Source organism: Dendropsophus ebraccatus, chromosome 5 (assembly GCF_027789765.1).
Source record: "Dendropsophus ebraccatus isolate aDenEbr1 chromosome 5, aDenEbr1.pat, whole genome shotgun sequence".
Classification (NCBI taxonomy): domain Eukaryota; kingdom Metazoa; phylum Chordata; class Amphibia; order Anura; family Hylidae; genus Dendropsophus; species Dendropsophus ebraccatus.
This window is the reverse complement of record NC_091458.1, coordinates 12,403,718-12,464,665: the sequence shown is the minus strand read 5'-3', so window position 1 is coordinate 12,464,665 and position 60,948 is coordinate 12,403,718. Positions and strand designations below refer to the sequence as shown.

The 60,948-nt window shown below is 44.4% G+C and overlaps 3 protein-coding genes and 1 pseudogene across 3 annotated transcripts; 3 read left to right on the top strand and 1 right to left on the bottom strand.

The window, feature by feature from the left end:
• The first annotated feature begins 8,920 nt into the window (after positions 1 to 8,920).
• On the top strand, positions 8,921 to 9,928 carry LOC138794092 (olfactory receptor 4B13-like). Its single transcript, XM_069972856.1, has one exon. It carries the CDS (start codon positions 8,930 to 8,932, stop codon positions 9,926 to 9,928), a length of 999 nt encoding a protein of 332 aa, XP_069828957.1. The 5' UTR covers positions 8,921 to 8,929.
• An 18,673-nt stretch (positions 9,929 to 28,601) lies between these two features.
• On the top strand, positions 28,602 to 29,603 carry LOC138794091 (olfactory receptor 4C6-like). The gene has a single exon (XM_069972855.1). The coding sequence runs from the start codon at positions 28,602 to 28,604 to the stop codon at positions 29,601 to 29,603; it is 1,002 nt and encodes a 333-aa protein (XP_069828956.1).
• A 6,417-nt stretch (positions 29,604 to 36,020) lies between these two features.
• LOC138794089 (olfactory receptor 11A1-like) lies at positions 36,021 to 36,930 on the top strand (annotated as a pseudogene).
• Positions 36,931 to 46,880: 9,950 nt separating this feature from the next.
• LOC138794088 (olfactory receptor 4C6-like) lies at positions 46,881 to 47,882 on the bottom strand. Its single transcript, XM_069972854.1, has one exon. It carries the CDS (start codon positions 47,880 to 47,882, stop codon positions 46,881 to 46,883), a length of 1,002 nt encoding a protein of 333 aa, XP_069828955.1.
• Positions 47,883 to 60,948: the final 13,066 nt, after the last annotated feature.

Genomic DNA, 60,948 nt, shown 5'->3' with positions numbered 1-60,948 from the left:
AGCTGCACTCACTATTCTGCTGGTGGGGTCACTGTGTACATACATTACATTACTAATCCTGAGTAACATCCTGAATTATACTCAAGAGCTGCACTCACTATTCTGCTGGAGAGGTCACTGTGTACATACATTACATTACTTATCCTGGATTATACTCCAGAGCTGCACTCACTATTCTGCTGGTGAGGTCACTGTGTACATACATTACATTACTGATCCTGTACTGATCCTGAGTTACATCCTGTATTATACCCCAGAGCTGCACTCACTATTCTGCTGGTGGGGTCACTGTGTACATACATTACTGATCCTGAGTTACATCCTGTATTATACTCCAGAGCTGCGCTCATTACTAGAATGTGATGCTTGTTGCTGTAAGGGCAATACTTGGCCGTCTGTTGATCACTATTGTTTGGTATATGTGGGTTTCTGGTTATTATGTGATAACCCTACAGTATGGTGATATACATAATATACTTGTCTGTCATCACACATAGCAGCCATCCATCTCCCACACTGGAAATCATTTCAGCACCATGGACAGAGGATGCATTAGGATAGACTGGGCCTATGTTTGGTGAGATCTTGTTTCTTCTTCTGCCCCAGTGATTTGGGGGTTTTCTGCCCTTTATCACATGGAACCATTATATATATACACTCACCGGCCACTTTATTAGGTACACCATGCTAGTAACGGGTTGGACCCCCTGTTGCCTTCAGAACTGCCTAAATTCTTTGTGGCATAGATACAACAAGGTGCTGGAAGCTTCCTCAGAGATTTTGGTCCATATTGACATGATGGCATCACACAGTTGCCGCAGATTTGTCGGCTGCACATCCATGATGCGAATCTCCCGTTCCACCACATCCCAAAGATGCTCTATTGGATTGAGATCTGGTGACTGTGGAGGCCATTGGAGTACAGTGAACTCATTGTCATGTTCAAGAAACCAGTCTGAGATGATTCTAGCTTTATGACATGGCGCATTATCCTGCTGAAAGTCGCCATCAGATGTTGGGTCCATTGTGGTCATAAAGGGATGGACATGGTCAGCAACAATACTCAGGTAGGCTGTGGCGTTGCAACCATGCTCAATTGGTACCAAGGGGCCCAAAGAGTGCCAAGAAAATATTCCCCACACCATGACACCATCACCACCAGCCTGAACCTTTGATACAAGGCAGGATGGATCCATGCTTTCATGTTGTTGACGCCAAATTCTGACCCTACCATCCGAATGTCGCAGCAGAAATCGAGACTCATCAGACCAGGCAACGTTTTTCCAATCTTCTACTGTCCAATTTCGATGAGCTTGTGCAAATTGTAGCCTCAGTTTCCTGTTCTTAGCTGAGCGGAGTGGCCCCCGGTGTGGTCTTCTGCTGCTGTAGCCCATACTGTGTACTGTGCGTTCAGAGATGCTCTTCTGTCTACCTTGGTTGTAACGGTTGGCTATTTGAGTCACTGTTGCCTTTCTATCAGCTCGAACCAGTCTGCCCATTCTCCTCTGACCTCTGGCATCAACAAGGCATTTCCGCCCACAGAACTGCCGCTCACTGGAGGTTTTTTCTTTTTGGACCATTCTCTGTAAACCCTAGAGATGGTTGTGCGTGAAAATCCCAGTAGATCAGCAGTTTCTGAAATACTCAGACCAGCCCTTCTGGCACCAACAACCATGCCACGTTCAAAGGCACTCAAATCACCTTTCTTCCCCATACTGATGCTCGGTTTGAACTGCAGGAGATTGTCTTGACCATGTCTACATGCCTAAATGCACTGAGTTCCCGCCATGTGATTGGCTGATTAGAATAGACCAATCAAGGATAATATCACTGGGTCATTGGGACAATCACCTTATACACCTGCTCTACTAACTACTTCCAAAAATAGCTGCACTCTTGGCTCCTAATGAAGCACCTAGGTGCGAAACACGTGTCGGGGGTCCCGGTGATACTGGTGGAGTAAGACGACAGTAGTGTTCTTCCATAACAAGTGCTTTCTATAGTTCTGGTTTCCTATTACTATTACTTCTTTGGTCTAGGTGCTGCCTCCTCCCCCTTTTTTCTCTGCGATGTGTATGCTATTGCTATGTATTGTATACTGTCACAAAGCGCTTTATATATACAGAGTGTGGCCAGTAGATGGAGCCAGACTACTATGTATAGTATATATGTAACAACTTGAGGCCTGGCTCTTGTACCAGTACCTGCTGGATACTACCAGTGCTTCCTTTTCCTGCTTGTGTCTTCTTACCAGTGATATATATATATATATATATATATATATATATATATATATAATTATACTTACCAGTTTGTACACTAAAAATTATCCTTTCTTTACTTTGATGTAGTGCTGATTGTTTCTTATATATGCTCTACTAACTAGAATCAATGATGGAACATCCCACATGTCGGAGGATTTATTGTATGTGTACGCTTGGCTATTGTATGACACAGTAATTTGGGGTGTGTGTACACAGGGACCTCTTACTCACATTGCCACTGTGCCGACTATGTACTGGTAGATACCACTGCCACACTATACATACTGTATAAATGATGAGAGAAACTTATATCCAGTCACTCACAGCTGACGTCTTCTCTGATTTTAGTAGCCCCCTTTTTTTGCTTTTTTGATCTTGCCTGGACCATGACTCTTCTCTTCAGAATCTGCCAGAGAAACACTTCATGTTCCTTGCCCCAGCAAATATTTTAAGTAGGTCCCCTCTGTGTCACCATACAGTGTCAAGGTCCCTCTGGGCCACTAAATAGTAGTGAAGCCCCTCTGTGCCCTCTTATAAGGCCCCTCTTTGACCCCATATAGTACTTAGTCCGCTTTGTGCCTCCATATAGTAGTTAGACCCACCTCTGTGCCCCCATACAGTATCAAGGTCCCTCTGGGCCACTAAATAGTAGTGAAGCCCCTCTGTGCCCTCTTATAAGGCCCCTCTTTGACCCCATATAGAACTTAGTACCCCTTTGTGGCTCAATATAGTAGTTAGACCCACCTCTGTGTCCACATATATTAGTTTGTCCCCCTCTTTGACCCCATATAGTAGTTAGTCACACTCTGTACGCCTATATAGTAGTTACCTGCTCTTTGGCAGCTCTTGATTTTTGAGTTATAATCACATATAGTATTTAGTTAATCCATACAGTAGTTAGACCCACCACTGTGTCCCCATTTAGTAGTTAGGCCCCTCTCTGTGACTCCATAAAGTAATTAGGCCCCCTCTGTTATCTCACATAATAGCTACCCCCCCCCATGCTCCAATATAGTAGTTAGGTCCCCCCTGTGAATCACTATAGTAGTTAGGCCTCTCTGTGTAATAGCTGCCCCTAGTAGTTAGCCCCCTCAGAGGTCACTGTGATAGTTACAATGATTGTCCTTGTAGAGGGGACAATTGAAATGTATCTGTGTATGTATCAGAGGGAGAGGTTACAAAAAGTGTCTTCTGCTATGAAGGACCCGTGTGGCTTTTCACCAGTCTGTGCTAGGCAAAGACCGTAATGAATGCTACCGCCCCCCTCTCTTTGTGGTTAGTTTACTGTCAATGGACCTTTCTTACAAGGACTACGGCCCAATCATTTTAGTAAACGAGCGCCGATCTGCTAGATCGGTGCTCAGTTACTGGACCTATTAGACGGCCCGATAATTGGGCAGTAAGGGCTGTACGGACATTGATAGCGACATCCATGCAGCCCTTGCCCAGACACCCGATAACTCACCTCTCCCCGCTCCCGGTCTTCTCTCCTGTGCTCCGCAGCTTCACGGTCCAAGCTGTGATAAGCTGAGAAGCCTGTCAGCTGACAGGCCGCTCAGACGCTGCTGCCACCTGGATCGGGAAGCTGCGGAGCACAGGAAAGAAGACCGGGAGCAGGGAGTGGTGAGGTATCAGGTGTTTGGGCAATCGTCAGCCATTGGCCGTTTATCACTATTACAAGTTGTGATGCTTGGTCGGTGCCCATCGATTTTAGGTCCGAACCTAAATCAACGATCAGCCGATGATCGTTTCATCGGCTGTTTGTTGTCTCTAGTACACTGAGCGATAATTGGCCAATCATCCCTCCGTTTGATAGGGACCTAAGAAGCAGAGAGCCCTTTAAGGGTATGTGCACACTAAAGAATTCTTGCGGTTAACTTGCAGCTGATTCCGCCGCCCATCCCCATGTGCTCCTGCTTCACTCTCCGCCCGTCCCATAATCTCTATTCTATGCTCAGGCGCCATCTGCCCGTCCATTCGGATGGTGGAAAAGAATGGAGCTTATTGGATGGTCAGAGAGTGAAGCAGGAGTACAAGGGGATCCGTGACAGAATCCGCAAGAATTCTTCAGTGTGCACATACCCTTAAAAAAGGAAGTTTAAGAAACTTTCAAAACAGGCTAAAAACACATTAAAATAACAATCAGTGACTCACTTCACTGATCCTGCGCTGATCCCCTGTTCACGATCCGGTCAGCACCTTGGTCTTCCCCTTTAAGCTGTCTTCCTAGTATCCAGATGTGCTCCATAGTGCTGTAGGGTAACTTGTATGTCTGTCCCTGTTCCAGTCCTTCTCCACATCCCACACAGACCACATCCTATAACCAGACACAGCTATGGTCCACCCTGGGCCTGAGCACTGCACCGCTCACCCCCTAATGGTACATAGACCAGGAGCCGACTATCCCCACAGAAGCGCAGAGGATTAATGGTGCACTACCATCATACTGCGTCAGTCATAGCTTATACCATACAACCAGCCTTCTCCATCCACAGCTATCAGTCTAATAGTCCCCACACAATAATAGTGCCCACCTTGTGCCCCACACACATAATAGTGCCCAGTGTGCGTGTAATAATTGGGCTGTGAACTTGTGTATTTTGACTAAACTTTTGGTGAATACATCATCTTGATCGCGGTTTTCAGGATGCCGCCTGGCCATGTGAACCTCCCGGATCGAATACGATAGGTGTAAGCCACCGACACTGACTGACTGCCACCCTATAGATGGTTTATCTATGTGCAGATCTGGATAAAAGTGTCATCCCCTTCACATTCCACCTCCAGGAGTTCAAGGCCCCCCTATTCTAAGCCCATAGGCAGTAATATGGAGTTGCTCCTCCTTTGCAGGTATCCGCTCTTCTAGGAAGACTTGCTACAAGATTTTGGAGGTGTCTCCAGAAACGTATTTGTGAGGTCAGAGATACTGATGTTGGGCAGAGTATTATTCCCTCCTCCACCATATATGACAGCTGGTACAATGCAGTCTCTGCTCCAGAGTCCAGTGTCTGCGGTTATACACCAATCCATCTGCCCGAAGTTATTGTGCTTGGTGATGTAAGGCTTGCATACAGCTGCTCAGCCATAAAGACCAATAAATAAGAACTGGGGCCTAATACTTTATCTATATAAATAATAAGCAGACACCTCCCATGACTGATAGGATGGTGCAACCCTCCCATGTAGCATTGTGTCTGTAACTGGGAAGGAGATCCTGCCCTCGTACCAGTAACTAGTAAGTAAGCATCACGACTAAGGCCTAATAGGCTGACCTTGAGCTTATGGTTCTCCTCCAGCCTTCTTATACTTACACACTCACGCATGTTCCTATCCTTACTGAATCTAAGTATCATCTACACTTCATTACTGATAATAAATTCTTATTAAACATATTCGTCCTTGTTTTCCTTTGCGTTGACATATTCCCAGCCTCATTTACTGCCATTCTCTGCCTCCGGTCGCTGGAGGATTTCCTCCCCTGTGGCTTCAGTCTCATGGATTGCTACTATATATACAGTATATAAATATACAGAAACAATGTGGGGTTGGAACCTGCAGGGATCCCAGGATATGAGGTACTGTGACTGATACACGTCCATGTAATAGTACAGCCATCAGCTTCATTACTCGGTTTCTTTTCTTAACGTTATAATTGCAACACAACATATACACACATAGCACATACATACAGCTCACACACAACATATACACACAGCACATACACATAACATATACACACAGCATACACAACATATACACACACACAAACACACCACATACATATACATAAAATACACACAACATACATTCACATAACATACACACAGCACACACAACATACATACACAATATATAAACACACACCACATATACATAACATACAACATATACACACAGCACACACAACATACATTCACATAATATACACACAGCATACACAACATATACACACACACCACATACACACAACATACATACACATAACATACAACATATACACACAGCACATGCACATAACATATACACATAACATAAACATATATATACACAGCACACACAACATATATACACATAGCATACACAAACAGCATACACATACACTTAAACAAAAATACAACCCTACTCCTTGTGACTTTTTGCACTTTACACATTTCCTCTTGATCCATTGGAGTATAAACAACATATAGTCTTGGTGAACTCTTAGGAGTGACCCCATTTTTGCAGAACCTAGATGCTACAGAATAACATTGATCGCCCCAAGTCAGGATGGAGAGATATCAGATAGTACAGATAGGCCGACCTGGACAACTACAGGCAGAACCCTGGTGAGGATACTAGAAATAAGCAGTGAGGATGATATATAACCAATGGAGCTTACCCCTGGCTGCAAGAAACCATAGAAATGATGTGGAGAGTAAGATACAGAAATTTGGGTCATGAAAGAGAGAAGAGAACCATCTCTGGTATATCCGGTGAGCCATAGTGTTTACGTGACCCCATCATCAGGCACAAGGGTCGGTCTGATGATTCACCAGTTATCATATAAACGTCCTCCCCTTTACCTGCATATTGGGAAAGTCTCCTCATGGTTTTGTTGGCAAAGTCTCATCTTCCTCATCTCTCTACTACGTACATATGATAGCAAAGTTTACTATCCCTCAGGACTCTAAATCACACCTTCACCTTAAACAGTCATGGGGTGTCCCACCACTGGGGAAACTACTCAAGCAATTGGGTTACTATTGTGTAACATCAAGTCCACCCTATAACCCTTCCTGTTGATCGTAAAGAAGGCAAAGAATCCTTGGTAGACAGATGGCCTCATTCCTTCCCGACTCCAAATATCCCCAGGTCAACATCCCAAGTCTAGAAACCTGAGCCTCAGCAACAAGTCATTTTTGGTAGAAGTTTATCTTTTGTTCCGGCAGCCCCAGTATATAACCTTACATTAAACTTTACATGCCCGATCCTCTCCCCCAGCTCCCTGTGTAGTATGGTACTATCTTCTGTGTTGGTTTCCTTACACATCTATTGATATTCTACTCTAATTCCTCTACAAGGTATCCTATGTTAAGTTGCTCATGGTCTACGCTGAAGGCCAAAACAATATAGTATCTCTTAGGGCCCTATTCCACGGGACAATTATCGTTCAGATTATCATTAAATCGTTCGAATCTAAGCGATAATCGTTTGGTTGAAATGCAGTTAATGATTAACGACCAAACGAGAAATCGTTGATCGCTTTATAAGACCTGGACCTATTTTTATCGTTGCTCATTCGCAAATCGTTCGCATTAAATAAGACGTCGTTCGGTCGTTTGCAGTAGATACGAACGCAATAGCGAAGAAATAGCGAAGAAGAAACGATCGCAAATACGATCATAAGTAACGATTATCATTCCATGGAAATGAGTGAACGTTTTCAGGTCTTTCGCAATAGCGGTCGTTTGAGATCGTTAATCGTTAACGATTATGCGAACAATAATCGTCCGGTGGAATAGGGCCCTTAGTCATCAAAACATGGCTTTCCTGTTGGTCTTTGTCTTTCTCTTTTCTATTCACCCATTTTAGGCAGAAAATGTCTCCTCCACCGTGTCGGGCTTCACATAAAACATCAATATTTAAGATTAATGTTCATTCTGATGATTGATGTTTTCAGTTTAAGATAAAACAAGACCTAGGTCAGTTTTACCCATGTAATTAGTATTTTTCTATACCTTCCTGCCTTCTTATTCTTGGTCAGATCTTCTTTTCTTCTCTCTGAGTCTTCAGTCTCCTGGCTGACATGCTCATGCGTTTTGTGATTGTCCATGTCCATATTGTTCTTGGTCAGATCTTCCTATCCTCTCTCTGGGTCTTCAGGCTGTTCAATGAGATGCTTACGGCTTTTGTGATTGTCCTTGTCCATCTAATTTTTGGTCTGATCTTTTAGTCTTCTCTCTGGGTCCTCAGGCCTCTTAATGACACGGTCATGCATTTTTTGGTTGTTGATGTCCAACTCATTTTTGGTCAGATCTTCCTGTCTTTCTCGGGGTCTTCAAGCTCCTTGATGACATGCTCATGCGTTTTGTGATTGTCCGTGTCGGTCTCATTCTTAGACGCATCTTCTTGTCTTTTCTCTGGGTTTTAAGTCTTCTTGATGACATCCTTATGCTTTTTGTAATTGTTCATGTCCATCTAATTTTTTTATCTTAATCCCCCTCTTTCTCCATCATCTGGCTAGAAGTTGGTTGAGTTGGTTCTTCTTGTAATCTGCACAGCAAGGATTAATTGATAACTTCTGCTTTTAGTTTAAGGTTAAGCTTGGATTTGGTAAATTTTTGACCCCATGAAAAGTGTTTATTTAGGTCTTATTCTCTTTTCCTTGAGTCTTCAGGCTTTATAATGACATGTTAATATGAATGTGTCTTTATACTTATCTCAGTCTCAGGATAGATTTGGCTTTCTCTTGAGTAGGATCATCTTTTAATACTTGTACTTTTACTTAAGGTTTGGTCCGACTTAGTAAAGGTTCCACATCTCTTCCTCGATAGTTCTTCAACACTGTTATATATTTTATTCATTCAAAAAATTGTATAGTTAATCAGATGATTGGATAACAATAATTGAAGTTATAGTTTCTTCTGTTGTTTAGGATCCTGTTTTAACATCTCTGGTTTAGAAACATGGAAAATGCCTTCAACATCAGCAAAAACCTGGTCCTCCTGGGACTTTTCGAGATGGAAAAACTAAGATATCTGTACTGTGTCCTGTCCATTGTCCTTTATTTTTTCATTGTACTCTTAAGTATTACTATTGCGTTTGTCGTGTTTGCAGATACAACGTTACATGAACCCATGTACATTCTTATAAGTAATCTGGTCCTCAATGGGATTTTTGGCAGCTCGTCGTTTTTTCCAAAGTTCATAGTTGACCTCATCACCTCATCGACGACCGTATCTCAAAGTAATTGTGTTACACAAACTATTTGTCTTACACTTTTTGGTTTTTATGAAATGATAACTTTCACCCTTATGGCGTATGATCGATATTTGGCCGTTTGTCACCCGTTGCGCTATAGCATGCTGATAACTAATGAGAGGATTATAAGCCTCCTCACTGGATCCTTTGTAGTGACCTTCATAATTTCACTCATAGGATTGCTCCCCACAGGGAACCTTCCTCTTTGTGGAAACAGAATAAACAATATTTTTTGTGACAATATGTCCATGATTATTCTTTCCTGTGTGGACTCCACCATCAACCAACTCTTCTCTGCCTCTGTGTTTGGCATCTACTTGTGCGTCACCATCATCAGCACCATTTTCTCCTATCTGCAGATATTTGTGGTCTGCTTGAAAATCACAGGAGAATCCCGCCAGAAAGCTATCCACACCCTGGTTACCCATCTACTCAACTTCTCTATCTTTATACTGGGATTCTTTTTCATTTTCATCAGGTACAGGCTGAGCAGTATTAAGCTCCCAGTTATTATCCACGTTCTTCTCTCCATCACTGGTCTTATTGTCCCACCATTGTTCAATCCCCTGATCTATGGAGTCCGGACACACGCCCTGAAGAGGAGGGTTATTCATCATTTACAGAAAATACACACTTGGCCAAAATGGAGTAAAATACATTCCATATCTATATCTCTTATAAGTCACAATAAGAGTCATAAGTAGATAAAAGCAATAAAAGCCATTTCTTACTCTATGTATCTGCTATGTATATGTGCTGTGATTGGCTGGTTAAAGCTGTGCTGTGATTGGCTGGTTAGTGATATGTTGTGATTGGCTGGTTAGTGCTGTGATGTGTGATATTTGAATTTCTCAACATTCCGCTATTCATTTCTATGGGGTAATTTTTGATCTTTAAAAATAAAAAAATCTGAATGAAACGAAAAATATTTTGCACACCTGACACCAGTAAGGGCTTCGAAACGCAGTTTGAACAGAGTCTGTACGCAAAGTGGTTCGGGCTGTATTAATTGCACAAAATCCAGAGAAAGAAGAAGAAGAAAAAGAAGAAGTAAGAAGATTAATTCCTGGGAGTCCCTGACACTCTGGGATCTTACTTCACTTGCAGTTTGAAGCTTCACGTTAGCAGTTTCATTCCAGCTCAGATTCACAGTCCCAGTAATAATGCCCTCCTGCAGTCAGTCACAATGACACATGTAGGCCGCTATTATGCCAATAAAGCCCCATACATTACCCCCTGTAGTCATTAAAGGACAATTCCCACAAAAAATGTTTGGCTTATTTAAAACACATTACAAAGTTATATAACTTTGTAATGTGGTTAAATAACCGGTCTGGCCCCCTTCCCCCACCTTCGGACCCCCGACAACCACCCCGGAAGTTAAAGAAATTATACATTACCTATTACGGTCGTCACCGTCCTCTTCTCCCAGGCGCCATCTTGTGACAACGACGTCAGAGCCGGGGGGCAGTCCGGGTCTTCTTCCTCCTCGGCGTCTTCATAGAAAGTGAATGGGAGAGAAAAGGCTACTGGTGCACATGCGTACCAGCAGCCTTTTCCTTCGCTCGAGCGCATCACATGGCTTCCAGCTTGCTCAGCCCTGATTGGCTGAGCTTGCTAGAAGCCATGTGATGCACTATAGCCAATGAAAAGGCTGCCGGTGCGCAAGCGCACTGGCAGCCTTTTCGTTCCCATGGACCCGGAAGTGAGAGACTTCGCTGGACCACGGACGGAGGTGACGGAGAGGCGGACGGCGGGCGAATCGAGTGGTGATCGTCACCGGAGGGATGGTAAGTATGGTGTCTGTGGTTTTTTTTTTTTGGGGGGGGGGTCCCATGGGAGTTGTACTTTAATAACATCCCTCTTCTCCAATATTAAAACCCCCTGTTGCCAGTAACAATATATCATGTATCCATTATGCCCCTTCCCAGTAATAATGACACGGCAAACAGTGATAATACCCTATGTAGTTGGATTTAATGCCCCTTGTAGTCAGATATGCCCCCTGTAGCCAGGTATGCAGACTATACCCAAATATGCCCCGTGTGGCCAGTAATAATAGACCAGTAGTCAGATATTCACCTTGTGGCTAGATCAGCCGCCTGTTGTCAGGAATGTCCCATGTAGCAATATTCCCCCTTGTAGCCAGGCATGTAGTCACATTTGCCCCCAGTAGCCAGGTATGCCCCGTATAGCCTGTAGTAATGCCTCTATAGTAAGGGATGCCCCAAGTAGCCAAGTAGCCCAAGTAGCCAAGAGCGAACATCCCAAACACAAACATAAAAAAAATGATTGCGATCGGTTCGTGTTCGCCGAACATTCATTAACAAATAGTAGCGTTTGTTTTGGTCTTTGCTTATGCATACAGATTATCAGGTTAAAGGGTAAATTACGCAGTTGTGTACATCGCGAGATAAACGGTCGAAATAACTGTTATAACCATTCCGATCATCAAACAAAATAGTTTGTGATCGGCGAACACGAAAAATTGGCGTCATGTTTGTACAAACATATGAACATTTACGACCATGTTCACTCATCACTAGTAGCCATTAATCATTGCTTAGTAGCCAGTTATGTCCCCTGTAGCCAAGTAGATCTGGGGTATGAGCTGACTATAAGTGGGGAGAGACCGGGCTCACAGACTCCATTGTAGTTTATCAGGTTGAGGTCTTGGATCAGGTTCCTCCACACTAGACTCCTCCTTTAAGGCTATGTTCACACTACGTAAAACTACAGCCGTAGTTCTCGCCGCAGAACTACGGCCGTAGTTTTGCGGTGTGTAACATAGCCTAATTGGTAATGGCGCCGGAAAAAACTGACATGTCAGTTTTCTGCGGCCAGTATTCAGTGAATTCCGGCCGCAGGAAGACCTGTCAGTTCACACAGTGAAGCAAGCGGCTCCGGCCGCTTCCTTCACTGTAGCCTATGGGAAGCTTTGATGTGAGCGCGCGCTGATGCGCCCGCATCAGAGCTCTGCGGCCGGATGGATCATCCGGTCGGTACTTAAGTACCGGCCGCAATGATCCGGGCACGGAACGGCCGGTCTGATACGCAGTGTGAACATACCCTAAGCCTGTACGCAGGGCCGGCGTCAGCACCCGGCATACTCGGGCAAGTGCCGGGGCCCACGGCCGCACAGGGGGCCCCCGACACTTGCCCGAGCAGTGAGCCAGACGCCCGCCGCATCACCAACCCCCAGACACCCGGGGGGGCGGGTGCTGCCGACCCTGAGTCCGGGGGAGGGCTGGAGGGGCTGGGGAAGGACCTGCCATGTTTGCTGCACTGGGGAAGGACCTGTGGTGACGTCATAAGGGGGCGGGGCTGAGAACGGGAGAGGATGCAGGTGGATGAAGGACCTGTGATCATTGTCATGTGACATGAGGGGGCGGAGAAATTGTACAAAAGACCAAAGCACTCCTGTTAGTCAAAAAAGACTTTCACAACATTAAAAAATTGATAATGAAATGAAGCAGAGTTACAGGTTCCGTAATCCAAAAAAGAACCAAAAGTCCATGAAAAGAGAAAAAAGTAACAGCTTCAAGGCGGATTCAAAGTGCAAAAAAAGTGCTATTTATTACCTCATGGTACATACAATACAGCAACGTTTCGACCTACATGGTCTTCTTCAAGCTGACATAACATGGTCTACATCAGAGTATATATATCACAAGTAACCAATCGTAATGGTATGCACAATTACAAGGTATCCACCCCTTACATCTTTATTAACCCTCTCTTACACCAAATCAGTGAAACAAGTATCACATAATATATACAAAATATCGTAGTCCATTACCAGATATTGCGTCCTCTCGGCTCAGTACGAGACATTCGCGCCACCGCATCGGCGTCTTCCCGATGTCAGTGCGCAAGTGCAAGATCCAACCAATCATCTAGCATTCAGCTGACACGGCGGCGGTCATGTGACCGCCGCCCTGGCAACCAGAACGCTAACTCACGGCAAAGGAGGAGGCGGGAGCAATACCACGCAAAAATGTAAAAAGGAAAGAAAAACTTTATGGATACTGAAACATATAAACAAAATACATGATAAAGTCCAGAATTAAATGAAAAATAAACTCAAAATCTTCTGACAGAAATATAACATAGTCCTGACAATCCAGTTGATTCATCAGTGGGATATATCACAGTCCAGTGTGTATAGGAGATTTCTTGGAAGCGTACGGGTATCGCTCGCCAGTTTCAACACAGTTCCTGTCAGACCTATCGTGCACGGGCTTCTTATGCTGCATTGTCCGACATCCACTATTGGTCATATAGATGGTGTCCACTTAAACGGTATTGTGTTGCTATAATATATCACATCTACTACTCCATCCAACCAGGAGAGGACGTGTCTTGGTCCCGAACCGAACATCGATCCTTTCCGGGTTTTCGTTAGTCATCACAGTTCTGAGGACCTCCCCTCATAACGTGTAAGGGGTATAGCTGTATACACACCGTGTCAAAAAATCACCTAATCAATTGGCATAGTCGGACAACACTTCACTTGTGCAGCCATGAAGCCCCACTGTCGCATCATAGTATAGGTCTGTCCATGGAATACTGGCAAAAACGTAAAAACGTGAACAAAATCTCCTGTAGATGTTAGTACAGTACGCCTGTCCAATCGCCATGCAATCCAGGCATCCCCCATAACTTGTGAGATGTTCGAAACACATCCAACTTCCAATATATATGTATCTCTCTCACTTAACTATACACATACATATGGACTGTATCCACCGACAACTGTCCTGTCCACCAACAGATGAATAGATCAAAAAATCACAAAAATCAAAAAATATTTTAAAAAATATTCCATTAATCCAATAAAAGAAAAAAAGAGAAAAAAAATTAAAATATAAAAGTATTGCCACCAAGCCTCATCCACTGCCGTTGACCAATCACTGTCTCAAAGGGAGCCGTAGAGTGCACACATCCAGAGGATCTAAGAAAAACATGATAAAAACATCTTAAAAGAGAACATATAAAAGAACATATACCCCATAAAACCAAGTCAGTAAAATACAGACGAGGACTCTCACATACCTGGTAGGACCTTATACTCCATATTGAGACCCTTAGGACTCAATGTATCGAGCATAAAAATCCATTTTAATTCCAACTTTTTTAATCTCAATTCCCTATTTCCCCCCCTCATTAAAGGTGGTACATGGTCAATGACCCGAAATCTCAATTGGCTCACTGGATGTCTAGCATCTACAAAGTGTCGTGGTATGGGTAGCTCCAGTTTCTGTGTTCTGATGGTACTTTTGTGCTGTTGTATCCGTAATCTAATCTCCTGTGTCGTCTCCCCCACATAGTACAGTCCACACGGACAAACTATAATATAGACCACATAACTGGATCTGCACGTAAATCTCTGCCTTATTTTATACTCCGCTGCCGTATGTGGATGACAGAAACTATCTCCCTTCAAGAGACTATTGCAACATGAACAATTTAAACATGGGAAACAACCGTTTTTCACAGCTCTCAGTGTGGACTGTATGGGACCCTTTGTGACACCTATGTCCGATTTCACCAATCTGTCCCTAATGTTCCGAGTACGTTTATAGGACATGATAGGCGGGGAGTTAAATTCCACCACTTTAGGGCATCCTTTATTCAAAATATTCCAATGTCTTCTCAGTATGGAACCAATACGTAAACTCAATGGTCCATACGTAGAGACAAATGGAATACGCATGGAATCTGTTCTATGTTTTCGTGTGAACAGCGTACTTCTATCAGTCTGTCTGGCTCTCTCACAATGGGCATCCACCAATTCCTCCGGATAACCACGTTCAATAAATTTTTTACACATATCCTCTAACCTACCATCAACCAATTCCTCATTAGCCACTATCCGACGAACTCGTAATAGTTGGCTCCACGGGAGCGAATCCACCATACGTTTAGGGTGATTAGACTGATAATGCAGTATGTTGTTTTTATCTGTAGGCTTAACATAAAGATCTGACTCTAAGCCCCCATTTCTGATACTAATGTTTGTGTCCAAAAACTGAATCTGTTCATGTGACCAGACCATAGTAAACCCCAGGTCCTCATGTACGGTGTTCAATTCTGTAAGGAATGACTGTAATTCATCAACGGTCCCATCCCAAATCAAAAAAATATCGTCGATATACCTCAGCCAGCTCCGAACGTGTCTCCAATGCGTAGATGTATATACGACCTCCTCCTCCAGGACCGCCATATAGATGTTAGCATATGTAGGGGCCACATTGGACCCCATGGCGGTCCCGCGGCGCTGCAGAAAGAATTCATCACCAAACGCAAAGTAGTTCTTGCGTAGGATGAACTCCAGCAGCGCCAGGAGGAGGTCGGCACGCGCAGGAGACAGGTCGGAGCTGGCCAAGGTACGCCTGACGGCCTCAAGACCTCTGTCATGTGAAATTGATGTGTACAGTGAAACAACATCAAATGATGCTAATATACAAGTGTTAGTCAAAGGAATGTTGGCAATTTTAGATAAAAAATCTGCTGTGTCTTTCACATAAGAGCGGGCACTGGTAGCAAAAGGGCGTAATGCGCGATCCAAAAAGATCGCTGTATTGGCAAAAATAGATCCCCGGCCGGATACGATAGGACGGCCTGGTGGTGACACAAGGGATTTATGGATTTTTGGTAGCATATATATGACAGGAACTATCGGGTGGTCAGCTATCAGGAAGTCGGCTAATTTTTCATCTATCAGCTCCGCTTCTTTCGCTCGTGTTACCAATCCCACCAACTCCTTCTGAAAGGTCTCTGTGGGATTGCTAGATAGTCTTACATACACCTCCTGATCATAGATCTGTCTATATACCTCCTTTCTATATGCTTCAGAATCCATCACCACCAAAGCCCCGCCTTTGTCGGCGGGCTTTATGGTGACACGCTCATCCTTTGCCAGATCCTCCAACACCAATTTCTCCTCTAATGTTAAGTTATGACATATCCTGCCCTTCTGTTCAAGACGCCTCAGGTCCCCAATCTCTTTCTGCACCAACTGTATGTATGTTTCTACACAGTGATTTTGTATGTAAGGTTGGAAGGTACTTACATTAGATAACCCAAACTCCTTTAGGCAAAACATATCATGTTCAATTGTATTGGTGGTACCCACAGTCATATTTTCAGTAAAAAACACTTTTAATTTCAATTTTCTAAAGAAGCTATGTAAATCCAGATCTAATCTAAACCAGTCTATACTCTCCACTGGGCAAAAGGAAAGCCCCTTAGAGAGTACATCCAGTTGTGCATCAGTTAAATTCAAAGATGAAATATTTACCACCAAATCATGATTAGGCATCAGTCCTGATTGCGTTTCTGTCCCTTCCGTGTGGTTACTCTGTCTTTTGCGTCTTTTCCAATGCTTGCGCCCCCCGCGGCGTGTCCTCTTCCTTGTCCTGGTGGAAGATCCTTGTCTAAAAAAACATCCGGGTGCTGTACCTTTGGTCCTTGAGCTGAATCCTCAGCTGAGTCAGACTCGCCCGATGTGAAACCAAAATTGGTGTCTTTACGCTGTTTAAAGTTGCGTCCACGTGGTCCACGGCGTCCCCTCGGTTTCCTCCGCATATCCTGTGAAAAATCAGCTGTATACTGCCAATCATATACATGTCCACTCACATAATCGTCCAGATCTCTAAACCATTTTACTTTCTTAGTTTCCTCCAACTCCTTAGAAAATTTCTTAAGGTTAGTCTCAACTTTCGAAGATAATAGTGTCCAATCATCCCCTCCCACTGTAGCTTTCAGTTGTGTCTCTAAATCTCCAATCCTCCTCTTGCTATAGTCTGCCTCTATCTTCAAATATTCCACATTTAGCAACATTATATCGTATGAAAATTTGTTGCAGATTTGTTCAAACTTGGTACAGAATGGTTTGTTATTAGGCAATAGTGTGGGTCTTACGTGTGTCCTTAGGCCACGAGGAATTCTCCTTGCCTTGCAATACTCTGTGAGAGTTGTCAGTTGCCGTGAGTTAGCGTTCTGGTTGCCAGGGCGGCGGTCACATGACCGCCGCCGTGTCAGCTGAATGCTAGATGATTGGTTGGATCTTGCACTTGCGCACTGACATCGGGAAGACGCCGATGCGGTGGCGCGAATGTCTCGTACTGAGCCGAGAGGACGCAATATCTGGTAATGGACTACGATATTTTGTATATATTATGTGATACTTGTTTCACTGATTTGGTGTAAGAGAGGGTTAATAAAGATGTAAGGGGTGGATACCTTGTAATTGTGCATACCATTACGATTGGTTACTTGTGATATATATACTCTGATGTAGACCATGTTATGTCAGCTTGAAGAAGACCATGTAGGTCGAAACGTTGCTGTATTGTATGTACCATGAGGTAATAAATAGCACTTTTTTTGCACTTTGAATCCGCCTTGAAGCTGTTACTTTTTTCTCTTTTCATGGACTTTTGGTTCTTTTTTGGATTACGGAACCTGTAACTCTGCTTCATTTCATTATCAATTTTTTAATGTTGTGAAAGTCTTTTTTGACTAACAGGAGTGCTTTGGTCTTTTGTACAATTTCTGGACTGTTGGTAATCCAAGCCAAGGTGCACCCTATAGTTTTTGTGATTTATTTATGATGAATCCTCTGGACTTAGGCGGGTCCAGTTCCTCTGGTACATTCTTTTATACAGACGAGGACGCAAGACGTATCCTGGATGGACGGAAACCGGACAGCTCTTTCCTAAAAACCCCCACTGTGGAGATCCTAAGACGTAAATGGGAGAGTGAACAAAGACATCTGACCTCCATGGAGCTACATCTGACAACTCTCACAGAGTATTGCAAGGCAAGGAGAATTCCTCGTGGCCTAAGGACACACGTAAGACCCACACTATTGCCTAATAACAAACCATTCTGTACCAAGTTTGAACAAATCTGCAACAAATTTTCATACGATATAATGTTGCTAAATGTGGAATATTTGGAGATAGAGGCAGACTATAGCAAGAGGAGGATTGGAGATTTAGAGACACAACTGAAAGCTACAGTGGGAGGGGATGATTGGACACTATTATCTTCGAAAGTTGAGACTAACCTTAAGAAATTTTCTAAGGAGTTGGAGGAAACTAAGAAAGTAAAATGGTTTAGAGATCTGGACGATTATGTGAGTGGACATGTATATGATTGGCAGTATACAGCTGATTTTTCACAGGATATGCGGAGGAAACCGAGGGGACGCCGTGGACCACGTGGACGCAACTTTAAACAGCGTAAAGACACCAATTTTGGTTTCACATCGGGCGAGTCTGACTCAGCTGAGGATTCAGCTCAAGGACCAAAGGTACAGCACCCGGATGTTTTTTTAGACAAGGATCTTCCACCAGGACAAGGAAGAGGACACGCCGCGGGGGGCGCAAGCATTGGAAAAGACGCAAAAGACAGAGTAACCACACGGAAGGGACAGAAACGCAATCAGGACTGATGCCTAATCATGATTTGGTGGTAAATATTTCATCTTTGAATTTAACTGATGCACAACTGGATGTACTCTCTAAGGGGCTTTCCTTTTGCCCAGTGGAGAGTATAGACTGGTTTAGATTAGATCTGGATTTACATAGCTTCTTTAGAAAATTGAAATTAAAAGTGTTTTTTACTGAAAATATGACTGTGGGTACCACCAATACAATTGAACATGATATGTTTTGCCTAAAGGAGTTTGGGTTATCTAATGTAAGTACCTTCCAACCTTACATACAAAATCACTGTGTAGAAACATACATACAGTTGGTGCAGAAAGAGATTGGGGACCTGAGGCGTCTTGAACAGAAGGGCAGGATATGTCATAACTTAACATTAGAGGAGAAATTGGTGTTGGAGGATCTGGCAAAGGATGAGCGTGTCACCATAAAGCCCGCCGACAAAGGCGGGGCTTTGGTGGTGATGGATTCTGAAGCATATAGAAAGGAGGTATATAGAGAGATCTATGATCAGGAGGTGTATGTAAGACTATCTAGCAATCCCACAGAGACCTTTCAGAAGGAGTTGGTGGGATTGGTAACACGAGCGAAAGAAGCGGAGCTGATAGATGAAAAATTAGCCGACTTCCTGATAGCTGACCACCCGATAGTTCCTGTCATATATATGCTACCAAAAATCCATAAATCCCTTGTGTCACCACCAGGCCGTCCTATCGTATCCGGCCGGGGATCTATTTTTGCCAATACAGCGATCTTTTTGGATCGCGCATTACGCCCTTTTGCTACCAGTGCCCGCTCTTATGTGAAAGACACAGCAGATTTTTTATCTAAAATTGCCAACATTCCTTTGACTAACACTTGTATATTAGCATCATTTGATGTTGTTTCACTGTACACATCAATTTCACATGACAGAGGTCTTGAGGCCGTCAGGCGTACCTTGGCCAGCTCCGACCTGTCTCCTGCGCGTGCCGACCTCCTCCTGGCGCTGCTGGAGTTCATCCTACGCAAGAACTACTTTGCGTTTGGTGATGAATTCTTTCTGCAGCGCCGCGGGACCGCCATGGGGTCCAATGTGGCCCCTACATATGCTAACATCTATATGGCGGTCCTGGAGGAGGAGGTCGTATATACATCTACGCATTGGAGACACGTTCGGAGCTGGCTGAGGTATATCGACGATATTTTTTTGATTTGGGATGGGACCGTTGATGAATTACAGTCATTCCTTACAGAATTGAACACCGTACATGAGGACCTGGGGTTTACTATGGTCTGGTCACATGAACAGATTCAGTTTTTGGACACAAACATTAGTATCAGAAATGGGGGCTTAGAGTCAGATCTTTATGTTAAGCCTACAGATAAAAACAACATACTGCATTATCAGTCTAATCACCCTAAACGTATGGTGGATTCGCTCCCGTGGAGCCAACTATTACGAGTTCGTCGGATAGTGGCTAATGAGGAATTGGTTGATGGTAGGTTAGAGGATATGTGTAAAAAATTTATTGAACGTGGTTATCCGGAGGAATTGGTGGATGCCCATTGTGAGAGAGCCAGACAGACTGATAGAAGTACGCTGTTCACACGAAAACATAGAACAGATTACATGCGTATTCCATTTGTCTCTACGTATGGACCATTGAGTTTACGTATTGGTTCCATACTGAGAAGACATTGGAATATTTTGAATAAAGGATGCCCTAAAGTGGTGGAATTTAACTCCCCGCCTATCATGTCCTATAAACGTACTCGGAACATTAGGGACAGATTGGTGAAATCGGACATAGGTGTCACAAAGGGTCCCATACAGTCCACACTGAGAGCTGTGAAAAACGGTTGTTTCCCATGTTTAAATTGTTCATGTTGCAATAGTCTCTTGAAGGGAGATAGTTTCTGTCATCCACATACGGCAGCGGAGTATAAAATAAGGCAGAGATTTACGTGCAGATCCAGTTATGTGGTCTATATTATAGTTTGTCCGTGTGGACTGTACTATGTGGGGGAGACGACACAGGAGATTAGATTACGGATACAACAGCACAAAAGTACCATCAGAACACAGAAACTGGAGCTACCCATACCACGACACTTTGTAGATGCTAGACATCCAGTGAGCCAATTGAGATTTCGGGTCATTGACCATGTACCACCTTTAATGAGGGGGGGAAATAGGGAATTGAGATTAAAAAAGTTGGAATTAAAATGGATTTTTATGCTCGATACATTGAGTCCTAAGGGTCTCAATATGGAGTATAAGGTCCTACCAGGTATGTGAGAGTCCTCGTCTGTATTTTACTGACTTGGTTTTATGGGGTATATGTTCTTTTATATGTTCTCTTTTAAGATGTTTTTATCATGTTTTTCTTAGATCCTCTGGATGTGTGCACTCTACGGCTCCCTTTGAGACAGTGATTGGTCAACGGCAGTGGATGAGGCTTGGTGGCAATACTTTTATATTTTAATTTTTTTTCTCTTTTTTTCTTTTCTTTTTTTCTTTTATTGGATTAATGGAATATTTTTTAAAATATTTTTTGATTTTTGTGATTTTTTGATCTATTCATCTGTTGGTGGACAGGACAGTTGTCGGTGGATACAGTCCATATGTATGTGTATAGTTAAGTGAGAGAGATACATATATATTGGAAGTTGGATGTGTTTCGAACATCTCACAAGTTATGGGGGATGCCTGGATTGCATGGCGATTGGACAGGCGTACTGTACTAACATCTACAGGAGATTTTGTTCACGTTTTTACGTTTTTGCCAGTATTCCATGGACAGACCTATACTATGATGCGACAGTGGGGCTTCATGGCTGCACAAGTGAAGTGTTGTCCGACTATGCCAATTGATTAGGTGATTTTTTGACACGGTGTGTATACAGCTATACCCCTTACACGTTATGAGGGGAGGTCCTCAGAACTGTGATGACTAACGAAAACCCGGAAAGGATCGATGTTCGGTTCGGGACCAAGACACGTCCTCTCCTGGTTGGATGGAGTAGTAGATGTGATATATTATAGCAACACAATACCGTTTAAGTGGACACCATCTATATGACCAATAGTGGATGTCGGACAATGCAGCATAAGAAGCCCGTGCACGATAGGTCTGACAGGAACTGTGTTGAAACTGGCGAGCGATACCCGTACGCTTCCAAGAAATCTCCTATACACACTGGACTGTGATATATCCCACTGATGAATCAACTGGATTGTCAGGACTATGTTATATTTCTGTCAGAAGATTTTGAGTTTATTTTTCATTTAATTCTGGACTTTATCATGTATTTTGTTTATATGTTTCAGTATCCATAAAGTTTTTCTTTCCTTTTTACATTTTTGCGTGGTATTGCTCCCGCCTCCTCCTTTGCCGTGAGTTAGCGTTCTGGTTGCCAGGGCGGCGGTCACATGACCGCCGCCGTGTCAGCTGAATGCTAGATGATTGGTTGGATCTTGCACTTGCGCACTGACATCGGGAAGACGCCGATGCGGTGGCGCGAATGTCTCGTACTGAGCCGAGAGGACGCAATATCTGGTAATGGACTACGATATTTTGTATATATTATGTGATACTTGTTTCACTGATTTGGTGTAAGAGAGGGTTAATAAAGATGTAAGGGGTGGATACCTTGTAATTGTGCATACCATTACGATTGGTTACTTGTGATATATATACTCTGATGTAGACCATGTTATGTCAGCTTGAAGAAGACCATGTAGGTCGAAACGTTGCTGTATTGTATGTACCATGAGGTAATAAATAGCACTTTTTTTGCACTTTGAATCCGCCTTGAAGCTGTTACTTTTTTCTCTTTTCATGAGGGGGCGGAGCTCACTTATACCTTCTTTCTGTATGCTGTGAGTTTTAGTCCTCCTCTTATATCTCCTTCTGTAATGTCCTCTGATCTCCCATAATAACAGGCTGGATATGCTGGGAGTTTTAGTACTCCTCTTAAATCTCCTCCTGTAATGTCCTCTGATCTCCCATAATAACAGGCTGGACACACTGGGAGTTGTAGTCCTATTATATCTCCTCCTGTAATGTCCTCTGATCTCCCATAATAACAGGCTGGACACGCTGGGAGTTGTAGTCCTATTATATCTCCTCCTGTAATGTCCTCTGATCTCTCATAATAACAGGCTGGACACGCTGGGAGTTGTAGTCCTATTATGCTTGCTATACAAGAAGAGAAGGTGGGAGCTACTAAAAGTCTCTAAATGGAATGCTGCCAATGTCCTTATACCAGAACATATACCAAACAAGACAGAAAGACAAAGAATGGCGCACCCGCAATATAATAATGAATAAATCTGATATCTTTATTTTCAAAACACATAAACAAAACAGCAAATGGACATACACTTAAAAACACCTAAAAACCCAATCTGGGTAAACCATCACAGGGAATACTCGTAATAATATACGTGTCCCTCTAGCCGCAGCCCCAATAGCAAATAAATGTCAGGCCCTGTATCCTGTCTAAACAATTGAATCGGAGACCCTGACTATTCAAAGTACATATGTCCTAAAGTGCACGTGCTCACAAAAATGACATAAACTAATTCATAGACAAATAAACAGTCATGTATGAAATATCAGTACTGAAAATCATGAAAATCCCCCCCCAAAAAAGTGACCAAGTGCATAACCTATCCTATCATTTCAAAAAGTCAGGGTCAAAGCCATACAGAATAATCACATATCACCCAGGGCTCTGAGATGGGGCTCCGGTCTGTAACCCTACGCGTATCGTCACCTCACGTGACTTCGTCAGGGGAGGTGACGAAGTCACGTGAGGTGACGATACGCGTAGGGTTACAGACCGGAGCCCCATCTCAGAGCCCTGGGTGATATGTGATTATTCTGTATGGCTTTGACCCTGACTTTTTGAAATGATAGGATAGGTTATGCACTTGGTCACTTTTTTGGGGGGGGATTTTCATGATTTTCAGTACTGATATTTCATACATGACTGTTTATTTGTCTATGAATTAGTTTATGTCATTTTTGTGAGCACGTGCACTTTAGGACATATGTACTTTGAATAGTCAGGGTCTCCGATTCAATTGTTTAGATAGGATACAGGGCCTGACATTTATTTGCTATTGGGGCTGCGGCTAGAGGGACACGTATATTATTACGAGTATTCCCTGTGATGGTTTACCCGGATTGGGTTTTTAGGTGTTTTTAAGTGTATGTCCATTTGCTGTTTTGTTTATGTGTTTTGAAAATAAAGATATCAGATTTATTCATTATTATATTGCGGGTGCGCCATTCTTTGTCTTTCTGTCTTGTTTGGTATATGTTGTAGTCCTATTATATCTCCTCCTGTAATGTCCTCTGATCTCCCATAATAACAGGCTGGACACGCTGGGAGTTGTAGTCTCATTATATCTCCTCCTGTAATGTCCTCTGATCTCCCATAACAACAGGCTGGACACGCTGGGAGTTGTAGTCCTATTATATCTCCTCCTGTAATGTCCTCTGATCTCCCATAATAACAGGCTGTCCATGCTGGGAGTTGTAGTTCTCCTCATATCTCCTCCTGTAATGGCCTCTGATCTCCCATAATAACAGGCTGGACACGCTGGGAGTTGTAGTCCTATTATATCTCCTCCTGTAATGTCCTCTGATCTCCCATAATAACAGAGCGATGACGTCATCACGCCTGCTGGTGGATCCACAAGGCGCACACAAGGGAGAAGAGGACCCGCCCCCCGCCCGGATTAGTGAGTATGATTTTATTTTTTTATTTTCTTGCATTTCTATGGGGACAGAGGGCATTATTACTATATGGAGGGCACAGCATGGGGACATTATTACTATATGGAGGGCACAGCATGGGGACATTATTACTATATGGAGGGCACAGCATGGGGACATTATTACTATATGGGGGGCACAGCACGGGATCCTACATACGGGACCCACAAACCTCCTTACTTTACTGCACATGACACCAAACAGTGGAGTTACTACTGTATGGGAGTCTATGGGTGGGAAAAAGGGAAGGAAGTTGCTGGAAAAGTGCAGAGCCTAACATGTTTGTCTGACAGGTCCCGAAGAGATGAATTGTAGCTTGAAGAAATCATCATGGTGGTCTGGGCCAGATGGAGAGGAAACGGAGAGCAATCACCTCAGATCAAAGAAGACGTCACCTGTGAGTTACTGAATTACGTTTTTTTTCGGTATTTTGTCAAACTTTATTTGGTAGGTGTGCCCCGAGGTGTGCTATACAGAAGGGCCCGCTGAGGCTCTCTCGCCCAAGGGCCCACAAAAACCTGGAGCCGGCCCTGCCTGTACGGTCCTTGCTGTATACACTGGGGAGCAGTCAGGCTGGAACACAAAGGCTGAATCCAAACTGATCCCACAATGATGGAAGCTACAACTCTCCCCAATGTCTGGGTAGCTGAAGCAATAACATTTCTCTTCACTGGAACCAAGAGGTCAAGGCCGAGTGTGAGGAGCCCCTCATAGTGTTATCCCTCCTCCACCAAACTATACAGCTGGCACAGTGCAGTCAGGCCAGGGATCTTCTCCCGGCATCACCAAACCCAGAAGAAGTGTGACCCGTCAAGACAACGGACAGCTGACAACAATGAAAGAGAAAGAGCAGCAGATCAGGAGACAAGTATGACTATAGTGGTTGAGATGGATATACCGCTTATACATCCCCCCGGTGATAGTCTATTACACTTCATTACTAATCTTAAATTATTACTAAACATCTTCCTCTATGTTTTCCTTTGCGTCAACATATTCCCAGTCTCATTTACTGCCATTCTCTTCCTCCGGTCGCTGGAGGATTTCATCCCCTGTGATTTCAGTCTTGAGCATTTGCACTATATATATACAGTATATAAATATACAGAAACATTGTGTGATTGCAGCCTGAAGAGATCCCCAGATACGAGGTACTGCGCGGAAATGACCGATATGCTTCCATATATTAGTTACCGTCCGCAAGCTTCATTAGGTTTTTCCTATTCTTAGCTTATAATTTACAGTAGCATTGAAGTGCAACACAGCAAGCACCCACAAACAGCATACACACAACATACACACACACACACACTGAGCAAACACACACATACAGCACAATACATACAGCACACACACCAAACACACACCCACACATGCAGCAAACACATACAAAAACAGCATACACACAACATACACACACTCAGCAAACACACACATACAGCATAATACATACAGCACAAACACAGCACGCACACAATATACACACACTCAGCAAACACACACAAATATACACACTCAAGAAATACATACACAGCACACATACAGACACACACACACACTCAAACACAAACAGCATACACATACTCAACAAACAAATACAGCACAAATACACAGACACACACAAACATAAACATACATACACACACTTAACAAATACATACACAGCACACACACATCTCACAGCAATACAACCCTGCTCTTTGTGACTTTTTGCACCGTACACATTTGCTCTATAGAGACCCTTGTTTTGCTTTCCGTACCTCCCATCATCTACAAGGATATCACCTACAAACCAGTAAACCCAACCCTGACTTTCCCAGATGAAGTTGTCTTTTACTGTTCACATAATCATAATCATTCTGGCAATCACCAGAATCTGGCTCCATTGGCGCATACAACAACTTATAGTCTTGGTGAACTCCCCAATTTTTGCAACCCCCCAGATGCTACAGAATAATTTCCCCATTCCAGGTCAAAGAGATATGGTATAGAACAGATAGGCTGACCAGTGCAACTACCGGGAGAACACTGGTAAGGATTAGAGAGAAGCGAAACTCAGGCACGTTTGGGTCCGTCCTAACCTGAGCATTCAGCATTAGATTACCGATGCCTGAAGAAGTAGGATGCCACCCAAAACATGGATACACCCTATGGCCTTTGGCTGTTGCCAAGTTTTTCAGGCAGCATCCTTCTTCATTTGGACGGACCTCAGCATGCTCGAGTTTCACTCATCTCTGTAAGTATACTAGAAATAGGTTGTGAAAGTGAGATGGAGTTCACCTATGGCTGCAGGTAAACAAGCAAAGCATTTTGACCCCCATCATCAGACACAAGGGCCGGTCGGAACCTAATATGCTCCACCAGTCTTCATATAATCATCCTCCCTTTTACCTGGAAATTGTTCACGTCTCCTCCTGTTTTTGTTGGCAACGTCTCATCTTCCTCACCTCTCTTTATTACCTTTATATGATAGTTTACTACCCCTCAGAGCTCCCAATCCAACTCTTATTTTCCTACTAGACCTTAGCACCATCACTGAGGAGACTTCTCCAGCCTTTGGGTTATTACTGTGTGACGAGAGTCCATCAAGTCCACCCTATAAAAAAAATTACTATTTGTTCCCGCAGCCCCGATACATAACCTTACATTATCCTCCATTTGCCATTCCTCTGCCCGCTCCTCTTCCCAGCCCCCTTTGTAGTGGGATACTATTGTATATCTTGATTTCCTTACAGATCTACTGACCTTCTACTCTATAATTCCTCTACCAGGTGTTGCTCATGGTCTCTGCTGAAGGACAGAATGATAATGTGAAGCATCTGTTATTTAGCAAATAATGGCTTTTCTTAAAAAATTTCTTCCATGGTATGTGTTTTTTTTATCCATAGTCTCAATATCTATTACATTATGAATTGTCTCAATCATTCATTTGGATGAAAATGTCATAAGTGGCACGAGAAGTAGAACCATATTGGGGTTAAATGCTGCTGATGTGCTCTAAAATAAGAAACCGCTTAAAGAGGTTGTCTGGGAAAAATTAGCTTTCCCCGTATCCACAGGATAGAGGAAAAGTAATTTTTGTCTTCTCTTTTGGTCGTCAGGCTTCTTGATGTCCTTTTTACGGCTTTTGTAATTGTCTTCAAACATTTCCCTGGGTGTCTTTGTCTTTCTTTTTACCAATCACTCTTCTGGGCAGAAATGTTCTCTCTATTAAGTTAGGGCTTTACTTTTATTAGATTAGGGACCCACCCGAATCGGGAATCTTGAAGCGGTGTGTGGGCTTATACACTTTGATCAAATTGTAACAAACTCTTAATGTTAGTATTACGTAGTGGACGGTCACTGTGGATGTGCAGCAGTGTCCATTTTTATTCTCCATGGAATATCAAAAAATTTAGTCTAAGTGAAATATCCCTTTAAAGACCCTTCTCGTCATGTCTGCTTTCAGTTTTAGGCACGTGTTCACAAGTCAATGCTTAAGTCAGTTTAAACCACGTGAAAAGTGTTTCTCTAGACCTTCTTGCCTTCTCTTTGGACCTTCTCGATAAAATGCTCATCTTTTTCGTGTCTACATTTATCTATTTTCTGTCCTCTCTTTAGGTCTTCAGGCTTCTTGATTCAGGTCTTCAGGCGTCTGTGATTGCCCATGTCATTCTCATTTTTGGTTTTTGTCCTTCTCTTTCTCCACCATCTCTTCTGGCCAGAATCATCTTCTCTATTGAGTTGGGTCTTCTAATATCTACACAATAAAGATTAATTGATAATTTCTGCTTTTAGTTTCAGGTTGAGCTCGGCTAAGTCAAGGATTAAGTCAATTCCAACTTCATAGGTTGTGTTTGCCAAAACATCTTTTAGTCTTCTTTATGGATTTTCAGGCTTCACAATGACATGTTCACGTCTTTGGGGGCTGTCTCCATACATCTTCTCTAGGTCATCGTCTTCCTCTTGCTCCTTCACCTCTGCTGAGATGAATTGTCTTCCTTTGGAGTAAGGTGTTTTTGTAATATTTGTAAATCGATAGTTCTTTAATGCTGTAACTTCTTTTTATATGTTCAACAAATTCTCATCAGATGATTGGATAGCAATGATTGAAGTTGTAGTTACTTCTACTCTTTAGGATCCCGTTTTAACGTCTCTGGTTTGTAAACATGGAAAATACCTTCAACATCAGCGAAAACTTGGTCCTCCTGGGACTTTTCGAGACAGAAAGACTAAGATATCTGTACTGTGTCCTGTCCATTGTCCTTTATTTTTTCATTGTACTCTTAAGTATTATTATTGTGGCTATTGTAGTCACAGATACAAGGTTACATGAACCCATGTACATCCTTATAAGTAATCTGGTCCTCAATGGGATATTTGGAAGCTCATCATTTTTTCCAAAGTTCATAGTTGACCTCATCACCTCATCCACGACCATCAGTCATGGTAACTGTGTTGCACAAACTCTGTGTCTTACGGTTTTTGGTTTTTATGAAATGATTACTTTCACCCTAATGGCGTATGATCGATATCTGGCCGTTTGTCACCCGTTGCGCTATAGTATGCTGGTAACTAATGAGAGGATTATAAGCCTCCTCACTGGATGCTTTGTAGTGACCTTCATACTTGTACTCATAGCCGTGCTCCTCACATGGAAGCTTCCCCTTTGTGGGGACAAATTAAACAATATTTTTTGTGACAATATGTCGATGGTCATTCTCTCCTGTGTGGACTCCTCCATCAGCCAACTCTTCTCCGCTTCTGTGGTTGGCGTCTACTTGTGCGTCACCATCTTCAGCACCATTTTCTCCTATCTGCAGATTTTTCTTGTCTGCTTAAAGATCACAGGAGAATCCCGCCAGAAAGCCGTCCACACCCTGGTCACCCATCTACTCAACTTCTCTATCTTTTTACTAGGGTTCTTATTCATTTTCATCAGGTACAGGCTGAGCAGTATTAAGCTCCCGGTTATTGTCCACGTTCTCTTCTCTGTAACTCCTCTCATTGTCCCACCATTGTTCAATCCCCTGATCTATGGACTCCGGACACACGCCCTGAAGAGGAGGGTTATTCATCATTTACAGAAAATCCACACTTGGCCAAAATGGAGTAAAATATATCCACATTTTGTAGCTATATCTGTTATAAGTCACAAGGAGAGTCAATGAGCACATAAACCATAAAGCAATAAAAGTCAATAATTTCTCTATGTCTTTTCCATGTATATGTTATTGGTAATAAGTGACAGGAGAACATTAATTCCTCACAGTCTGGGGTCTTACTTACTTACAGGGTGAGCTCTAAGCTTCACTACATAGTCCGACTGCCCTATGTTGGGATCTCTACATGTACAATAAGTTTTTTATTGAGCCCTTGGAACCTTTATTACTCAGTTTCTAGTTATTGGTTGCAAGCAATTTGTTATAAATGTTGATTATATAAGACCATAGGCATCATGGTCATAGATTCTTTGTTTAAAGTCTAAGGGCCCTATTACATGGAGTGATAATCGGTCCAATCAGGACCATTTGGTGACTCTGTGTAATAGACGCAATAATCAGCCGATGACAATGATCATTGGCTGATGCTGTCTTTAGGTCTGGACCTAAAATCATCAGTCACCGACCGATCATGCTACGTGTAATAGCGATGCGCGGCCAATGGCTAACGATTAAATACACTGTTATACATGACCTCTCCACGCTCCCGCTTCTCCTGCCCTCTGCTTGCTTTCTGGTTGGCTGCAGCTTCAAAATAGACTCTGAGCTGACAGGCCGCTCAGCCAATCATTGACCACGGTGGTCCTGGCCAGTGATTGGCTGAGACAGGCCGCTCTAAAGCTGCTGCCGTTGGGAGGCAAGCAGAGGGCAGGGGAAGACTGGAGACTTGGCAAGGTAATACATAACAATTTAGGGCAAGGGCTGCACAGACATCTCTACGAGGTATATATGTACAGTATGTCCTTAGCAGTGTCCGTCCATTTAGCATACGATTATCGAGCCATGTACAGTTTCTTCCCAGATCAGACCCCCCTCCCAGTAATAATGTGACTTGTCTGTATGTAGCTTATGAGGTTAAAGTCCGGGCTCAGGTTCCTCCACACTAGACTCCCCCATCTATGCCTGTACGGTCCTTGCTGAAGCTGAAGCATTAAAATTTCTCTTCACTGGAACCAAGAGGCCAAGGCGACCCCTGAGGAGCCCCTCATAGTGTTATCCCTCCTCCACCAAATTATACAGCAGGCACAGTGCAGTCAGGCCAGGGATGTTCTCCTGGCATTAACCAATCCAGACTCCTTCATCAAAAGCCAGATAGAGAAGTCAAGACAACAAACTGTCAGCAATGAGAAGGAAGGAGCAGCGGAACAGGAAAAGGAGACAAGTTTGCTTAAAGGAGAAATCCAGTGAAAAGAAAAAATCCCCTTCAGGCAGGTGGTTGCAGTAGTAAAGAATGTATACTTACCCATCTCTGTGCCCTGCAGCGCTGCCTTACTGCTCTTTGACGACCGCCGGCCTACTGCAGCTCCTGTTGCTGTAATGTTATGACCTGACTGATGGATTGTGGGACAACGCTGAAGTCACTGACTGGCTGAGCGGGCAACAATCCATCAGCCTGGTCGTTGATGTACCAGTAAGCCAGGAGGAAATTACATCTGGCATCTTTCAGAGAATGTTGAAAGCAGCGCTGCAGGGGCACAAGGAGGGGTAAGTATAAATTCTTTATTATGTTCCCGCACCCTCTTAAAGGGGTAGTGCAGTGAAAATCTTTTTTTCACTAAATAACACACATTAAAAAGTTATACAACACTGTAATGTGTGTTATTTATGTGAATGGCCCCCTTCCCCATGTTTTAACCCCCCTAACGTTTGAACCGGAAGTGTAATACTGCATACTCACATAATCACTATCCCTTCCGTCCCGGCCGCCATTTTGGGACGATTACCTCACTCTTCAGGAGGTCAGCCTGGCTGCTCCAGCCCTCCCTCATGCTGGCCCCCCTCCAGCGCATCATCAGCTGCTCAACCGTGATTGGCTGAGCATAACAGAATGACACATGAAGCGCTGAAGGGGGGCCGGCATGAGGGAGGGCTGGAGCAGTCAGGCCGACCTCCTGAAGAGTGAGGTAATCGTCCCAAGATGGCAGCCGGGATGGAAGGGGTCGACAGTGATTATGTGAGTATGCGGTATTACACTTCTGGTTCAAACGTTAGGGGGGTTGAAACATGGGGAAGGGGGGCATTCACATAAATAACCCACATTACAGTGTTGTATAACTTTGTTATGTGTGTTATTTAGTGAAAAAAAGTTTTTCACCGCACTACCCCTTTAATTTTTTTTTTCCGTGGGACTTCTCCTTTAATGAATGTATGTGCAAAAATATATTACATGAATCCGACAGGTATAACTTTATTAGTTAAGACGGATATACAGTGGTTCCACGACATTCGATGCTCCCGTCATACGATAGACTAACAATAGCTCCCCCTCACTTCATTACTGATCATAAATTCTTATGAAACATCTTCCTCTATGTTTTCCTTTGCGTCTACATATTCCCAGTCTCATTTACTGCCATTCTCTGCCTCCGGTCGCTGGAGGATTTCCTCCCCTGTGATTTCAGTCTCGAGCACTCACAATATATATATATATATATATATATATATATATATACCATCTGCAGGGATCCCTGGATATAAGGTACTGTGACTGATATACGTCCATGTATTAGTACAGCCATCAGCTTCATTAAGCAGTTTCTTTTCTTAACTTACACTTAACAATAACAGCTCAACTAATACACAGCACATATACACCACATGTACACCACATACACACATACAGTGGCGTAGCCACCGTGGTCGCGGGGGTCGCCGCCGCGACCGGGCCTGCCACAAAGGGGGGCCCGCGGGGCCCTCCCTTTCAATCACTCTTGTGACCGCAAGCATTGTTTTGCTTGCGGTCACAAGAGTCCGACTCTGTCTTCCCCCGGCTGCTGCGCAGCTGCCGGGGATGTCGCGTCTTATCCCCGGCAGCGCACACATCCCAGAGCTCCCTGCGCGCCTTGGGCCCTGACTTCCGGTTCCGGCGCGCAGGGAGTTCTGGGATGCACGCGCTGCCGGGGATAAGACGCGACATCCCCGGCAGCTGCGCAGCAGCCGGGGGAAGACAGAGTCGGACTCTTGTGACCGCAAGCAAAACAATGCTTGCGGTCACAAGAGTGATTGAAAGGGAGGGCCCCGCGGGCCCCCCTTTGTGGCAGGCCCGGTCGCGGCGGCGACCCCCGCGACCACGGTGGCTACGCCACTGTATGTGTGTATGTGGTGTACATGTGGTGTATATGTGCTGTGTATTAGTTGAGCTGCTATTGTTAAGTGTAAGTTAAGAAAAGAAACTGCTTAATGAAGCTGATGGCTGTACTAATACATGGACGTATATCAGTCACAGTACCTTATATCCAGGGATCCCTGCAGATGGTATATATATATATATATATATATATATATATACTATTTTGTGAGTGCTCGAGACTGAAATCACAGGGGAGGAAATCCTCCAGCGACCGGAGGCAGAGAATGGCAGTAAATGAGACTGGGAATATGTAGACGCATACAACGTGGGAGCGCGTTGTCAGGTGAGTTAAGTTTTGTTTTTTATCAGCCTGTACGGGTGGGGGGAAAGAGGGGGGCATCTATGAGGGTGGAGGGAAAGGGGACCATCTATAAGGGAGGAGGGGGGGTGAAGGGGACCATCTATAAGGGAGGAGGGGGGGGGGGGTGAAGGGGACCATCTATAAGGGGGGGGGGGTGAAGGGGACCATCTATAAGGGAGGAGGGGGGGGGGTGAAGGGGACCATCTATAAGGGGGGGGGGGGTGAAGGGGACCATCTATAAGGGGGGGGGGTGAAGGGGACCATCTATAAGGGAGGGGGGTGAAGGGGGCCATCTATAAGGGAGGGGGGGTTCAGGGGACCATCTATAAGGGAGGGGGGGGGTGAAGGGGGCCATCTATAAGGGAGGAGGGGGGGGGGTGAAGGGGACCATCTATAAGGGAGGGGGGGTGAAGGGGACCATCTATAAGGGAGGGGGGGGGGTGAAGGGGACCATCTATAAGGGAGGGGGGGTGAAGGGGACCATCTATAAGGGAGGGGGGTGAAGGGGACCATCTATAAGGATGGGGGGGTGAAGGGGACCATCTATAAGGGAGGGGGGTGAAGGGGACCATCTATAAGGGAGGGGGGGGGGTGAAGGGGACCATCTATAAGGGAGGGGGGGGTGAAGGGGACCATCTATAAGGGAAGGGGGGTGAAGGGGACCATCTATAAGGGAGGGGGGGTGAAGGGGACCATCTATAAGGGAGGGGGGGGTGAAGGGGACCATCTATAAGGGAGGGGGGGGGTGAAGGGGACCATCTATAAGGGAGGGGGGGGGTGAAGGGGACCATCTATAAGGGAGGGGGGGTGAAGGGGACCATCTATAAGGGAGGGGGGGTGAAGGGGACCATCTATAAGGGAGGGGGGGTGAAGGGGACCATCTATAAGGGAGAGGGGGTGAAGGGGACCATCTATAAGGGAGGGGGGGTGATGGGGACCATCTATAAGGGAGGGGGGGGGGAAGGGGACCATCTATAAGGGAGGGGGTAGAGGGGGCAATCTATAAGGGAGGGGGTAGAGGGGGCCATCTATAAGGGAGGGTGAGGAGAGAGGGGGCCATCTATAAGGGAGGGGGGTAGAGGGGGCCATCTATAAGGGAGGGGGTAGAGGGGGCCATCTATTTGGGGGGGGGGCAACATAGGGGGAGAGGGAATACACAGAGGGGGGCATATATTATTAGGGGGTCACATAGAGTCAGGGCTACCCACTAAAGGAGGGTGTAAAGGGGACAATACAGATGTGCAGTGTGTATATAGATGAGGATGGTGCCAGAGTGAGGAGACTAATATGTCTGTCTGGCAGATTCTGTGGATTCGTGGCTCGGAGAAGTTCTCATAATGGCCCAGGGCAGATGGAGAAGAAGATGAAAAGGGAAGAACTCCGATCAGAGAAGACATCCCCCTGTGAGTCACCTGATATATCTGCACTGTAATGTATATGGTGTATAGAACCTGTGTAGAGCTGGGGCCACCTCTATATGACTGGATGAGGTGATTTAGTGTACTGGATTTGGTCAGTAACAATATGGTGGTGATGGTTGTGGTGTGGCAGTAGTGTTTCCTTCCTATATACTGGTATTACTGGTAATATAGGTCTCAGTATACAGGATTTGGTCGGTAACAGTATGGCAGTAATATGTACGGTGATAATACTTTCTCTTCCAATATTCTGGTGTTATTGGTAATATCTGTCTTGGTGTGTGTATATATATATATATATATATATATATATATATATACACACACACCAATAGCATCACTTGGTCGTGAAAGGAGGGGGGGGGGCCAAGTTGGCCTCTCGCACCAGGGCCCAGGAGACATTAGCTACGCCCCTGCACACATAACATACACACACACACAAAACATTCACACCACATACACACATAACATACACACAACATACACACCACATGCATACACACAACTTAAACATACGCACACACACACACACACACACACACACACACACATACATTACACAACAATACAATTCTGTTCTTTTTGACTTTTTGCACACACACATTTTGCATACTCGTTTGCTTTACGGAGCCCCTTGTTTCACTTCCAATGGCTCATATCTTCTACAGGGATATCACCTAGATATTTGTAAACAAAACCCCAGGAGGGGTTGTCTACTACTAGTCGCATTTTCCAATATCACCTCATACAGTGACCATATAAAGATAGATCAAACTGTAATCAGGCTCTGCACACCATATAAGTGATTACAGTGCAGTTACAATCAATGACTCACAGGTGATGTCTTCACTGAGTGAATCACAGGGTTGTCTTCTCTCATTGGAATTGCTCACTTTTCCCTTTTTTTGCTTTATCCAGCCAGGGCAATCATGAGGACTTCTCCCAGCCACATCTCATCTCTGTAGAATCTACCAGACTAACATTTTAGACTCCTCACTTTAGCACCATCCTAACCTCTTTACATGCTTATCGTTTTGGTGATTGTCTACATCAATCTCATTTCAGTCAGATATTCCCGTCTTCTCTTTGGGTCTTCAGGCTTCTCGATGACCATGTGGTGTCTGTGGTATCAATGTCAATCTCATTTCTGGTCTTTGACCTCCTCTTTTTCATCATCTCTTCGGGTCAGAGTTGTCTTCTCATGAAAAGTGTTTTTCTAGGTCTTCTCCTTGGTTCAAGCTTCATAGTGACATGTTCATGACTTTGGTGGTTGTTTCCATAGATCTCATCTTGGTCATTGTCTTCCTTATTCTTCGATCTGGGAGGTCTTCCTGTTGATTATGGTCTTCTTGTAGTGTCCATTTTCGTTTGAATTAGTAAAGGTTCCACGTCGCTTCCTCAATAGTCACATATTTTATATGTTCCACACAGTTAATCAGATCATTTGATAACAATGATTGAACTTGTAGGTACTTCTATTGTTTAGGATCCCGTTTTAACATCTCTGGTTTGGAAACATGGAAAGTGCCTTCAACATCAGCAAAAACCTGGTCCTCCTGGGACTTTTCGAAATAGAGAAATTAAGATATCTGTATTGTGTCCTGTCCATTGTCTTATATGTATTCATTGTACTTTTAAGTATTATTATTGTGGCTATTGTAGTTGCAGATACAAGGTTACATGAACCCATGTACATCCTCATAAGTAATCTAGTCCTCAATGGGATGTTTGGCAGCTCAACATTTTTCCCAAAGTTCATAGTTGACCTCATCACCTCATCCACGACTATCAGACCAATATTTGGCCGTCTGTCACCCGTTGCGCTATAGCATGCTGATAACTAATGAGAAGATTATAACCCTCATCATTGGATCCTTTGTAGTGACCTTCATACTTGTACTTATAGCCGTGCTTCTTACATGGGAACTTCCTCTTTGTGGGAACAGAATAAACAATATTTTTTGTGACAATATGTCGATGGTCATCCTCTCATGTGTGGACTCTTCCATCAGTCAACTCTTTTCCGCTTGTGGAGTCATCATCTACTTGTGCATCACCATCTCCACCACCGTGTTCTCCTATGTACAGATATTTCTAGTCTGCATTAAAATCTCTGGAGAAACTCGTCAGAAAGCCGTCCACACCCTGGTCACCCATCTACTCAACTTCTCTGTCTTCTTACTGGGATTCTTATTTGTTTTCATCAGGTACAGGCTGAGCAGTATTAAACTCCCGGTTATTGTCCATGATCTCTTCTCTGTAACTCCTCTCATTGTCCCACCATTGTTCAATCCCCTGATCTATGGAGTCCGGACACATGCCCTGAAGATGAGGGTAACTTATTATTTACACAAAATACACACTTGGCCAAAAGGGATCGAAATGCATAAGCATTCTGTGCCTATATCTGTGAGAGTCAATGAGTAGACAAACCATAAAGCAATAAAGGTCAATTATTCCTCTGTATTTGCTTCTGATGAGGTCATTGGTAATTGGAAAAGAGATAAGGCATGACTATTTATCTGGATGCTTTATGAGTTTATCTGGTTGGTATATAATACAAACTGGATTCTATATAACACGATTTATCTGGTTGGTGCATGACAGTTCAGTGGTCCCACAACATACGATATTAAAGGAGAAGTCCGGGCGCTGGGCTCTGCTGTTCTCTCCTCCAGTTCCCGGTACCAGACCACTTCTAGGTCTGAGTGGGATCTGGGACGTGATGTGTCAAGCCTACTCAGCCAGTCAGTGGAAGAGGTGGGACCCCGCTATGGCGATGAGTTGATGAGCAGGCTTAGAACGTCATGTCTCAAGTCCCCTCTCTAGCTTAGGAAGCGGCCGGGGACTGGAGTGGAGGACCCCTTTGCTGGAGCCGGGAGGTAGGTGCATGTTTATTTGTTCACCCACCTCCTCCCGGCAGTGAATGAACTTTTCATTCAATTGGTTTTGGGACAACCGTTGTATGTTGAAACCATTGTAAGTTAAGTCTATAACTCTATGGAAAACATGTAATTGTTTCCAGGCAGGGACCAGTGATCCCCCGGTATTCAACTATGGCCTCTGAGAAACTGATGGGGGCATCGTATGTCATGGGACCACTGTATCTAGATGCTATATAATGGTGTTTCTGGTGTATGACACTATATGAATTTTACATAACACTATTAATCTAGTTGGTGTATCATACAATATTTTCTACTTTTTAAAGTCGCTATCATCAGTTCCTTCCCTGATCTGATCCCCCATTAACAATGTGACTGATCTGTATATGGCAGTAATAATGCCCCATGTACCCAATGACAAAGCTATCTGTAACCAGCTATAGACCCACTGCAGCCAGATACATTGCCCCTGTAGCCGATAATAATAATAATAATAATAATAATATTAATAATATGCCCATTGTTGCCATTAGCCATTAATAATGCCCCATTCCCCAGTAATAATTCCCTCTGTAGCCATTAGTAATATTCCATGTAGCCAGTTACTATGTTCCCTGTAGCCAGATATTCTCCCTATAGTTTGATATGCCCCATTGGGCCAGTAATAATGAACCTGTAGTCAGGTATGACCCCTGTAGTCAGGTATCATCCCTTTAGTCAGGTATGACTACTGTAGTGAGTAATTAAGCTGTTATAGCCAGATATGCATGGTGTCCCACCACTGGTGTATCTCTTTGACACCTGTTCTAAAGTTTTCACTCTGGTTAACCCACTAGGTGTCACTGCTGTCTTTGTGTCCTTTATGCACGGCTGTAGAGTCTAAGGTTAACTATTGTATGTCATGTGTTTCTCAGTTTTCAGTCAGAGAGGACACAACGAGAACAGTTCCTGCAGAAATTAAGCCAGGGCCTGGCTCCAGCCAGGACCCCTGACAGGGACCAGAGACAGATGCAGCAAAAGACGTTATTCTTTATGCAAGCAACTACTACAGTTATGCAGTGCTAAGCTCAACGTGGGGGAGAGAAGCCACCTAGGATCACCCTAGCCCACACAAGGAACCTCTCAAAAACGTGCAGGGCAGACTCCTGAGGAGCTGACCCCAGTAGGACAAAGCTACCAGAATAGGTCTACGTATCTTACTGCGCAGTGCAAGTCTGCTACACCCAGATAACTGATGACTGGGGCTCGTGCTACCCACCTAGGATGGGTTCTACGCAACCAGGGGGCAGAAGGTGCTCAGACTGTAGTCTAAACATGAGTACAAGTATCTCTTACTTCTCCTTATATACACTTAAGTACTGGCAGAGTACAGATTCTACATTGGGCAGGGTTCCTCTGGCAACTCCTCTCCTCTTCCTTCTCTTCACAAAGCACTTACTACCATGAGCACCTACCTCTACAAAGCATGGATTTACTTTATTGTCAGCAACTACGTTTATCAAGATTTGCACTACCTGTATTGAGTGTACTGTTCACCTGCAATGTTATTCAGTAAAGTGTTCTGTTTTTGTACTAAACGCACAGGACTCTGTCTTCCCTTCCTGCACCTATACACACACCACTGTCTACCTTGTGTTATTTTTCCCCTCTCTGTGGGTGGTGGTACCAACATCCCTGGTGAGTCTACTACCACTACAGGTTGCCATGACGAGTGCCCAAGGGACTTGCAACAAGCCCGGAGGTTACCGACCATTCAGAGACATAAAGTGGCTAAAACAGGTATCAACATCACACCTGTGTACTACAGTACTAGTGTCACAACAAACATCATCACAGTAACTGGCCGAGTACCACATAGGCCCCCTGTAACTAGATACATACACCCCATCATAGCAGGTATGTCTCATGTAGCTAGTAGCCAGTTATGTCCCAGGTAGCCAGGTATGCCCCCTGTAGCCAGAGTAATCCCCTGTAGCCATGTATACCCCTCTGTAGCTAGTTAAACCCCACTGCAGCCAGGTATACCTCATATAAAACAGGAGAGGATGGTGTGTTTGCTTGGCAGCAGGTGGTGGTGGGTGCTGGACATTGTTCCACAGTCCAGTACATGGTGGTGGGGGCTGATAATATTGCCAGAGGATGAAGGGTGAGTATGTGGTATGCCTCTAGAGCAGCTTTTCTTGGCACTTCAGGTCACTATGTGGTGTCCCAGCTCAGGGTGCTGTCCATCGCACCTGAGCAAGCAAGTCCCTCAGGTTCACACGTGGTAGATGGTGTATTATTATGTTTTCCCCACTATGTGTCACCATTGTCTGTATCTAGCTTTATGCACATCTAAGGGAACTACAGGGTTAGCTGTTTTTTACCAAGTGTTATTTGCTAGCCACCTGCAGGTGTGGGTGCTTTCTCTTTTTGCTATCTTTTGCTCTTTTCTCTTTGCTATCCTATCCTCTCGTTCTCCACACAGTTACAACCCCTACCACTCACAGGAGGGTTTTGTTGGCCCCTGTAGGTGGAGTTAGTTCTTGGTGGGAGGAAGTGGCAGTCTAGTTCTAGTTCTTGGTGTGGGAGGAAGCAAACCGAGAAGTCTCAGCTGAGGTTAAGCCAGGGCCTGGCTTTGGCAAGGTCCCCTGACAGGGACACAGAAACAGCAACCTATGTTGCTTTATGCAAGTAACCAACTAACCAACCTATCTTTATGCAGGTAATCAACTAACTATGCAGTGCTAAGCGCCCATCAGGTCATCCGTGAGTACGAGTATTCTCTTTTAACTCTTTTATTCACTTCAACTGTTCCGGCAGAGCACAGTACTACATTGGGCAGGGCCCCTCTGGCAACTCATCTTTCACTCTCTCTTTTTACCACAAAGCAATAGAGATGAGCAGTAGTGAAATATTCGGAATTTTGAAATTCAATTCAAATAGACCACGATACTCGACTATTTCCTCGAATATCGAATCCCATTAAAGTCTATGGGAGAAAATGCTTGTTTCTCGGAACCCAAAATTCAACCACTTGGAGGTCACCAAGTCCACAATGACGCCTCAGAAAATGATGCCAACACCTCTGGAATGCAACTGGGACAGCAGGGGAAGCATGCCTGGGTGCATCTAACACGCCAAAGTTACATCATTACGCCACTATCACAACCACTATCAACTATACACTCCAAACACAATGTAACCTCTATGTAAAGTTGAAAAAAATACATGGAAACCTTCTTTCCTCTACATTATCATTGACAGAAAACCATGTTTTAAGCAAAAGAATCATTTTCATGCACCCCTTTAAATCACGTTACCTATGACAACCACAGATGTTATAGACAAGGGGGAAATCAAACAGCACCCACCACTAACTCTCATTGTGCGCGTAATGTAGTTTATATTATTTATATTACGCACTAAATGCAAAACAGTAGTACCAAACTTTTTTTTCTTTTTGGCACACTCTCAGTATACAGCCGTATACCCTATATCTGAAGTTTTCAGCAAGTAGATACCCTGCAGCCTATTCCTCACAGTGCACTCCAGTTGCCTGCCTATCTGAACACACTGATGTGCTGCTAGCCGGTTTAATAGCTGTAATGTATATATGTGTGATGAAGCTCTGCTGTCTATAGTTTTAGCCCTAACAAGGGCTTTTGTGGGTCCCTCTTGCTAAAACCACCTAACACCTAACTGTCCCTGCTATACACTGTCTCCCTCTCTAGCTCCAAGTAGCATCTGAAAATGAATGTGAAATCCACTATTCTTGTACTCTAAAGGTCACATGGTTTAGCCAGTCAATGAATGTGCATGCCTTTTTTCACTTCATGTGTTTCTGCCCCCCCCCCCCATAGTTATTGGTTAAAAAAAAAAACGCAAGAGAATACTCGAGCACCTAAGTGATTGCCAACTGTAACAATTGTATTGCACTTGACTGTATCCAGATATCTGTTTACTTTTATTGCATTACGGTTCCTTCCAATAAACTGCTCTATTTTTGACAACACACTAGACTCTGGCTTCCTCCTTGCGCACCTGCATCTACACACACCTGTACACTTGGATTAAACTCTTTTGTGAGCTGGTGAGGCTGCATGACTGTCCGGGGTGGGTCCTATACCACTCCAGGCTACCGTGACAAGCAGGGGCATAACTAGAAATGGCTGGACCCCATAGCAAACTTTCGATCGGGCCCCCCTCGACCATTCACTACGCCATCAACACATCTAGCGCTACACTGGTTCTGTGCTCCAAATAAATTACAGTGCAGTTATATTAAGTGACTAACAGGGGACGTCTTCTCTGATCAGAGTTGTTTCCTTTTAATCTTTTCATCTTCTTCTCCATCTGCCCTGGGCCATCATGTAAACTTCTCAGACCCACCAATCCACAGAATCTGGAAGACATATTAGGCTCCTCACTGCTCACCATCCTCATTTCTCTACAAACTGAACATCTAAATTGGCCCCTTTACACCCACGTTTAGTAGGTAGTCTGACTGTGTCCCTTATAGTATATGCCCCCCTCTGTGTAGCCACCTTATAGATGGCCCCTTGTTCAATCTTCCATATAGATGGCCCCATGTGCATCTCCTTAAAAAAGCCCCCCCTCTGTGTAGTCCCACTATAGTAGATGACATCCTCTGTGCACCCCCTATAGTATATGGTCCTCCTTTCTGTAGCCCCTCCTTATAGATGGCCCCTCTGTGTAGTCCACTATAGTAGATGCCCCCTTCTGTGTATCCCCTATTGTATACACTGCCCCTTTCTTGTCCCCCTTATAGATGGCGCCCTCTGTGTAGTGCCCCTTATATATGGCCCCCCTATGTGTAGTCTCCCTTACAGATGGACCCCCTCTGTGTATTCCCTCCTATAGGTGGCCCCTACCTCTGTGTATTCCCTCTTATAGATGCCCCCCTCTGTGTATCCCTTCTTATATATGGCTCCCTTTGTGTATTCCCTTGTGTAGATTCCCCCCACTGTGTATTCCCTCTTATAGGGCCCCCCTCTGTGTATTTCCTCTTAGAGATGGCTTCCTCTGTGTATTCCCCCCTACAGATACCCCCCCCGTGTTGTCCTCCTCTGCCTCCCTTATAAATGCCCCCCCTCCGTGTTGTGTTGTAACCCTTATAGATGGCCCCCTTATACATGCCCCCCTTGTTTGCCCCCTTGTTTTCCCTCTTATAGATGCTCCCCTTATAGGTGCCCCTATATGTTTCCCTTTATAGGTGCCCCTATATGTTTCCCCTTATAGGTGCCCCTATATGTTTCCCCTTATAGGTGCCCCTATATGTTTCCCCCCTTATAGATGCTCCCCCCCCCCGTGTTTTCCCCCTTATGTTGCCCCTCTATAGATGGCCCCCTCTGCAAAGCAGATAAAAAGGAAAAAAAAACACACAACTCACCTAACAACTCGCTCCCCCGTCCGACTCTCTTGTCCTCTCAGCTCCCTGGTGGTGTCGCATGGATTCCTGGGCAGGGCAGGCTCGGTGACTGCCTGGGGTGGTACTTCTGGCACAGGGAGCACATGTTAGCGACACTCCCTGTGCCAGAAGTACCACCCCAGGCAGTCACCGAGCCTGCCCTGCCCAGGAATCCACGCGACACCACCGCTGCCAGCGCACACTGAGGTTGCTGGTATCTGCGCTGACGAGGTATAGGATGGGGCCGTACAGTCCCATCCTATCCCCGGGAGTCACTGAGCCTGCCCTGCCCAGGAATCCAGGGGAAACCCGCGCCACTGACCGGACTCCAAACAATTGCAGCACCCGGGAGGCCTGCTCGGTTGCTGCAGGTATTGTCAGCTCCGGGGGCCCGGGCCACAGGCCCCCCTATGCTGCTGGGCCCTGTAGCAGCTGCTATGGCTGCTACGGTGGTAGTTCCACCCTTGGTGACAAGTGTCCAAGTGACTGTAGACCCACACAGCTACCAAACCACCATATCAGCTAACCCAGAGGGAGACCAAACAACACCCAAAAAAACTCTCCCCCGTGCCTCACCAGGATCGCAATTACATTCAGCATGTTCCAGTGCCAAACCCCCCCAACCTGTGACAGGTACCCTCTGTGGTATGGGTACCACAGGATGGGGACTACTGCCCTATATCACTATCTGGATGCTGCATATAACACAATGTTCAGCATGTTAAATTACATTTCTTCCCATGCACAACTGGGGTTGTTGTTGTATTATATGTATATGTGACCAGTGGGTGTTAGACCTCTGTGTATCTGATGGATCCTGCACCATCATTTTGAGAATATTTGTGGGAGCTTCTCATGATGTTTACATACAGATACCAGTGATTTATATATATACCCTTAAACACAATGGGGGAGATTTATCAAAGGGTGTAAAATTTAGACTGGTGCAAACTACCCACAGCAAACAATCACAGCTAAGCTTTGGGCAGTGCTGAAAGGAAAGCTGAGCTGTGATTGGTTGCTCTGGGCAGTTTGCACCAGTCTAAATTTTACACCCTTTGATAAATCTCCCCCAATGTCTATAGGGCATACGGATATATGAGGCTCTTCATATCCTGACCTTATATTTTTTTCTGTATGGACTCTTGTTTTTAATGTTTTTTTTTTTTTAATTATATATGATTTCATAAAAATCTATATTTTTAATTGGAATAACTTGGTCTAATTGTGTTATTTCTAATGTTGGGTGTTGCTGATCAGCTGACTGGTTCCATCTATACTTCCATCCCAGTGTTTCAGGACACCACAACCTTCACTAGCCGAGCATTGCTACACCAGGGAGTGCCTTGGAGGATGTAACAGTTACCACCATCTGTGCACCCCCCTCACAACTGTAGCTGGCCCACAAGAGTGTGGGATTGCCCTTCAAGGAAATATGATAAGTCATAGGTCATCACGGGTGAAGATATCAAGGGCTCCAAAGAGATTCAATGGGAGCCAGCTAGTAACACCACTCAAGCTCTCTACTAGATCATTGCCCTCTCCCCCCCAAAAAGTAGTAGTGCACTATATTGTGTCCCCAAAGAGTGTCCCCCCACGCAGTAATAGTGCCCCCTTGTGCTTCTACAAAGCGATATCCGCCCCCTCAGAATCAGCACACTAGTATGGTCCTCTAAGTTTCATTACTACATACATATAGACCTGGATGAAAGGGAGTCCGGTGTCTGACTCCTCCCACACCAGAGATTGTTCACATGGTCATGGTATAAGAAAAGGTCCTTTAGCGCACTTACATTCAGCATCTACCTCTGCAGCTTCACATATCACCACATGGGTATCCTGGCTGCTCCTCTGTCTCTTCCATTCCGGGGTTCCTCCTGTAAACCGCCCCGAGCACTGGTGGTTCAGGCACCATGAAAATTATGATGAGTTCCCTTTAATCACAGTGCAACATTCCTCCTCAAGGCTGTGCAATTCTCCCTTGCAACTATAAGAAACACCGCTAGATAGGTGTCCTAGCACGTCTGAAGCTTTGGCCTCTTCTAGGGCACAGACAACATCATGCTCCTGGCCACTACAGACTGGGAGTGCCTCAATCTCAGGGACTTTCAGAACGTGTGACATCATCACATGTGTCTAGATGAAAGAGACACTTACAGCTTCTAGTGGCTGCAGAAAGAAGGTAAATGATTTTATTTTAATCTAGACAATGGGTTTCTACTTTTAGGTGTGTCCGAATTACAGAGGACAAATTACTTTTGGGGGCCCTACCTATAGGGGGCGAGCTACCCGCAGGGGGGGGGGGGCTATCTAGAGAGGGAAACCGGGATGATGGTTGACCTCAGGGAGATCAACCAAAAAACACCACAGAAACCCATCACAGGTCTCGATGTGAGTGTATTCTAGTACATTGCCCCCTGGGAAATCAAATATGCAAAAAAAAAACCTCCAGAGATCACCATCTCCTTGAGGTCAACCATCATCCCTTTTTGCATGCACTTACTAGCATTGCTCCCACTAGCCAGAAACCTACTCCACATTGATGAGGGGCAAATACCCCGAAACAGCTGTCTGTGGATGGATACCTTGCTTGGGTGGTTTCCTTAACTGGACACATTCCTTGGCCTGGTTGTTCCTTCCCAGAGGGAAGGTCTGGCTAGCTCACTACGTTGAGACCTGTAATGGTAACACATAGAGAGGGAAACCTACAGAGAGCAAACTATGTTTGAGTGGTCCCACATAGTGGGTACAAGTAACATTCACAGGGTCCTATCTACAGGTGGCAAACTACATTCGGGGGGGTCTTATGTACAGGGAGATAACTAACTACAGGGGATCCTACCTACAGGGGTAAACTACATACAGGTGGGAGAACTACTAATGGGGGGTCCTACTTACAAAGGGGGAAACCACCTACAAGAGGAAAATACATTAGGGACACAGCATAGCATATGAGGAAACTACCTACTGGGGGTGTCAGACTTCTAAGGGAAACCACATACTGTACGGATATGCGCCGCGCTGTAATGAATCAGCCGCGCGGCTCTATCATTACAGCGTGGCACATATCTGTACAGTTCCCCCGCTCCCAGCATCTTATCACAAATGCTGTCCGGGCGGGGCGAGAAGTCTGTTACAGGCATTCCACGTCCGTGTTCCATGTGAATGCAGCCTTTGCTCAATATAAAACATGGACAGTACATGTGTTTATGAATTATTACCAACAAAGGGTGAAACTTATTGGGAATAACTAGACCATATTTTACTAATAATCTATACAGAATTCCAAGCATTTCCAGAAGGTTCGCTTACTTTTTTCTTGGAACTGTTCCTAAAAGATTTACACTTGTGTATAAATCTAATAAATAATCCCGAACCCCATCACCTGATGGAACGTATGTCAGTGAGCTAGCCAGACCTTCTACCGGGAAGGAACAACCAAGCCAAGGAAGTTCTCCAGTCAAGGAAACCACCCAACTAAGGTATCCATCCACATCCACAAGCAGTATCCATAATGTGGAGACAACAGTATTTTTGCATATTTGATTTCCCAAAGGGCAATGTTTCTAGATTCACTGATGTTGAGAAACATGTGACAGTGTTTCTGTGGTGTTTTGGTTGATCTCCCTGAGGTCAACCATCATTTTCTTAAATGCACTTACTAGGCATTGCTCCCACTAGCCAGAATCCTACTCCACAATGATGAGGGGCAAATACCCTGAAACAGCTGTCTATGAATGGATATCTTGTTTGGGTGGTTTCCTTGACTGAAGACCTTCCTTGGCTTGGTTGTTCTTTCCCAGTCGAAAGTCTTACTAGCTCACTGATGTTGATAAACATGTTATGGTGTCTCCACAGTACTTTTGCGTATTTGATTTCCCAGGGGGTAGTGTTTCTAGATTCAATGACGTTGAGAAACATGCATTGGTGTCTTCGTGGTGGTTTGGTTGATCTCCCAGAGGTCAACCATCATTTGTTTGACTGTCACTCAAAGTTACAATGTTTCTATCATTAATCACTGATGACATCATCAGAAGCAAATACTATATAGAATAAGTGACCTTTATTGCTTTATGTTCTACTCATTGACTCTGCTTGTGACTTATGATAGATATAGGTGTAGAATGCTTCTGTGTTGAAGTCCATTTGGGCCAAACATGCCTTGTCTGTAAATAATGAAAAACCCTCATCTTCAGGGAGTGTGTGCGGACTCCATAGATCAAGGGGTTGAACAATGGTGGGACAATGAGAGCAGTGATGGAGAGAAGAACGTGGATAATAACCGGGAGCTTAATACTGCCCACCCTGTACCTGATGAAAATAAAAAGTAATCCCAGTAAAAAGACAGAGAAGTTAAGTAGATGGGTGACCAGGGTGTGGACGGCTTTCTGGCGGGATTCTCCAGTGATTTTTGAGCAGACAACTAATATCTGCAGATTGGAGAAAACGGTGACGACGATGGTGATGCACAAGTAGACGATGGATGCAGAGGTGGAGAAGAGTTGGCTGATGGAAGAGTCAACACAGGAGAGAATAATCATCGACATATTGTCACAAAAAATATTGTTTATTCTGTTCCCACAAACGGGAAGCTTCCATGTGAGGAGCACGGCTATGAGTGAAAGTATGAAGGTTACTACAAAGGATCCAATGATGAGAGATATAATCCTCTCATTAGTTATCAGCGTACTATAGCGCAACGGGTGACAGACGGCCAAATAACGATCATACGCCATAAGGGTGAATGAGCTCATTTCATAGAAACCAAATAGGGCAACACATAGAGCTTGGACCATACAGTTACCATGAGTGATAGTGGTGGATGAGGTGGTGAGGTCAACTATCAGCTTCGGAAATAATGTTGAGCTGCCAAAAATCCCATTGAGGACCAGATTACTTATGAGGATGTACATGGGTTCATGTAACCTTGTATCTGCAACTACGACGGCCACAATAATAATACTTATAAGCGCAATGAATAAATATAGGACTATGGACAGGACACAGTACAGATATCTTAGTCCTTCCATCTCCACAAGTCCCAGGAGCACCAGGTTTTTGCTGACGTTAAAAGCATTTTCCATGTTGCCTTTTTTCTAACCAGAGAAGTTTAAACATAAGATCCTGAATGAAAGAAGAAATAAGTTCTTTAATTTTTATCCAAAAAGCTGATAAGCTGCAAAGAATATGTTAAATAAGTGAAGAAAAACAGCAATCATAATTGAAATACCATCAAGAGACGTGGATTCTTGATTTTAATACAAATGATCAGGGTGAACAACTTTAGATAAATTTGTAAAGGGGAAAGGAAAAAATAAAACAAATATTAATCCCCTTCGCATTTTCCTAGTCCAGATTGGTCTTTGCTATTCTGTAGTCCCTGGTGGGAGTGCCCTGATGACTTATCATACACTCGATATAGAACTGTTGGAGCCAGAGGCCTCAACTCTTTAGGCCATGTTCACATGGCGTAAGAGACCGGCCGGGTCACGGAGCGGTCGGTCTCAGCAAAGATCATCCCGGCCGGTACTGCAGGATGATCTCTCGGCCCGAAGAGTTTTGATGCGGCGCATCAGCGCGCGCCCGCATCAGAACTCACCACTGCACGCTATGAAGCTTGCAGCCGGAGTCACTCGCTTCATAGTGTGAACTGACATTGTTTTCTACGGCCGCTACGACATGTCAGTTCTTTGCGGCGCTGCGAGGGATCCCAGCTGGATTGTATACTGTGTGGGATGCCGGGATCCCATAGAAGGCTGGGCGGCCGTACTTTTACGAAAACATACGTTGTGTGAACATAGCCTATGACTTGACTTTCATATGGGCAAAAAAAGACCCAGCACAATGTAGAGGAAAATTCTGCTTAGAGGATTTGAAAGAGGAAGACGATGCTCAACAATGGCACGAATGTAGACAACCCAACAAGACAACATAATAAACATCTTAATCTTACCTTACCATGCTCCCCCAATGTCCTCCTGAGGGGTCTCTGCGTTCCCCGCTGACCACTGCCACCACCGCTTCTAAGTCTAACTCATCTCTGCAGTGACAGCCCGCTCAGCCAATCACTGATCGATACGGCCACCGATGTCATGTGAATGTCAAATGTGAAGACTCAAGAACAATGGAAGTCAAAGACAAACATTGTAAACTGATTGTACGGCATCTAAAAGAAGGATTCGCTGGGGACAGTTGCCTTTAAATTTTTGGGTCATATGGAGGATACACCAAAAATGGGGGAAAGGGGAAATCAGACATCACTGCAAAGTATATCTTTTAGTCTAGATCAGTGTTTTTTAACTCCAGTCCTCAAGTACCCCCAAAAGATCATGGTGTTAGGGTTATCCTAAACAGAGAACACCTATGGTGATATCTGACACACTGACTACAGGTAATATCACCTGTGGAATACTAAGGAAATCCTTAAAACATGACCTGTTGGGGGAACTTGAGGACTGAAGGTGAGAAACACTGGTGTAGAGAACCACAGACATTATATGGGCATCATTGGTGAAACACTTTAAGCTCCACTGAGTAACACTCCAACACACAAATAATCGAGGCTCAATCCTTAACATACCGGATATTGGGATTGTTGATTTAAAAAAAAATGGACTGATCATTTCCCTTTAGCATATTTTAGGTTTGTTCTCGTGCCTTTTGTCAACCCCATGTCAAACCAAATGATCATTCCGCCTATATTCCGGCTCATGTCTTCCTATGGGGAGGGGTAAACTGTGGCACCAGATTATCTCACTAAAAAATCTGTCACATCTGACACATCCTTTGGTGGACAGTCGGGAAGCCCTCATATGTGTTATGTTGTTTAGAATAAACTGTATGGGCACCTGTAATATGCTGTAGCAATCGTCTTAGATTTTTTTTATCTCGCCTCTGAAATTTGACCAAGACAGAAAATTGTTGTATTTTCCTATTGACCCAGGTGATGATGATGCGACTAGCAGAAAACAACTTAATCTTAGAATAATGATGCCTCCGGATTTGGGTCTACCATGGGGTAAATATATAGGATGAAATAATAGCCACAAAGACCACATCAAAAAGGAGAAAATTCGGGCAACATGCATGACATATCAAATATCTAAAAGAATAAAAGACATAGCATAGTCTATAGTAGGACTAGGGATGGTCCGAACCTGCCGAACGCTCAGCAGCAGATTCCCGCTGTCTGCCCGCTCCGTGGAGGGGGGGAATACAGCAGGAGTAACGCCTGGAAAACTGGGATACAGCCTATGGCTATATCCCAGTTTTCCAGGCGTTCCTCCCGCTGGATCCGCCCGCTCCACGGAGCGGGCAGACAGCGGGAATCATTACCGAGGGTTCAGGTTTGTACGAACCCGAACCGAACTCGGTTTGGTCCATCCCTAAATAGGAACCATGCATGATGCAAAATTAGTCCAGTCACATAATACAGTTTCTTACATGTATAAATATACAACTATTAAGATGTCAAAAACATGCATAAGATGACGCATACATGGATGAGAAAAAGTGGAGGTATTCAAGGATATAATACAAGCATACCAAGAAAGCAGGTCACAGAATATGGAGCCCAAGAATCATACTGTGCCCTACACGTATCACTGGAGCTGAATGGTTTCCTCAGGGGTCTACAGTGTCAGACAGGGGTATCTGGGGCCCACCAGAGATAATGATGCTGGGAGCCCGCCAATAAAGAACCAGTGAGAAACGACATGTCAGTCAATGTAAGTGCAGGGGTAAAGCTTGGGGCCCACCGAGGGATCCTCCGGTTCTTTGGTGGGTCAGTCCGACACAGGGAGTGTATTAGCCACAAAGAGCATTCTACCTGTTATAGTATACTGCAATGTACTAGTTTTTTCTGAGTACTACTGTGAAGTGTTAGTTAAGGAAAGAAGGCGATCAAGGAAGCTGGTGGACAGTTACTATAACACATGAAGCATCGCGCAGTACCTGACATCCGGGGATCTCTGCAGGCTGGAATCACACAATGTTTCTGGATATTTATATACTGTATATACAGTAAAAATGATCAAGACTAGAATCCCAGGAGAGACAAATACTCCAGTGTCCCGAGGCAGAGCATGGCAGTAAATGAGACTGGGAATATGTTGGCGCAAAGGAAAACATAGAGGAAGATGTTTATTAGGGATTCATCATTTATCATTATATATTATCACCTAGAGAGGAGGAAATGAAGTGGAAAAATACATATTAGATGGGAATGATGGAACAGCGGAAAAAAAAATCAGAAGTAATGTACTGAGGCTGGATATAGGCCATAAGCTCATTTAGTTCTATCATATCAAGCAGAATTTTAGAGGAGGACACGACATCTCTTCAGAATGTGGATATAGATGAATATCATAAGTGGGGAGCCCACCATGACTCTAATAGGTAACAGCTCCTTCACAATCATGGACCATGTGAAGAGGTCTAAACTCTATGGGCTCTTGTCAAGGCCACAGGATTGTGAAATTCATAGTCAGTGTCATTGGCCCATAGACTAAAATGGGAGACAGTATTTGGGGAGCAAATCACAGTTGTGTGAATGAGGTCTGAGATGTGCAAAGAGTAGCCACATAAGTCATTACTAGTGATGAGCATACCCGTTACTTGGACGAGCATCTCGCAAATAGTGCTACAATGAACAATGGAAACTTTGCTGTCTAATCCTGTGTTTGTCTCTCTCTCACTCTTTTTTTCTTACAATTTTTAAACCGAGTGGTAAACTTTGTCAGTATTCTGTTCTTAAGTGTGTGTCTGTATACAGACCTGTGTGTGTCTGTATACAGACCTGTGTCTGTCTGCTGGCATAAAATGATAAAAAAACAAAAGAGGAAAAAGGAAAAAAAATCAGACCCTGCTTAAACTAAAGAAACAAATAACAATTCTAGTTGTTGGACAGCACATAATTAGTAAGGCAGGACCCAGGATGCCTGAGCCACATCAGTTCTGCAGTTATGTTGAGTATTGTGCTGAGACAGCCATACCCCATGAACATCACATGATGAAGGGAATGTTACTCCAACTGCTACAGTCAAAGTCAAATTCAAAATCAAAACAGCGGTGGGGGGAGAGGTGCAGGGAATGTTACTCCAACTGCTACAGTCAAAGTCAAATTCAAAATCAAAACAGCGGTGGGGGGAGAGGTGCAGGGAATGTTACTCCAACTGCTACAGTCAAAGTCAAATTATGCGGAGGAGCGAGACTGGTTGCCGGGGGCCCGCTGATCGCGTCCCCGGCAACCAGTTAGCTGTGTTCTCTTTTTTTTTGTGTAGCCGCAGCCAGGGCTTCACCACCCCCGGTCGATCAGCGTTAGGTGTACCCTTGATGGTGACTGACAGCTGGCCTAGCCAGTTAGCTGTCAGCACCTAGGTTAATTTCCACTATAAATTTTTTGGGAGGCTCACTTGCTTCCTCACTCATTTTTAATGGTTCTCTGTGTTCTCACTGCCATGCTGTGTCTGGCCTAATTTTTGGGAGGCTCACTGGCTACCGCTTCTACCTTGGTCACTCTGTCCTCACCCCCATGCTGTGTCAGGCTAAATTTTGGGGTGGTTCATATGCTACCTCTGTTTTTGATGGTTCTCTGTGTATTCCCAGCCATGCTGTGTCAGGCAAAGTTTTTGGGTGGTTCATCATATGCCACCTCTGTTTTAATGGTTCCCTGTGTTCTGACTGCCATGCTGTGTCAGGCTGAGTTTTTGTGTGGTTCATATGCCTACCTCTGTTTTAACCAGGCTGTTGCACAGAATTAGGCATAATGGTGCTATTAGGCAGCCCCAGAGGCATCCATACATGCTGCCCCTGCTGTTTCCTGTGCATTTCCGTTGTGTTTCCATCATTTTCTGAGGTTGACAGGTTTTCACACGACCTTCCCTCTACCGAACTTGGGTCCCCTGCAAAAATGCTCGAGTTTCCCATTGACTTCAATGGGGTTCTTTACTCAAAACAAGCACTCGAGTATCGGGAGATATTCGTCTCGAGTAATGAGCACCCAAGCATTTTAGTACTCGCTCATCACTAGTCATTACTCTTTAACCGGTGTGTGAGACCATCCAAAGTGCTTGGCTAGGAAGACTATGGGGAATCAGATATGCATTAACTATAAATGATGCCTTGGGCCACAATATAGTACAGACACAATGATCCCCTGGCCAGAGACAGAGACTGGCGGCTACCAGATTACATCTGTAGATCGCTGGAAGAAACCTGTGGCTCAAGTTACTCCTTTAAGAAGGATAAAATGGTCATAGGGGCAGGCGGTGTGTCACGGATGGAAGCTTTGGCAGCCATCAGTGGTAATACTGTCAGCTTACCTGTGCAGGCCTGGGCTCTGTTACCTACCTTAGAGTTGTCACCTGCCATTATTTTCTTATTTACATCATGTGAGCATCTAGGGGGAGATTTATCATATAGTCTTACAGTACATTGTCCGTTGTTGCCCATAGCAACCAATCACAGCTCAGCTTAAATTTTACCATAGCTCATGAATATTAGAAAGCTGAGCTGTCACTGGTTGCTATGGGCAACAATGGACAATGTACTGTAAGACTATATGATAAATCTCCCTCATAGTGCTGGCGGTCCATACTTACATTATTTATTACTTATACTTATTATCCATTACAGGTGGCATTTCATTGGACGATTTAAAGGGTAACCACTATTTTAAAAAAAAACTTTTTTGTGCTTTCTATGTTTAATTCCTTAGTGACCCACGAGGTACCTGGTACGTCATGGCACCGCTAAGCAGGTTAAGAGAGGGGTCGAGCCGCTACCCCACTCTGAACCATGCGGCTCATGGTTGCTATAAAAACAAAATAGCAAAAAATTGATAAAAAGTGATCAAGAAGTTCAATCCAGATTGAAGTAATACCGATGTAAAATACAAACCATGGCGCAAAAAAATTAGCCCTTATGTAGGTGGAAAAATAAAAGGGAAAGCGGGTCTGAATAGGTCACTAATAGGCCTGTTTATGTTCTGGAAAAAAATAAAAATTAGGTTGGAAAATAAAATAAAACCTATATAAATTGGATATTGTTGTAATTGGAACAACCCAGAGAATGAGGATAATATGTCAGTTAAAGCATTAAAATTAAAGCCCCCAAAATAGCATTTTTTTATTTATTTATATAATTCTTTATTTACTTTATCCAAAATATCAGTACAGAAAAAAAATTGAGAAATATACACCGATATCATCCAAATTTATACAATCCCCATAACCCCCCTACCTACCCCCCCCCCCCCCCCCCTAACACTTCCCCCAGCCCCCCCACCCCCACCCGGGAAGAGAGAGCAAGAGCCAGGGAAAGAAAAAAACAAAAACAAAAAAACCCTAAGTATGAATTGCTTTAACCACCTCTTTCCCAATTACACCAAATGGCTTTTGACTTCTGCATTTCCTTCACCCTTGCCCTGTAATGCAGAAATTAATATTGCTTAACTTTATTAACCAAACTTGTCCACTCTGCTTTTACTGGTGATTGTGGCTGTATCCATCCCCTAAGAACAACCAGTCTTGCCAAAAACGAAACACGACTAATTATTATCCTATATTTGGACGAGATACTAGATGTATCGCCCAATATCATGACACTAGGACCGTATAATAGTGACACCCCTAGTCTGGACCATACTTTGGACACAACTGATTTCCAAAATCCCTGTACTCCGCCACAACCCCACAGCATGTGTACATAGTTGGCATTAGGCATAGCACATTTCGGGCATTCCACCCTCTCATGTTTCCTAAACTTACTTATCAACTCCGGGTAATAGTGTAATCGTTGTAATATTTTAAATTGAGTGAGTTGATGACTTGCACTAAGAGACACCTCTCTACAATTACGTACGACATTTACCCATTCTTCTTCTGAAATGGGACCTATTTCTTTCTCCCATTTCTTTTTGGTTTCTTGTAAACTTCCTAATTCTTCAATTATTGCCATGTAAATTTTTTTAATATCCCCTTTCCCACCACCCGTGAGCTTATCCAACAGTAGAAATATTCTACAATCCTGAATAACTGATTTTTCTTTTTTCCCTATTTTCTGTGACAGAAGTGAAAATTGCATATAGTGCAACCAATGTTCTTTTTTCAAGTTATATTGTGTCTGCAGGTCTTTGAAAGCTTTAAGCACTCCATTCTCATACATGTGATTAATTCTATATATACCCAAATCCTTCCAAATATTTTTCCCTGAAAAGAATCCATTTCCTTTAAATATTGATTCTCCCATAGTGGTGCATATAGTACACTATGTGTAATTTTAAACCAGGAAATGCCCAGGAAAGAGTGCTGGTGAGCGGCCTCAGCAATGGGGAAGTCCCGGTCGGAAGCGGAGTGCAGGACACATGCGCCGGTGGAAAGCCGCGGATGGAGAGATAGTGATGCGGCGCGGCAATGGATGGAGGAGCAGGGGAGGAGAGGAGGAGAGGTGAGGGAGGTGACCTGCGGCCTCGGGGTGTCGGAGGATGGCGAGAAAGAGAGGAAGGTGCCACTCTGGGAAGCCCGGACCGCAGGTGGAGAAGGCACTACTTGGCAGGAGCCGGAGACCAGGCATGGCTTGGATCCCTCCGCCTGAAGGAGGAAGAAAGACAGAGCAGCACGTGACCTCCAGCGTTTGGTGGGAGCGGGCGCCATTACTGAGGGAGCCAACTCCACATATGAGCAGAGACTGGCCGGGGCTGCGAGAAAGGTATGGAGATACCTGATGAGGCAATGAATGTGGAACTGTTTCTGAATAAGTTACCTCTTCTTTACCAACGTTTTTGAGTGGAATTATGGTGGCTGCGCTGTATCCAAATGCATGCAGTCTGGGCCATCAGACAATGTGTCTCCCACTGTACATCTTCCAACCCAGTGAGGTACTAATCAGAGTTGAATTTTATGGAAGTATGTGATAACTCCCGGTAAGATGGATTCACTGGGGAACTATTGAAGCCTTAGTTCCCCTGTTTTTTTTTTGTTTTTTTTCAAACATATGTTTATTTATCCAAGACAAATTCACAGAAAACAAAAAGAACAGTCATCGGCAAGCATATATGGCAGAGTTTTGTCTAGATAAAATTTTAGTTTTTCTTCCCCAACATACAAGAGCCAACCCTGCCCTATCCCCCCCCCCAACTCCCCCCCTATCCCTCCCAACCCACCCTTTCCTGCGAAGTGACGCACAGGACCTAAGCCTCAGGCCCTCCAAAAACTTAATCAGGGAGGCACAAAGCACCAAGGGAACCTCCTACATCAGCTTGAAGATACCATTTCGTGTTACGGAATGGCCGACACACCTCACATATCTCCTCGGGTTCCAGAAAAGAAACAATAAATTTTCTCCATTTTCTAAAAAAAGATTTGGCCTTTTTTTCCCGCTGGGGTTCTGCATCAATCTGGTCCATTAACAGGTATTTCTTCACCTGCTGGAAAACATGGGATACATCTCCTGAACCAACCACCGGGCTAAAAAAGCCCTCTTGGCTACCAACAAAAATACATGTATGAGAGGGGAGATTGTGGAATCTTCCGGGGAGATATGTAATACTACCAGGTGTGGATCCAAGGGTAAAGTCACCTTTAGTTTGGCTTTTAGAAAGTCTAGTAAGGCCTGCCAAAATATCTGCACCCTCGAGCAAGTAAAGAGCCCATGATACAGATCAGTCAAGGGGTCACCGCAATTAGGACAAGCAGTAAGTCGCTCCGGGTGGTCCGGAGTTCTAGGAATGTTAAACCCATATGTCGCATGGTGGATTAGTTTGAAATGCGTTTCCCGCCACTGTTCATTGATTATTGCTGCCCGAACAGTTGCCCAACCTTTAAGTAGTTGCTCAGTTAAGTTAGTTAACGGCAATTTCTCCTCCCAATATTTGAATAGGGATGACTCTAGTCCCTTTGTGAGGGCATTCCGCATAGTGACATTTAAAGAAGACAGGGAGTGTATTGGTGATGATGTAGTAACATATATGGACAAGATATTAGAGGAAAGTTCTCCCCCCAAATCACGCAATCTAGAAAGCAAGAAGCTCCTGACCTGACCATAAGCCAAGAAGTGACAGGGGCCTAATCCATAGGTTGTTTGAACCTCCTGAAAAGTCATATATCTAGACTCCTGCCTCACGATCAGGTCAGAAGCAACCCCTATCCCAGCCCTCTTCCAATATTTAAAATTAGGGTGAGATTCTGCATGGACAAATTTGGGGTGATTCCAAAGGTCCATATGTACACTCATAAGCATAGGAAGGCCTAATAATTTACGGCCGTGCTGTCAGCCTTTTATTGTATCTCTAAGTAGCAAACTATTCCTGGCAATGGGGGGCAATTTTGCAAAGCTAGTATGAAGACCGTTTAAGGACCAGGGCATCACCAGTTGGGATTCTAAGGCATAGTTAGAATAAATGCTGGACCCTCGCAACCAGTCTATACCGTGGCGAAGCAAGCACGCTAGATTATAGCACCTTATATCAGGCAAGTTGAGCCCCCCTTTCAATATTGGGAGGGTCAGCTTCTTCCGTGATATCCTGGGGCGTTTTCCGGCCCATATAAATTTAGTAAAAGCTGAAGTGAGGGAGGCTACATCCGAGTGCTTGAGTAGTTCCGGTATAGTCTGGAGAGGGTACAGTAGCTTCCCAAAGCCCATCATTTTCAGTAGGGATACCCGAGCCAACAATGGGAGAGGAAGGGCTGACCATCTGGAGAGGTCTGACTGCAATTTTCTGAAAAGGGGAGGAAAATTTAAAGAATACAGTGAACCTGCGACTTTTCCCACCTTAATCCCTAAATATGTGATGTGGTCCGAAGCTACTTTTAATGGTAGTGGAAGCGGATCTCTCCGGCTCGATTAACCAGGGAGTGAGAGCAGTAGAAGCTCACTTTTATACTTGTTTATTTTAAAACCCGACTGTGAACCAAAGATCTCAAGGTGCCGAAAAACAGCCGCCAAATCTGAATGGGGATGTTTCAAAAAGATGAGCAGGTCATCGGCGAAAAAGATGGCCTTGAGCTCTGTGTTTCCCACCATTATTCCCCTAAAATCTCCGCACTCTGCAATCTACGAGAAAGGGGCTCTATAGCCAGGTCGAAAAGTAAGGGGGACAACGGACACCCCTGGCGTGTCCCTTTGCAAAGTGCAAATGTTTTTGATAGGAAGCCAGGGGTGTGTATCCGTGCATGGGGGGAAGAATATAGACCCTTAATAAATGATAGGAATGCCCCACTGAAACCCATAGCCCCCAATACCTGAAACATCCATCCCCAGCTCACACTATCGAACGCCTTTTCAGCATCAATGGACAGGAGAGCTGGGGATGGATGTTCACAAGGTCTCATCTTGATCTCATCCAACACGGCCATCACCTTGCGGACATTGGCAACTGCCGAGCGACCCTGTATAAATCCCACCTGGGCTGGAGAGATAAGAGCAGGCATTAGGTTCGCCAACCTGTCCTCCATGATTTTAGAAATAATCTTTAGATCTAGGTTTATTAAATATATAGGTCTATACGAATTAAGGTTCAGGGGGTCTTTACCAGGCTTCAAAAGCACCTTTATGTATGCCGTATTGGATGAGACCGGAATCGACCCTCCCTCTAAGTAATAGTTATATAGGGATAGCAATGTAGGGGTGATATCCTCACTAAGAATCTTAAAAAAATCTCCCGAGAGGCCATCTGGACCCGGGGCTTTTAGATTAGAGATCACGCGCTTAATGTCTTCTGTTGACACGGGCGCATTAAGTAAGGTAGTGCCCTCTTCAGAGATTTGCGGCAGGTTCTGGGGAGCAGCTGGGGAAATAACATCTGTAGAATATAGTTTATGATAAAAAGACTGCAGAGTGTCAGTGATTACTTTGGGATGGTTTTGGATCGTGCCCGCCATATCTCTCAATTGAGTAATACGTTGGGACGAATGGGGACCCCTAGCATATTTTGCCAGTATGCGCCCCGCCTTGTTCCCATGTCGGAACAAGAGAGACTCATAACGGGTACGGTGCATGTCCTCTCTCCTCTCCAACCATGTCTCATAACTAGTACGTGCCTGTTGCCACTCTTGCCAAGTAGTATCCGAGGGAGACCGAAGGAAATTTGTATATGCTTCCTGAAGGGCCGCACTATGAGCTGCCACTGCCGAGGCAATTTCTTTTTTTTTGGAGGCCTTATACGCCATAATGCGTCCACGTAAGACCGCCTTTGCAGCTTCCCAAAATAATTGGGGTTGGTCAGTGTGGGACATATTATCAAGGGAATATTCCATCCACCAGTGTTTGAGTAGTTCCTTGAAACCATCATCCTTTGCCAATCCCATCGGGAACTTCCAAAGAAAGTCTGTGCCTCTAGGCAGATGAGAGGTAAAGGAGCAAAATAAGGGGGAATGATCTGAAATAATCATATCCTCTATAGAGTGTGTCCGTAGTCTTGGCAACCAGGATTGAGAAGTCAAGACATAATCAATCCTTGACCAAGTATCATGTGGGGCCGAGTAAAAGGAATATTCCCTTGTGTCCGGGTTAAGGTGTCTCCAGGTATCCGTGAGGGGTACATTATGACACATGGTGGAGAGAGGGGAAGGACGGGTACCTGTTCCTGATGTCGCAGTCGTGCCAGCAGTTCTGTCCTCTGAGATATGCATCACATCATTAAAGTCGCCCGCCACGACCTTATTAGGACAGGCGTCCGACAGGAGTTGAGTTATTACTATTAGGTCCATATATGTTATAAATCATGACCTCCTCATTCAGTAAGCGTAAATGAAGCGTGCATATTCTGCCCTCAGCATCATGTGAAGAGCTTAAAATTTCCCCAGGAAAAGATCTATTTATCAGAATTAATACCCCTGCCTTCCGCTCCACTGCAGGAGAGCCATAGACCTCCTTGACCCAGAATTTTTTCATTCTAAAAAAATCAGTAGAGTCTCAATGGGTCTCCTGCAGCAGGGCTAAATCTGGCTTTAGCTTTTTAAGATGACGCAGTACTGCCGTCCTTTTATGCGGTGACCTAAGACCCTTGACATTCCATGTTACTAATTGGAACATTGCAAAACTCAATATGAATCATATGACCAGAGGAACCCCAGTCCAGAACCCCAGTTCGCAGGAAAACCTGCCCTCCCCAACCAGTCCCAACTAACCTCCCTCCCTCCCACAACCCCCCCTCTCTAAACCTATAACCAAAAAGAAGAATAACAATGAGAAAAACCCCCAACGACCAGTTGCCGGAAGGCTGCTGTCAGCGTCCCGGAACCTTGTCTCTGACTTCACTTTTTTCCACACAATAAAGGAGCAGCAGCATAAAAAAAGAAAAAAAGATAGAACCTTGCAGTCCATCTCTAATATAGACCTAGCTCCCATGTAGAGGCAAACCATAACTAGAAACTAAAGCAGTCATTATGATGATATGAAACTGTAGCCCCCTAAAATAATAAACCTGAATAACTCAATGCGCTTAGGACCGTGTCCCTCAGAGTCCCACATCAGGCAGGGAGGATCTGCGCTTTCTCTGTTCCCTCAGAGCAAGGAACCAGTCCGTCTCACGCTGGATCCCCGGCCTCGGGGTGCGACTTCCCGATCGTACAGATGGATCATGAATGACGGTTGTTCCCAATGTCATCTCGGGAGGGCCAGGCGTTCTCATCAAAGTATTCCTGCAGGCCTTCCTTAGCCTCATCTGGTGTACGGAACGTGGACATGGACCCATCTGGATGAAATACTCGTAAAATAGCAGGATGCAACAAAGCAAAACGTATTTGTTTCTTGAATAGCATAGAGCATAACGGAGAGAACAGCTTGCGGCATCTTACGGTTTCCGCAGAATAATCGCCAAATATCAGTAGCCTGGCCTCTTGTAGCAGCAGATCAGAAGTTTTACGTCTGAAAGCCCGCAGAATCTCGGTTTTGTCCACATAATCAAGGTAACGTACAATCACCTGTCTCGGGCGAACTCTCTGCTGTAGAGCAGGGTGAGAGACTTCAGGGGCAGCGTCTCGTAAATCTGGACCCAGGCGGTGCGCCCGCTCCACCTTGCACATACGGTTCAGGCCTAAGAGGTTAGGAATGGTTACCTCACATAAGGCCGCCAGGTCCCGTTGCTTTACTGACTCTGGAACTCCAATTACACGCAGGTTATTTCGCCTGGAGCGGTCTTCCAGGTCCTGT

Bases quoted from the DNA above. Each gene is read 5' to 3' on its own strand.
- LOC138794092 (XM_069972856.1), top strand. From the start codon at position 8,930: ATGGAAAATGCCTTCAACATCAGCAAAAACCTGGTCCTCCTGGGACTT.
- LOC138794091 (XM_069972855.1), top strand. From the start codon at position 28,602: ATGGAAAATACCTTCAACATCAGCGAAAACTTGGTCCTCCTGGGACTT.
- LOC138794088 (XM_069972854.1), bottom strand. From the start codon at position 47,882: ATGGAAAATGCTTTTAACGTCAGCAAAAACCTGGTGCTCCTGGGACTT.